Below are 72,089 nucleotides of genomic sequence, written 5' to 3' on the forward strand. Positions count from 1 at the left end.
AAGGGCACACTCCCAAATTACTGTTTAAATTTTGGACTATGTAAAGACATGGTTGATGGAGATACAAATGTATCAGGAACAAAGGTATTTTATTAAAACCCTCTCTTTTAAAATCAATGTACTTAATTTTGGATGCCTGCTAAAGATGAATAACTGACTATTCCAAAACAAATGGTAATATAAAAGAAGAAAATTTGAAATAAAACAATATGGTATGTGGTTACTCTGCAATTTCCTTTGAGATTTAGAAAGCCTAATTTAACGTTCATTATTTCAACCTGAAGTTCATTCAGTAGCCTTTTTTAAAAATAAATTATCTTTTTAATGTATGCTTTGCCTCAAAGCTACAAGAATTGTTTCCTTTTGCGGTCCTTCTTATTGAGCCCGTATTTTGAATCTAAAGTGGCCATTGACTTGCCATGTTTGAGGAATTCTCACCACTCAGTGTCATTAATGAAAGTTGGGTGGCTTTTTGGGGAATAGCAAATGTTTGTTATCAATGATGTTAACAATGATGATGATGCTTGTTTAATAAAAGAGACTGTATTCAACAGGCTTTTTCTGGACATCATAATCATTCATTTTTCTCATTGACAACCTTACTGACCTTGACATGTTGAGAACCTTGTATCCTTTCCCATCAAGGAAGAATTTCGGGGTGCCACATAGAAGAAGGGAAGGATACACTTTAGAACCAGGTAGATTCTGATGAGATTCTTTCTACAACTTTTATTAACAACTTTGGACAAGAATTATTCCTAAATTCCTGTTTCTTTACCTGCAAAACAAGAGCAAGTTTCCCCTTAGATTTATTATGAAGATTAAAGCTCATAGTGTATACAAAATGCTTAGCACAGTGCCTGGCACTGAAAATCTATGAGTTTCTCCTTGTGAGCACAGACAAGATGTGTTAGTTTCCTCACTAAAATTTCTTTCCACAGTATTAGGATAAGTTTGTGTCAAGGCCTAGTACATGTATGTAGCTATTGCTACTTATTCTTTGCAAATAGTCAACTCTCTTTGAACCAGAGTATTTGGCTAACATAGTACTTCTAAAATATGACAGATAACAAAGGATTACTGTATTTGTCATGTCTCTCAATATTTCTCAAATACAAAAAGTTAAAAAAGAACAAAACAAAGCTTAAATGAAAATGGCTATAGGCCTAAATGCCATAGAATCAGTTCATGAATTGCATTGTTGTATTTAAAAAAGAGAGAAATTTTTGTTGAGTACCTGTTTATTTTAATCACCAAAGCATGCAAGATTGTATCTGAAAACTTTGCTTCTGAGCCCAGAATCTAAATTTACTCCACTGATGGTTTTCATGATATTTCTGGACAGGAAATACAAATTCTTCATAAACATATTAAATATTCCTACAGTTGTTCCTGGAATGTTTTATGTTTACAAATGTGATTTGAATTACAAGTGTCTAGGGCTTTGAAAACCCTAAGGCAGAGGGCCGTTGGTGGGAATTGTGCCACGGACATTTTGTGTAACGAACCTGTGTAGATACTCAGGACTGTGTTTTCATCTTGGTCTGTAGAGACACTGGGAATTGTGAAGAGTCGACTGTTGGGAATTGTGAGTGTTCTATTCCCTTTGGTTATCAGAGCCAGGATCCCTGTTCTGGTCCCAACAGCTGAGTGTGTCTTGGAAGTCGAGGAGGTAGTTTTCTTCCAAACAACCAGGGTCTTTCGTGCTGCTAGGGTGCAACCCACCCAACCCCAGGGAATACGGATCTTAACCCCTCAGAACTGTCCTTGGTCTGTTTTCTTGGGACCAGTCTCATCAGTGCTCTGCCAAATAGAAAACAATACAAGTGTCATTGTCCAAGTCCTGCCCACTGGTGTCAGTGCTGAGGTTCGTGACTCTGGCATCTCTCAACTTCTACTCCAGGTATGACCTAGAAATACCCCAGCCCAGGCTCCACCCCTCTAGGCTAGAGTATCTGACACAAAAGTTTACAGCATAGAAAGTAAGACTAGATAATGAGTAAAATCCTCTTTCCATGGAAAAAAATTATCTTTTATTGCTTTTTTGACATCCCCAATTTTTAAAAAACTATCAAGGTGTAATTTATACACCATAAAATATACTCATTTTAAGTGTACACTGATTTTTTGGGCTAATTTACCAAGTTTTGCAACCATTGCTAAAATCCAGTTTTAAAACATTTTGGATTGTTCACTGTTAGTATATAGAACTACACTGATTTTTGTATATTGATTTTGCATCCCAAGATCTTGTTGAGTTTATTTTTTCTCCTTAGTTCTAACAGTTTTTTTGTGTGTGTGTTTATTCCCCTTAGGATTTTACACATACAGGATCCATTTGTCTTTGAATAAAGATAGCTTTACTTTTTCCCCAATTTTTACTCCAACCATAGATATCAAACTTGGTCTCTTCATGGGAAGGAGATGCTGAGAGGAGGTACTGGTCTTGGCCCATACAAGTCTTCGGAGGGTGCGTGGCAAATGATAAGAACTAAGAACGTAGTCTTTGGTTTCAGGAATAGGCTACCTCTTCACAGTTATTTATTTATAACCGTGGTTATTTATCAAAATTAATGAGAATGTTTTCCTTCTTAGGTTGAAAAAGAAAGGAAGTGCAAGACTGGCAATTCAAATACCTTTCAGTGGCATTTATGGATATAGCCTGTCTATTATGGATATAACCTGTGTGTTATGAACTAGAATTTCTGCTAGGTGTTCACCACCACTACTTTTTACCCAACGGGACAATGAAAGAATCACTCACCCCCTACAAAGCTGTTTCCTTTCTTTTCCTTCATAGTTTCTCAATAGCACTCAATAACCTCATCAACTCCCTTCAATTTTATGTCCATTACTAATTTATTGCTAAATCTCACTCCTTCTTTCTTACCACGTTGCTGCTGAGCTTATCACTTTCAATTGTTCCTCTCCCTCTTTCTCCTTGACCATCTAGAAAGCCAGTGATATTTTCTCCATTATTAAAGCTTTTCAATATTCTTCCAGATAAAATATCAATCCACACATTTCCCATTTCCCACCTTGATTAATGTAAACTTATCCAGTTGGCATTACTTATAAATCACTTCCATTCACCAAAAATCATTTTCCATCTTTGTTCTCATAAGAACATACCGTTACTGGCCTCCTCCTTTGTTAACTCCACTCCCACAGTCTTCATTATCTTGTGAATCTAGTTTGTCTTGCCCGTGTATCTCTTGCCGTCTGACTAGCCTAATGTTTTAAGTTTTCAGGTGCACTGCAGCCAAATCAAAGAGGATGTTAGTCTCTGAGTAGCTGTCCTCCTGAAATCATTGCTCCTCTATTCATTTCAGAGAGTAGCATCACACATTCACGAATTTACCAAACTGGAGACTTGGAAGCTAGGGAATGTGTTCTGTCCTGGTCGTCTGTGTACCTGGGCACTCAGCACTGGTGCCAGCACAGAGATGCCACACCTTCCACCCTGTCTGGGGACAGAAAGAGGAGGGAGAAGCTGCCTAGGGCGGTGTGGAACGGACAACTAGTGAGTCACTGTGATGAGTGCCAAGACGGAGGCACCAACAAACTGCTGGGGAAGCTCAGAGAAAAGACCTACCTGGGTCAGCAGAGGTTTCAGGAAGAAGGTGCCACGGGAATGGGGACTTGAAGGAGATTCTGCCAGAAGGGAATCTAAGCAGAATAGTCCCATGACACGTCAGCTATCGAAGCAAATTAAAAACAGCAGCCTAGGGACTTCCCAGGTGGCACAGTGGTTAAGAATCCGCCTGCCAATGCAGGGGACATGGATTCAATCCCTGCTCCAGGAAGATCCCACATGCCGTGGAGCAACTAAGCACACGTGCCATGACTACTGAGCCTGTGCTTTGCAACTAGAGAAGCCACCACAATGACAAGCCTGTGCACCACAATGAAGAATAGCCCCTGCTCACCGCAACTAGAGAAAGCCCGTGTGCAGCAATGAAGACCCAACGCAGCCAATAAATAAATAATAAATAAATAAATAAATAAATAAATAAATAAATAAATAAATTTATAAACAAAAACCAAAAAACCAGCAGCCTAATAAGAGCGAACATTCTGGGCTCTAGTCCTGGCTGCTATTTTACAGTCATGTGATCTTAGACATGTCACTTATCTGTGTTCCAATTTCTTATCTTTTAAATGAGAATGACCCCAACAATATCCCTCTCAAAACTTCTGCGAAGATTATATGAAACCAGGCCTGTGCAAACTCACTTGTAAATTCTAAAACACCATATGAAAGTAGGTTAGGTGTAATATCTGCTGTACATATTTGGGGTTTTTTTTGGCCACGCCATGGGACATTTGGGGTCCTAGGTCCCCAACCAGGGATCGAACAGGTGCCCCCTGCATTTGAAGTGCAGAGTCTTAACCACTGGACCGCTAGGGAATTCCCCTGCTGTACATATGGTGTAAAAGTTTATTTTCCTTATTTGAAAGCCAATAGATAATATTTATGATTACAAATTATTTTTATAATTTACAATGCATATTATTATATATAGTATATAATTAAGATTATTGTGATGAAAAAAATCAAACCCTAGGGGGAGAAAAGCACGTTATTTACAATTGTGGAAGCAAATCTTAAAGGAAATACCTGAGAGTATATGCCTTTGGGGAGAGGGCTTGGGGTCGTGTGTAGCAGGGAACTGTTAAGACTACTTGACTTTTCAAAGACAAATATCATATGATATCACTTTTATATGGAATCTAAAAAAAGTGATACAGATGAACTTATTTACAAAACAGAAATAGACTCACAGACATAGAAAGCAAACATGTTTACCAAAGGGGAAATCAGTGTTGGGGGTGGGGGGCTGGGGGGGATAAATTAGGAGTTCGGACTTAACATACACACATTACTATATACAAAATAAACAACGAGGACCTACTATGTAGCACAGGGAACTATATTCACTATCTTGTAATAACCTATAATGGAAAAGAATCTGAAAAAGTATTTGCATATATGTAAATATATACATATATATGCATAGCTGAATCACTCTGCTGTACACCTGAAACTAAGACAACATTGTAAATTATACTTCAATAAAAAAATCTATTATTTAAAAAATGACTATGTGACTATTTTTATAAATTTATTTATTTATTTATCTTATTGGCTGTGCTGGGTCTTTTTTGCTGTGCGCGGGCTTTCTTTTTAGCTGTGGTGTGTGGGGGCTACTCTTCGTTGTGGTGCGTGGGCTCCTCATTGCCGTGGCTTCTCTTGTTGCGGAGCATGGGCTCTAGGTGTGTGGGCTTCAGTAGTTGCAGCACATGGGCTCAGTAGTTGTGGCTCACAGGCTCTAAAGCGCAGGCTCAAGAGTTGTGGTGCACGAGCTTAGTTGCTCCGCGGCATGTGGGATCTTCCTGGAGCAGGGATCGAACCCGTGTCCCCTGCACTGGCAGGCAGATTCTCAACCACTGCACCACTTAGGAAGCCCCTATGTGACTTTTAAAACGTTTGATTAAAAACATTAAAGTAATTTACATTTAAAAGGTAAGTGAGATCGTATGGTATCTGTCTTTCTCAGTCTGACTTATTTCACTTAGCATAATGCCCTCCAAATCCATCTAGGCTGTCACAAGTGCCGAGATTTCATTCTTTTTATGGCTGAATAGTATTCCATTCCCATATACCACATCTTCTTTATCCCTTCATCCATCAATAGACACGAAAGTTGTTTCCACATCTTGGCTATTATAAATAATGTTGCAATGAACATGATAACAGCACATGTATCTTTTCAAGATATTGTTTTATTCTCCTTCAGATAAATACTCAGAGGCAGAATTGAAGGATCATGTGGTAGTTCAATCTTTAATTTTTTGAGGAACCTCCACACGATTTTCCATAGTAGCTGCACCAATTTCCACTCCCACCAACAATGTTAAGCTTTGAATGCCTGTAGGCATGCTATATTGTCTACGAGCTTATATGGTCTATGAGTTCAGCAAGGTAAAAGGGATGTTAACAGATATTTGTTATACACTGTGGGTGGGTCTGATAGGGTTGAATACAACTATTCAACTGAAGGCCGGAAGGTTCTTCATTGTATCGGACCTGGGTCCCTCCTGTCACAGCTTAATGCCATTTTCCACTCTCAGTCTCTTTTCCTCTCCCTTTGGAGATGGGAACTACTGAAAACGACCTTAAAATTTTCTTTCTGTTTTTATGTCCCGAAGTGTAAATGATGTAATATCTTATGCTCACTAGGTTTGGCATTGCAAAGCCTTTTCTGGGTATAAGTATAATTTTACATGGCTCAAAGTTCAAAATCCACATTCCTGTGGAATCAGCCAAGAGATGGCAACAGCTTTTCTGCCGTCTTTTCACTGCAGCCTTTCTCGAGTGTCCCTGACCAGCTGCGGGAGGGTTCCTGCTTCGTGGTCTGGGGGCGTCATCATCTCCACCCCCAGAGCTGGGCCCGCTGCACCGTGCATTCTGGCCTTCGTGCCGCTAATTCATCAAGCTAATTAGGCTAGTTAAGGGTCCATAAAGGCAGAAATCTGTTGGAGTTTAGTCTCATTCATTTCTTTCAGAAAAATTTGCAAGGAAGCTCCTGTCAGCCTTTGGAACAGGAACAGAATCTCACAGGCTTGGCATGAGAAACAGTGAAAGGCGCCAACCTTCCAGGCCAAAGATTCTAGTCACAAAGAGTCCCAATTCAACTCTTTCCCTTGAGGCAAACTTCAAAGTATGCAGGAATCAAAAACTCATATAATGAAAATAAACCCAAGGATAACACACTTAGCTAAGACTTGCTGGCAACACATTTCTCCCACTGCACCTCAATTCTCTCTGCCCCCACGACTGCCTCACGACACTTAATTACTTATAAGGAAGACAAAGGCAGCTTTTCTGATGGTCACTCACTTCATTCCACTTGTGCCTGCAAACTTTCTTCTACAGGTGCTTAAAATTTTTTATTAAACGAAGTTATATAGCTTACTACGTGCCCAGCACCGTTCTAAGCACTTTTAAAATATTAATTCTTTTAATCCTTATAACAGCCCTATGAGATTGGCAGTTGTATTTTATTATCCTTACTTTATATATCAGGAAAAACATGTAAACATCATTTCCTATTTTTCTTTGGTGGTGGTTTTTACTTTTTTTTTTTTCTCTTTCTTTCTTTCTTTGGCTTTTTTTTTCCTGCATAAAGTTTTAGGACTGTGCCTAATTATGTTTTGGAACCAATTTTTTTTTTTAATCACTGAAAAAAATTGGAAAATGACGATAGACGCGATCAGAGCAAAGCATTATCTCAAAACACAATGTTTGAAGTTGTGGCGTTTTTTGTTTGGTTTTGTTTTTCTAGGTGAAATATAAGCCACTCAAGGAATTCCACAGAAGAGCCCAAACTAAAACCTCTTAGAGATAGTACAGCCACTAGGCTCACGTTAGCAGACTAAAGCAGCACCAGAGGTTCAACCTCTTGGATTTCTCTTGTTTTTATGTGCTCTTGGCATTGCTGAGTTTTTCCCCCAACCGGTGAATTGCTTACCTCCAGGCTTTTTGCGGGGGTGGCCAGGGAAGAATAGCACCCTAGCAACCTGTGTCAGGGCATTGCTCACACATCAATGCACATATTCAAAGAACAAATGCCCAGCTTCTTGACCACTGCAGAGGGTCAGTCACACTTTTGCTTGCATCTATGTAGTATCATCTCTCTGGAAGCTCTCGTGATGATTTGATTGAAATTTAACGCCCATTCAGCTAGTTGGTTTACAAAATTACCAACGTGCTTGCAAAAGTCTTGACACCTGTGGCCTGTTACAATGAAACCCTTCCTGCTGGAGTATTTTGAACTTTGCAAAAGAAGAGTGTTCAGGAGCTTCCCTTGTTAGATCTTCCCTCCTATAATTTCTTTAGGGTACTGAAATTTTTACCACCCTTATTTTTGAATTCTGAAGCACATGCCATTTCGATTTGGATTATTGTCAACTATCAATTAGTAGAGAGAGGTGTGGGACTGCTCTCTTTTAAAGCATTTCTTCCATGCCACTGACATTTTATAGCAAGCCTCCTATTAACTGGGATGGTTAGAGAATGTGGAGGTCTTGTTACTTGGACAAGGGAAAAGTTTATGAGAAAGCCCATTCTGTTAGAATTCTTGGACTTCTTTACAAAATTAATTAGTCCACTTAATGACCTGAGAAAACAAAGTGTGTAGTATTAAACACCACTGAATCTTTCTTTCAGGTGTTGGTGTCTTGTTATGCCTCAGGGTCTTCATTCTGAAGGTCCACTATTATTGTACAGAACTGCAGTTAGAGAATGGAGGAGACAGGACCCAAGCTGGACCTACCGACTCTGGAATTCTTTTCAGAATTCTGGAATTATATCCCTGAGATAAGCTTGTTTCCTTATCAGCAAAATGCACAAACTCTGGTGCAGCCTGGCAAGGGTTAAGTGCTTAGTTCCACCATTTACTCACTGTATAACCCTGGGCAAGGGAGTTACCTGTTCCTAAGTTTTTCTAACCTATAAAATAGGCAAATAGTAGCCCCTATCACAACCCATTAATGCTCCTGTTAGGAGTAATAAACATTCATACAAAATACGAAGGAGAATGCCTATGCTCTAGGGAGCCAGACTGCAAAGCCTAAGGGCACAGTCCCCAAGACTATCTTCACTTCCAACACCAACCTCACCTCTGAACAACTGCGGGTTCAGGGGGTTCTCAAAGTCAACCCCAGGTTTGGTAATGGGATAAACCTGGAAGCACTCACAGACCTCACTGAAGGCAATTACACTCATGGTTACAGTTGATGACAGAGAAAGGATACAAATTAGAACCTGCTAAAGGAAGAGCCACACAGGGAAGAGTTTAGGAGGGTTCCAAGGCAAAGCTCTCCACGTCCTCAGGAAGTGTCAAAGTCCCGGGGTTGATGTCTGACAGTACACAGGGAGTATTACTAGCCTGAGGTGCTCACCAGGGCTTTGGTGTGCAGAGTGTTTGCTGGGGCTTCAGTATAGAGATGTTTGATGCACTGATTGCCCATGTGGTGGAATTTGGTCTCCGGTCTCCCCACCCCCGATTTGGACTGAAACCTCGCGGCCCAGGGGCCCAACTTGAGTAACAAAAGATACTTCTATCACTTGGGTAATTCCAAGGGTTTAAATGTCACCCCGCAGGAGCTAGAGACAAAGGCCAAATTCTTTACCACATAGCCTGGCAGAGGGTAAGAACTCTCCTAACACGTACGATTACCATTACGATATAAGGAACACCTGTACTCCCACCACTAGATCCAACAATCAACGTTTCGCCACATCTGTAGTATCTACCTAGATAAATATATATGTACACATGGGTGTATGTATAATATACATTATATATACATATATACACACCATATATAATGTATATCACATATACATTATATGTACTATATACATATATATTATACATACATATACATTATGTGTATAATATGTACATTGTATATAATATATATATGTACAATATATACACTTTATATATAATATACACATTATATGTCTAATATATACATTACATATTATATATATACTTACTTTCAAGTTATTCAGATATAGGTATACTTCTACATCTGAACTGTCTGAAAATAAGTTGCAGCTCTCACAACCCTTCATCCATAAAAAAGCCTTTAGCACACATTTTCCAAGAGTAACCGCAATACCATATTTCACCTTAGAAAACCAATCACCGTTTCCTAATATGCAACGTCCAGACTACATTCTAATTAACAGGAAAAATATGAGTTAAGTGAGGAATCCAGTTAGGTGCCAGACTCCTTTTCCCTGCACACCACGCTCATTCTGTCTCACCCTTGTGGAAGAATCTAGGGTGGCTGCAAGTTTCAAGGCTCAGCACTGGTGACCACCACTCAAGGACCCTCTGACTGTGTGGAGGTCACATTCCCAGCTGACAACAGCACATTCCCACAAACACTGACATAACATTTTCTGAGTGCCTACTGTGCACCAGGCCTAGCCCAGTTCCCACTGCTTCCCATCCGCAGCCCTCTCCTCCAGTCATGGTGTCTTCCCATCTTCCCCCACAATCTATGCACACTGAGAGCTGGAAGGAGTCAACCTGGCACCCGGGCCTTTAGAAGTCCCCTGGTTCAGCCGTCTTCAAATCGTGTCCCATGGGTTCAGCCAAGGAGGCTTAGGAGCTGCCCCAAGAGGTGAGGTGATGGCCATGAGGGTGGGTCGTACCTCCCCCCACCCATCATCGAAAAAGAATTACGGGTATCCTACTGCTTTGAAAAATGGTTTAAAAAGCCATTAATAAAATCCAACCTATCATTTTACAGAAGTGAAAGCAGGAAACAGTGAATCTATTTGCTAGCGTACCCAAAACATGGTTTTGGGAGATGAACCTACTCTAGGTATAGTTGACTCCACATACTTCCCTCCAGCCTTTGTAAAGGTTGTTTCCTGTCTGACAAGTCTTCCGGCTACTCTTGGACTCATCCAGACCTCCTTCAAACGTCGGGAGCACATGTGCGTAATCTACCATAATCCTTGCACAGCTGCTCAAAATGGTTCCCTTCTCTGGTCTTCTAGAGCCTTTTTTGACTGAACTGCACATGTTTTACACTTGAATTTTCCACCCTTGAGTCTTTTGTGTTTTAGTCTTTCCTCCCTTCAAGGTCAGTAGTACTTTGAAAGTTGGCAAAAAAACTTGGACTTTTAATTTAGTTCACCTAAATGTTTAATAATAAAAATTCATTGAGTACCTCCTATCTACCAGGCACCAGAATATAAGAATGCTTTGAAGAATAGAAGAGGAAGAAACTCCCTGCCTCCAGAGGCTCAAATTCTGCTTGAGGAAAACAGACAAGGGAACATGGTATTACAGTACCAGACAGAACGAAATCAGTATAAAGTATAGGTCAAGAAAGTGCTCTAAGAACGCAAGAGGCAAAGCAACTCATTGTGACAGAATGAGTGTGTTTCTCTCCACCATGGGTACACTGTAGCCACTCAACAGCTATTGATTAATTAAGGATTTTACATAATTTGATGAAATGGTATTCAGCTCACTGTAAAAAAAAAAAGAAAAAACAAAAACAAACAAACAAAAACCAGAAGTGCCTACGAGCCAAAGCCCTGCCTGGACTCCTAAGAATGAAGCCCCAAAGGACATCTCTTCTTGGGGTTGTTATTAATTATTTAGCAAAGTGCTTAGAACACAGTAGCTGCTCAACAGTTGCTGGTTAAATGTAATTCACGGGGGCTTTGTGTATGCAAAGTAAACCAGTTTTTAAGAATTCCATTCATTACCATTTACTCAAGTTGAATTCCATCAAAAAGAATCAATGCATATTTAAAATTTTTACCTTATCTTGATTTACATACTACTATGAGAAGACCTCAAAATTTCACAGGAAGAAAAGCAATTCTTTTGGAATTCAAAGGAGCCTTGGCTCTAAGAACAAAACTATATCAGATACCCATAGAGATCAGTCCCATCTCTGAGGCCTCCTTCCTCCCATTCTCCACTCTCCCCAAATTCTGTTCGACCTTTCAAGTCACTCCAATTCCACAGGTTATTTGTGTGATGGACTGGAGTCTTCTAGTCCAAAAAGACATCAGTGGAAGAGCCACAAGAAGTACTCAAGACCAATCATTTTTTTGGAAGTACAACTAAACATTTATGCCAAGACCAAAGAGTCATTTTTTCACAGGCACTCTATAGCAACCAGGTAAATAATATTTAGAAAATGCTATTCAATAAGTTAACTTAGTTTTATGTGTATTTGTTTGTGGCTAAAATCTGTTCTCAAAATGAAATCCATTAAAGTAATTATATGAAGGTTTTACTGTGGAAAATGTTAGGGTTCGGTAATGGTTCTTATAAATACACATTTATTTGTGTTACTAAGTAACTAATAACATTGGTTTCCCCACTAGTCTCTAAGCTCCATAAAAGTAGGACACTGACCTTCTCACCACTGCATCCCCAATGCGTTGCAAAATGCCCAGCATTTAGATGTTCAGTATATTTTTGATGAATACATGACAGCAGAAGACTGACTTTGGTGCAATCCTGGTGTTCTTTGCCCTGCAAACATACTTATTACAGATCAGGATGAATTCGTAGAAGATATACTAATCAAATTCTCACAAGGGACAAAAACTGAGGATAAGGCTGGGTTGAACCAGGTGAAACTGCTGTTTTTGCAGGTCCAAAGAGAAAATAAGAAAGGCATTTCATATAGTTCAGCCTAATGTGATTGTTTTGAAACTTTTCTGCTCTCATTTCTCAACCAGTCTGAACTGATGAGACAAAATGTAAATACATTACATTTTTAAGAGAGATCTATGTCTTATCTTCATAGATGGGTTTGAGAAACCAAGGTGTTTTCAAGGGTATGTGACAGGTGTCTTCAGATGTTTGAAGGATCACTGAACAAAGAATCAGTCAGCTCTTCTTGTGCCCCATATTAGGAGACCTGGCATCAATAGTTGGCAACTACAAGGATACAGTTATCAGCTCAACAATAAGAAAGTACTTTGTAACTTTCGGAGCTGTTTGAGTGATAACTTCATGACTGGGGGAATTCAATAAGTCTGAGAAACTCTTTGCTTGTCTTGCTGTAAGGGGGGATCTAAACCCCCTCAGATGGGAACAAGATGACCTCAGGGGTTCTTCCCATCTCCAGAGTTGATGACTTGCCTTCAAGAAACTAAATGAGACCCATCAACCTAGGTCCAGGTGTATTCATCTCTAAGTGAATACCCCCTGTTCAATCATTAAGTAATTCGTGATCTAGAAAGAAAGGTGTTATAGAATGTGGTGTAATTTTTCTAGAAAAGTGAAGCTGGGTCTAAATTAAAAGTAAATATGTGAGTACCCAGTTTGAACTAGTATTGTCCCAAGAACAGTACCACAACAGAAAGATGTTCTTAAAGTCATGGTACTGGGGTTTTAAAAGGCTTTAGCTTAAATACAACCTAAATGAAATAAAGATGGTTTCAATTTTTGCATTAATTCCAAGGAATATAAGCCTGAATTTGTTTGGCTTACACTGTCCAATTAGCTTAATTTGGAGACAAATAGAGCAATGGTATAACCCTGAGCTTGGTTCTTCCTTGTTTATTGAAGACCACATTCAGTTCAACAAATATTTACTGTGCCTCTATTATGTGTCACAAAGGTGCATGAGACAATGCTCACTGCCCTCCAGGGGCTAACATCTCACCTGCTCCATGTTTTGACTCACAATACTTCCTAAACACTTACTTTTTACTGTTTAACACTTATAACACCATATAAAGTAAGTACTATTTTTATTCTCATGTATAGGTGGGAACTCTAAGATATGCAGAGTAGAGGAAGACTGAGTAATCTGCCCATGGTCATATAGCCAGTAAGAAACAAAGACAGGATTTGAACCTAGGCAATATGGTTTCAGTTTATAAGCTTAACCATTGTATTATATTGCCTTTAACGTGAAGCACAATTCTTCCTTTTGCACAAAGGAGACTCACTGACCCAAGATTGACTGCCTATGACAGACATGCATAATCTATACGCATCAGAGCATACCTACAAGGCCCGTTTGTATTCATCCAACTTCAATTGGCATTTAAGGAAAACCTACTGCATTTCAAGTACTGCATTACATGATTTCACAGTGACTATCTCATTCAACCCTAACAGCTTTGTCAAACAGGTATTATCTCTATTTTAAGGATGAGAAACTGAGAGGCAGACGTTAAATGACCTGCCTGGGTTCACACAATTAGTGAGAAATGGTGCTGAGATTTAAACCCAGACCTCCTGATTCCAAGTCCTGTGCTTTCAATAGCCTCGTAAATGTCATTTTTAAAAGCGTACAAATCAGTGGCTTTTTAGTGTAGTCACAAGGATGTGCACACATCACTGCTAATTCCAGAACATTTCCATTATCCCCCCAAAAGAAACTCTGTTCCCATTATCAGTCACTTCCCACTCTCCCCTCCTGCTACCTACTGGCCACCCTGAATCTACTTTCTGCCACTATGAATTTGCCAATTTGTGTGGGAAGACATTCGGGAACGTTTCTGAAACTTTGAAAATGTTAAAGTATGTGGGCTGAGCGATGGGATTCAGAATGTCCTGCTTGAGCAGTGGAGGAACTGAGGGTGCGGGGCGTGGAGACTAATATCACCCTGTTTGGCCCTGAAGGATGGCTGGTTAGCCAAAGACGGGTAAGATTCCTCAGAGGAGGAACAACCTAAGACAGGCACAGCCGCAGAGGGGCCAACAGGGGTGGTGCATAGAGCCTTCCTTATATCACCGTGTTTGGCCCTGGAGGATGACTGGTTAGCCAGAGACGGGTAAGATTCCTCAAGGGAGGAACAACCTAAGACAGGCACAGTCGCAGAGGGGCCAACAGGGGTGGGGCACAGACCCCCAATATCTGAGCGAGGTCTCCTGCCCCCAGGGCTGTTTTGCTCTCCAGGCCCAGCTCAAATCCACACCTGCTCAACTCAGACCCAGGAAGCAAACAAAGAAAATCACCTCAGTCATGTGAGGCCTTTGATTGTTTATGAGTGTAACCTGAGAATGTTAGCCGAAGAACTCAATAAAAGCAACGTGGGATGTCAGCAGGGCTCTTGATCTGAGAGGTCTTGAGCCCCCCGTCCCACTTTTCTCTTCAGTCTGTGTCTGTGTCTTCTTCAAGCTTGAGGCACCCGTCACTCACCTCGAGTCGCCGAGCTGGTCTCGGCAAATTTGGACATTTTTTATGCATGTAATCATATAATAAGTGTTTTCTGCCTTCTTTCACTTAGCATGTTTTCAGGGTTCATCTTTGTGGTAGTATCAGTACTTCTTTTTTATGCCTGAATAATATTCCACTGAGATGCACAAAGATGACTCAAGACTTATGACTTTCCAGCAGGTTAGCAGACAAGTATTTTGGAGAACACATATTTTTCTGACTTGTATACACCCACCAAATGGGTGAGCAATGTGGCGGTTGGTGGGATTCCCAAACCTTCCACGTATTTGCAGGCAGTGTACCCATATCCTTGGCAGTGTACCCTTCAGGTCTTCACGTTCTTGGGAACCAATGTGGGGCTCCTGGGTTATTTTGGTAGCTGTATGCTCTATAGTATTCCCTTGCTTTGTCAATGTGGCAGTGATAATACCCATAACCTTTAAGAGACATATACCAATGGCCTACAGAACCCCTGATTTTTGTGTTTGAATTAAAAATAAGCTGTCAGCCAACTTTCCTCACAAAAAAAAAAAAAAGAAAAGAAAAAGAAAAGTAATGTCATCAGTGGTCGTTGCCAATAATGATTTAAAACACACTGATTTCCTCAATAGAAAAACATCACAATTCACAGAAAAAATTCAAGTGATATTAAATATAAGCAAAGCTCAATTTTACTAGTAATAAAATAAATTTAAAATTGAAACAATAAGGCATTATTTTTCATTTATGAGACTGAACAAAATAAGGGTGCTAACAAAGGCAGGAAGAGATGGCATTTATATGTTGTTGATGGAAGTGGATGGGTACCACTTTTTTGGCAACGGTCAAAACATCAGGACATTCCCTTTGATTCAGACACTCCACTTCTGGGAAATTATTTAACTGAGTAGAAATATACAAGTGGGCAAAGCTTTGTGTACAAGAACATCTACTGCAGTACCACTGGCACCATTGCAATATTAGAGATAATCTTTACCTTCAACTACAATCTATTGTTTGAATTACATTCAAAATAGATTGTAATTTTACAATAGAATGTAATAGTGAGTCCCTCCTTTAAAAATATGTGCACTTGTACATGTGTGCATGCAAGTGCATGTATATACACATATACACGCATGTAACATAGCAGAATAGAGAAAATGGTGGGCAGTGATTACTTCTGGGAGATAGGAATGGGGGAAAGGAAGATTCTGACTTTCACTTTATATATCATTGTAATGTCTGATGTTTTTTAAAAAAATCACCTGCAGTGCTTTTGTGACTTTTTAAAAAGTAAACCTATGAAGTTTGTATTCCACTTCTAAATTGGAAGCTAGCCAGCCATGTACTTCAACTGTGTACTTACTGCACATTGAAAATATTTTTGTAAAGTGTTCACAGGAAACCAGCTATTTTTCTTCGGGTTCAAAGTGGTTTTTGGCATATCTAACATTCATGAGTTAAGGTACATTTCATAATCAGAAGCCAAAGAAACTATAAATGAGATTACTCTGTGTATAACATGGTTGATATCTGCACTAGATTAATGACCAACTTGGGACAATGACACGGGTGTAAGTTCTGAGCTCCAAAATATACACTAGAGGAGGAAGCTTGTTTTTGTTGATAACAAGAGAAATGCACGGAAGACCCTGAGGAACAACAGCCTTTTTGCAAGAGTCCCTGAGCAGCACAGGCAGTAACTACTCTCCATTTTAAAAGATTCAAGTCTTCATCTAAGAAGAATCTGCAGATTTCAGCTTTTCTGGGGTGTTCATGCAGTTACCCAACTTCCCAGGAATGCAAACAAGCAAAATTACATTTATAAAACAGCTCCTCTGCTCCTCTGTCATTCCAGAAACAGAAGGACATTGCTATGGCCTGAATGTGTGTGTCCTCCCAGAGTTCATATGTTGAAATCCTAACTCCCAAAGATGATGGTAGCAGGAGGCGAGGCCTCTGGGAAGAGCTTAAGTTATGAGCCTGGAGCCCTCATGAATGAAATAAGTGCTCTTATAGAAGAGAGATCCCCAACCCTTTCCCCGACATGAGGACACAGGGAGAAGTCTGAGACCTGAGGAGGTCCTCATCTGACCATGTTGACACCTGATCTCAGACTCCTAGCCTCCAGAACTGTGAGCAAGAAATTTCTGCTGTTTATAAGCCACCCAGTCTGCGGTATTTTGTTATAGCAGCTGGAATAGATTGACAGACACTATTCAAAAGACCAGGTTCAAGACCCGATTTTTCTCTTTCCTGAGGGCCTGGAGTAAGTCACATACTCTCCAATTTCTTAGCCTAGAAAGCAGTTCTAATAACACTTAGGCCAACTCCTTTCTCAGGGTGACACAAGGCTGAAATGTAGTCACATGGGTAAAGAGCTTCCAAAACTGTGAAGTCCTCGACCAATGGGAAAGTATTTTAATACAAATGTAACTTTTACAGGTGGGAATATTTTCAAGGATGAGTCCAAGTTTATGGTTTCTCACTAGTTCTGGTTTAGCAGAACGCTACTCTATGTATAAGGACTTCAACAAAATAATGTTGTATTAAGTTTTATCATATGGTGACTATTGCTGGCCACTTCTGATATAAAGGATATTAGATGTAATTCTTCTATGCTGGTATTCATAGATGATTTTATTAAAATAACATTTTTAAAGGTCAGAAAATTAAGAAGCGATCGTATTTGACTTATTAGAGAGACCATGATGGGACAGACTGTAGAAATTCTTTACGTCTTCTGCAACAATAAAATGAAACACTGCCTAACTTTAGCAAACACACTACTAAGAGGCAGGTATTTTGCAGGCAGAAACCTTTTATTTTAAACCACAAATAGTCAGCAGGTGGCCACAACTATCCATGTTTCATTAAAATCACATAAAACCTAGGTACAAAAGCACCACTGATTATTGCTCTAGAAAAACTGCATGAAAAAATTCAAATACGCACAGTAAAAACTCCACATTATGCACAGGACTAAATATTTAAAGCAAGTGCATGGAACGCTGCATCAACTTTACAGACAGCTTCCAATATTAAATTGGTATTTATTTTACTCAAGGATGATGGAAATTTCCAAAAAAGCATGACTATGAGAAGGTAAAATGTCCATCCTTATATATTTTTGTATGCCAACTAGTAGAGTCCTAAAAAAATTAGCATTTACAAAATACTCGGTAAAAATAGCTTTTAAAAGTTGTCCCAAGAGGTACATAAAATCAACCCCAATTTTCATGACAATTCATTCTCCCTCGTTAGCTACAGATTCAGTTTTCTGTGCCTGTGAAAAAAGAAAGGAAGACAAAAAAGATACAGTTACTATTAAAACTACTATAAGCCAGAGAAGAGTCCACCCCATCAACACACACACTTTGGAACATCTGTTTTCTAGCAGCTCTACTGCAAAACCGACTTCGACTCTGGGCGTAAAACAGACAAGGCAGGAATATATGACACAAACACTTGGCTGCATTTATTGCTTTCTGCTTTGCAAACGACCACGGAAGCTTTACCTGTGAGCTCCTGCGGTTCATGATAAAAAGAACATCACACTACTATCTGATGCTAGTCACTGCAAACATGCGGAATTTTCTACTGTACCCTTAACTCTCACTGTTTCAATCTGCCCCTTTACTGACAGTGTGCTGGGTGGGGTACCTCTGGAGGCTGAGACATTAACAGTTGAGCGAGAGATGTGGATCTGTAATAACATTACAGGCAATAAAGAGAGACATTATGAACGTGTGGTCGCCGGCTGAAGGATCGAGCAATTGCTTTCAAGACACTGATTCAATCAGCGGGAGGTATTTAGGGAAAGTACCTCTTCAGCTTTAGTGTCACCATTTTCAGATGGTGCAGTACCTTCCTTTCCAGCTTCTTGCTTTTCCTCCTTCTTCCCTTTAGCACCTTTGTTAACCTTTGTGGCCGGTTCTTTCTAACAGAGGATTAAAGCACAGGGAAACAGGGTGTGTTAGATGGGGTGTGATGCTGTGTAAACTCAGCCAGCCTCCGTCCAAACACAGGGGGAAACACAAGCAAGGCCAATGTGGTGGCTTTTAGGGGGAAATGGAAACCCGGTTCTGCTGAGCTTTGAGTGAGTTACACTGAGGCTCCACAAAAATGTAACAGGTAGCTTACAAAATCCAGTGGACTTTAATTTCCCCTCATGTGCGCGTTTGGTGAGCATCCTCTCTTGCTAAAGTGAGAAGTGGTTCTGCCATGGGGAAGCAGCAGCAGAGGGACGTGGTGAAGCCACGGGTAGATCCAGCAAAAGAAACACTGCATGTGGGGACTTGGGGCTTAAGTGACAAGAAAGCTGAGAAAATGCTTGAAAAGGAAGGCCTTTTCAAGGAGGAAGAAAAATTCCTGATTTTAAGACCAAGCCAGGAACTCCTTGGTGGTCCACTGCAAGGGGCATGGGTTTGATCCCTGACTGGGGAACTACGACCCTGCAAACTGTGTGGCACGGCCAAAAAAAAAAAAAGACCAAGCCACAGAAACGAGTTCCGCTTCAGCATCCCCAACTCATACCACAATACACATCATTTCAAAAAACTCACAAGGGACGATGCTCTGAAGGGCAGGGGACAGAAAAGCCATTGGGGGGGATCATTTCTTAATAATTCTGCACTGAAGTTTCCTCATCTGCCAAACGGGATACATGTACCTACCTCCATACGGTAGATGTGAGAGTCTATGCACAAGATAAGGGCCTGGCATAGGATAAGGGCCATGTAACTGTCTGTTGGTATTAATTATCTGCTAGCATTGATTATTATGGGATTATTTTTAGTCAGCAGACCGGCCTCCTAAGACCAGTTATACGAAGTCAGAAGCCCCTCCCACTCCTCCAGCTATTGGCAGCAGTGTCGCCCAGGCCTGGGCTCACCCCTTCTGAGCACCATGTGAACTGTGTTCACGAGGCAGCTACAAAGCCCCGCCTTGGACATGAGGCTTCTCAGACCAACATGCTCTGACTTCCTTCACTTTACCAGCCAAATAGAAAACACACTCGCGGTAAAGCATAATGTTGTGCTCTCTGCCTTCCGAGAAAGCCTGTCTGTAGCTGGGGTAAGTTTTCCAGTCCGTGCATTGAGCCTGAAGCATTAAATGTGATCTTTCCTTGGATGTCTCTGGGATATGGAATTATAATTTATTCACTGTTGAAAAAGCCAAAACGGGGGAGGGGAGCACCTCTTACCTTAGCAGATGTTTTTCTTGGTTTAGGTTCAGGTTTTGGGGGAGCAGGTTTCTGCAAAGATAAATTAAGTTACACAAATACCAAAAAAGACAACCCTCAGCACCAAAAGGAACAGCAACAGGACTGCCAAAGACAACAATCCATTCTGACTATGATGTTCGTTTCAAAAAAATATGTCCTCCTATTTTCAGCATCAGGTAGCAGCACAAAGACCTCCGCACTTCATAACTATTTTCATCCTGGGTTCTCAAGTGAATGGCGGGTAAGATCTGAAAGCCGACCCACTATTCCTTGGGCCAGAACAGCTCTCTGGGAACAGGTTTAAGCTACTGTGTCCCATGTCTCTGTACTTCCTTTTATCACAGCACAGCAGCAAGAGGAACGACTCAGGCCCTTGGCCAAATGATTCAGTGAATTCGGTCACATTGGCCTCCCAAACAGTCCAGAAATCCTAGCACCATCACAGGCAAAGCCCATCCGGGAATGAAGAGGGCTGCCTGTGAACTGTTCCAGAACCAGTTCCAAATCCTCCCACCTCTGATGCAGGTTTTAAGTGCCTGTTGAAGCTTGAGCCTCTTCCTACTTTCCTCCTTCAAGGCCAGATCAAGGTGAGAAGAATCTTCTGCCCACCCAGACCCTGGGCTCATTTGTCCCTAGAGCTTGCTATTAAGAACACAATTATACTGATACAACGCCCACTGTTAGTTCCCAAAGTTCAAGATCTTTCACAGACCTTATTACCCGAAGATCCCACCAGGAAACTCTTTTTCTCTTGCCTTGTGGGGTTCTCCCCATTCTCAGGAGCAGTGCTCACCGGCCCCAGAGCCCCAGACCCCTCCACACAGGGCTCCGGCCTGGCTGCTTCCTAGGGGTTTGAGATGGGTACACAGAGATGCTGGGGAAGTTTAAACCTGTGGTTTTCTATAGCTATCTTAGGGCAAATATTCCTCTCATTGAGCTAGGGAAAAATTATACACCTCTCCTGGCACCAGGGAGAATGGTTTTTATATAGATAGAAAACACTGCCCAGAGTACCCCCAGCCCCACTGCCCCCCATGGAGAAAAACACATGTTCCTCCCCAATACCCCTATGTGTCCAGGACTGCACAGAACCTGGCCCTTTCCATCAAGGGCTTAAACTGAAATTGTAGTCAGTTAAATTCTAGAAGATTGGCCACTGGACATGACCTCTCAAAAAAAGAAAATTGAGCTTAAAAAGTAGGGACTGTTTTCCTTAACCTTCTGACCACCGTAAATTTGTAGTTTGCTCCTCAAATATATCAGCTTGCAAGGCTCCTAAATTTTCAGGATTTAAAAAATTTCATTTTGGACTTTGATACATTGTATTTACACGCCCTTGTTTTCTCAATTTACAGCAAATAATGTCCTTTCATATTATTTCCTGTAAGATGGGCCTTTCTCCCAAACTCAGCACTTGTGTTCTGATGGGACAGGAAATGATGCGGTTTTGTCACCTGCAATCCCGCTGGCTTCCGAGGAGCCTCTGCGTCAGCACCACAGGCAATGATGTCAGTGGAAGGTACTATATTGCTGGTCCCTGGTGCTCAGGAAAGGCCTTGTTCTAAATTTTGGTTTTTGACTTTCAAGGTCTACCCCCGTGATAGGACAGATATCCATGCAATACAATGGCTTTCAGTATAATCTACAGTGAAATCTACAAAGGAGTTAAAATATAACTTCTCACCCATGGTTAAAATTATACCATTAGACAAGCAAACCACCTCTGAGGGGTTTCGGCAGAATCTGGATTAACTGTGTATACATACAACCGCACCTCGCAGGTCTCCATCTCCCTGGTGACCCTGATATTGCTTCCTTAGGTTGGGACTCAGGTGAAACACTGGCTCACCCAACCCAAACCTGGCTATGCTTCTGAATTTGCGAATGGTCCCAATACCTACCTTCCTTCCTACCTCCCTCCCTTCCTTCCTCCCTCCCTCCTTCCCTTCCTTCCTTCCTTCCTTTTTAATTTATGGAACAAGTTCAGCAAAAATATTTTGAGAATAAAAGCCAGAAACTGTTTTTTTAAAAAAATTGTGAAACAAATTTAGCAAAACTATATTGAGACAAGATGCCAGAAACTGTTTTTTTTTTTGTTTGTTTGTTTTGTGAAACAAGTTTAGCAAAAATATATTGAGAAGAAAAGCCAGAAACTCGTTCTGTTTTTTTTTAAATTTGTGAAACAAGTTTTCGGTATCTGTTTCGGCTTGGATTCCCTACACTGTGCCAGGCACAGGTGTGGGCTGAGGAGGAAATCCATGCTTCCCTGCAGGTCACAGGAGCCCGCAGCTCCTGTGCTATCCATTATGGGGATACAAGCCATCAGCTAAGAGCTCAGTGCCTTTCCCCCTACATCTCAGCGGGCAGCGCGCCTCAAGTAACCCAAGTGCTCCACCAGGGAGTCAGGCGGACCTGTCTTGGCAGAAGGAGGACTGGTGCATAAGCAGGACGGCAAGGAGGAGCACCGGAGCCAGCCAGGAGCACAGTGAGGGCGGCTGGGGCACAGTCACAGCCAAGGCTTGCTCACACCTGCCCGTCCCAGCTTCAATCATCTTAATTAACCCTTGTCCCTTCCCTGGCCTGGCCCACAGAGGGAGACCCCAGGTGGCAGAGTGGAAATCGTTACTTTTTCAAAGATTCTCTAATTCTGAAGTGAGACGAGAGCCTATGGATTCAGGCAACTTTCAGAACATCCAGACTGAGGTATGAGTCGTGGAGAGAGAATAAGAATTGTCATCTCCTCTGGCACATCAGGTGTGGAAGGGGAGGCTAGGACCTTGCTAACAGAATTCTTCATCACAGGGATCCAGCGATATCAAACAACTTCCCAGGCTTTGCATGCTCGCTAACGGGGCTGGCCCCTGTTTTTCACCAGCGTATCTGATCAAGTGAACTGACTGGCAACACTGGTCAAAGTTGCTAGAAATCCTGACCCAGATAATTTCCAAAAAGGAAAGAAAAATAGCTCAAGGGAAACATCACCTTAATCTTGCTTCTGCTGCTTTGTTCTGGACAGAGGGAACGTGTATTCATAAGAGCTAACAACAAAGGGGTCCAAGGTACTCACCGCTGACAACCTGGCAGACCGTCTGGTGGGCTACACAGGAAATGAAGACAAACAAAAAAAACACATTTTTTGATGATTATACACAATCAAGTTGATTTTTTAAAATTCAATCCTACTGTCTTACTTTGTTGAAAGAACAGAATGCTTGAGTCCCATTACCCTCCCCAGGTGAGCACAGTGAAACATACCCCAGGTGCCCTGGGCACTGGAATATTCCAGAGAAAGTGTTTCTAAAGATGTGTAGGTGCACTGTTAAAAAAAATGGCCTCTCGCAGTGGAGGGTGTGGTGGGGAAGGCAGGACAAGAAGAGGCACTTAGGGTCCAACTCAAATCATAATCTACTTTTGTGATAAAACTGGCAGCAGGAGCACTGAGGCGCTATTTAAGAACCAGTCCAGTCTGACTCTCGTTCTTTACAAATGGAACTAAGGCTTATAAATTAATACAAGAAGAGTCATACAATTGTGTAGAAATTGAAATAGCAGGACTCCTCTGCCTGGTTAATATGTTAAAGAAGAGAATGACTACAAATCTCAGGTAGTTAACAAGCAAGACTCCCTTTTACCTGTAACAAAATAAACATTTATTTATCTACAAATGCACATGTTGAAAGATATAAATAAGAGTAAAAAGCTCACTCATCTTTTCATTTGGAAGTTTACGAATTTAGAGGAAGTGTGTTGAGGTTGGTATTTTTTAAGAAAATCTTTTCTTCCTCAAGGATGGTGCAAGTTTACAGCAAAGGAGATGGCAAAGAAAATTTCTAAGAGCAGAGCTGTTCTAGGCATTTCAGAAAAACACATACAGAACTGATATTCTACTTCCCACCATCCCCAAAGGATATCACTTTCTAGAACTACAACTGCCTTTCATTCAAAGTGTTCCAGAAGCAAATACTCCATACTGTCTGTTTTGTTCACTGCTCTAGCTCTAGTATAATAGTGTACCGTGTAACATACAGTGCATATACAAGAATATCAGCTGAAAAAATGAACTCAAGCTTTTCCCTAATTTGCTGCCTTATACAGACTTTGTCTCATTACAATAGCTTAAATGTCTCAAATCATCTTTAAAGGGGGTCAGCGAAAATGGTCAGCAGGAGCCTGGGTCAAGATTGCAAGGAATCATGGAATTCTCAGGTCAGTCTAGGGCAGCTGGTCAAGGCCAAAATGAAAGAAATGCTTCTTGCCATCTCCACATCAACGAAGAACTTTCTTGCTGAAAAAGCCAGATGAAGCTAAAGTCATCTTTCTTTAAACTATAGAAGGAAATGAAGGGCCAGAGCCTCCAGGAAGAATTTTAACCCTGGGGTCATGTGCAAGCTCAGAGCTGGACTTCAGGCCGGCAGGCAGAACACGTCAAATTGGGGAGACTGTGAAGGCAGAGTGGTGGCTGTGACACGTCACTGCAGGGGTAGAGGGTGCACAGCTCCACATAGTGCTGGGGGCGGCGGGGAGGGCTGTACCAGGTGCTCTCCGGGAAACACCACGGTGCGTGCTGGAGGACCATGGGATAACTGAAACCAATTACCATTCCGGGAACCAATACCCAAATCCTGCAATGCCTTTCCCAGGATGGTTAACTGCATGCATTGGGTGTCCCTGAAGACGAGGCAACATGATCAGTTAAACTGAGCAGCAAGTGGGTAACCTGTGCTTCCTCAACACGCTTTCTGAGCACGCTGGAGCAAAGGAGCATCCTCCAGTTACCAGAGAGCTCAGCTTAACGCTTCTGTGTGGCCTCAAGAACTGCCCACATCACCTCACACGTAAGGTGCAGCCAGCAGAAGTGTGTGCAGAAAAACGCCCTCCGAGAGGAAAACTGGCAGCCTCTCTGCTAAAGAGGGGTGACCAGACCTTGTGTGAATCCCTGTCTACCTGGTGTTGCCTTAAGCATACCATGTTGGCCTTCCCTCCCCCGTCTCCTGTCTGCACCCCCTTCTGCACAGAACCATCTTCCCTTGCACTTCTGTGGCTCTGATGCCTAGCGGGGGCCTCAGTAACCGTGGAGGTGAATGGAGCGCGTGAGCACCAGACATGCACAGCAAGTGCCAACTTGTAGGGGGTGGTGCCGAGGCCACTACTCACTTACCATCCAGCTTGGAGCCTGAAAAGGGGCCAAACAGGTTAACCATTTATAACCAGTTATAACCATACTTATAACTGCCTCCCTATCCACTAGTGAGATGTCCTGAGTAAGGTCTCACTGAAGTGAAGCCAAATCCTGTGAAAAATTCCCCAACTCTGGGGCTGTTGCTCCCCTCCTTCCCTCTCCAGGCAAACACGCAAACACACTGAAGAGGCAGAGTGATGTCAGACTGTACCCCGCCCCCCCTACCCTCTCACCCCCCTCCAGGATTTCCAGAGAGGAGTTCCAACAAAGCACTGCTCTGCAGGGCCTGAAAGCTGTTCCAATCCAAAGGACTCACTACTTTTTCATAATTCAGGCCCAGTACAAGAGTTTGAAAAAAACAGTCTAGGAAATTAATGCAAAAACAAAGTCTGCCTTTCTAGGCCATCTAAACTGAGCCGTCTCTAAAAAGCACATGTTTTACTGTAAAATCATTTTATGACTTCCTGCCTAAAATTTACCAGCTCTTCTTTCTATGCTAGAAAAAATTAAGATTTCTCTTAAATGTTCCTTTTCGGTAACCATTCTAAGAGATTTTCTTTTTCACTACAGACAAGGGAGGCTGAAACAAACCTTTGCTCACAGTCAGCAGTACTGATTATGCACCAAGTCTATACACCTTCTTGGAAAGTTTCATCAGCTTTCACAAGCCTTCAAATCTATAAATGACTGGACTGCATATACCGGATATAAAATAGACCAAATTGCTCTTCTCTTTCCCTCTTTCAAACTACTAGAATTTGAAGTAGTCATTTGAGACTCAGGCTATGGGGCAGAACTACTATGAAAAAAAGATAATAAGAATTTCTCTTGATAAACAAGTATTTACTGTATAGCACAGGGAACTATATTCAATAACTTGTAATAAACTATAATGGAAAAGAATTTAAAAAAAGAATACAGATATATACATACATATGTAAAACCGAATCACTCTGTTACGCACCTGAAACTAATACAATATTGTAAATCAACTATACTTCAATTAAAAAAAAAAGAGAATTTCTCTTCATTTGTTGATTATGAATCCTCAGGAAAAGTGGCCAAAAGAGCAGTTCTCAGGGAAAAAAAGAAGGCTTTTAGAATGACAGGTTGCTGAAAGTTACAGAAACAATGTGAGGGTTTATCACTGCGGTACACAGGTGCTAGGCACAATGGAATTATTTACTAAGCATTTATTGATTATCTGCTAATTCCCTGAGTTGGAGAAAATTACGGCGAAGGCTGCTATGAAAGGCGTGGTCTTTTACTTTAACGTTCTGGTTGCAAAAGCAACACAGAAGTCTAATATCAATATGACAAAATTCCCTGGGAGAGCTAGATGCGAGTAAAATCACTGGACTTTGTTGAATACGGCTTGAAACATATGGGTCATTCCACTGGAATTCAGAACTATACTTATTTTTATGAGATCTCTTAATACTTCGGAACTTCACCATGTACTTCAAAGCCGAAAAGTCAAGTTGCTTTTAACTTTCAAAAACAAATGAAGAGCTAAGTAGAATTTCCCTTCTTTGTAAAACTGGGAAGTGGGGCAAGATGCGTATCAGGGCCTCGCTTGGAGAATGGAGAAGAAAGAGAAAAGGCACTGGGTGACCAGATTTTATTTTATTTTTTTGCCGCACTGTGTGGCATGCATGGATCTTAGTACCCCAACCAGGGATCAAACCCGTGCCCCCTACACTGGGAGCATGGGGTCTTAACCACTGGACTGCCAGGGAAGTCCCACGGCCAGATATTTACGATGACCCCAGAGGTGGCACGAGGACAGGGGATTTTGAGTCAGAAGACTCAGCCATCTTTCCTGGTTCTGTAATTTACAAGCTGTGACACCTGGGGAAAATCGTGTATTTCTCCGAGAACCTTGTTTGCTCTTGTCAAATGAGGATAATAACGCCTATCTGTTGACCAAAACAGCGTTTCTCTGACATAAATTACTCCCTCTCATTGCTTTCTTTTTCTTCACAGCAAATTTCCAATCATTTTATTTACTGTCTCTCTCCCCCTACTACAACGGAAGCTCTATGAAGGCAGAGATTTTTGCTCCTTTGTTCACTATGAAACCTGCACGGCCAGGTGCATTCAAATGCTTTGCACATGTTTTGGTTGCTTTAGTTGGAATGTCTCTCTGGAAATTCTGAAGGGCTCCCTGCCCTCATTCCAGGGTTATTTTAAGGATCGGAACAAACCATGGAGGTGAAACGGCTTTGGAAACTGCCCAGTGTAATGACTGCAGCATACTGTTTTGGTCATTTATTGTCCAGATACTGCACTCTATACCCGGGGTCCCCCACCCCAGGCCAAGGACTGGTACCGGTCCACGGCCTGTGAGGAACCGGGCCGCACAGCAGGAGGTGAGCGGCAGGCGAGCGAGTGAGGCTTCACCTGCTGCTCCCCATCTCTCCCCATCCTCCCCATCGCTCGCATTACCATCTGAACCACCCCCTGCCACGCCCCACCCCATCCATGGAAAAACTGTCTCCCACGAAACCCGTTCCAGGTACCAAAAAGGTTGGGGACCACCGCTCTACACTATGCCCTTCAAATATTGTGGAGTGGAAAAGGATTTTCAAACGGGGAGTCCCCCTTTGTAACTGATACCTACTGGCCTGTGCACACTCGTGACGTAACTAGAAAATTCCGTCAATTCACTGGGGGAAAAATCAATCAATGCATAGTCAGACAGTTCTCACCCCAAAGCACTGCTAACGAATGGACGTTTTCACTTTTCAAACAACTATGTTGGTGTCCTGAAGACAAATCACAAGTTGTAATCTGGTCTTGGTTTAAACGACAGAAAAAGAGTCTTTTCTAGGAAAGACTTTTGTTAGCAATAAGATAATACATCTAATCAGATAAAATGTTAAAAATAATAATGTAAAAATATAAGTAATAAAACTTCCGGGGCTAAAAGAATATGCACAAGACAGCTGTATATATTCTAACCAGCTTGATGGCTTTTACTGTGGAAGGAAGGGAAAGGCTGTTTTCACCATCCAAGATCTGCTGTGTGTAACAGTTTCTAGGTTTTCTGACTGACAGATCAATTTAAATAGCAGTCCCCAAGGAGAAACCCAAATGCATTTTGTGCCCAAATCTAAAAACATTAAGGGGCTATTACACTTAGCTGACTGTCCTACAAATTGTATTTTGCCATGTTCAAGAGAATTCAAGCATTTGAACTTTGGTATGATAACATTTTTCCATTGGTTCTAGCATTTGTTTAGTGACTTTGGATCACCAAATTCACCTCCCAAACACTGTGTTAGACACTGAATGCTGGGTAAACAGGTGGTGGGGACTTGGCTATCGGTAGTTCTGTTTGTTTTGCTTTTAAATTATTTCTTTACGGATTCTGTTAAAGATTTTCCATTTGGCAGAACCAACTTCCTCGTACACATCGTGTGTAGGGGTTTTGCTCTCATGACAACCTCTGAATTATTAACACAATATGAGTCACCTAATCAAAGAAGCTGTAACCAGATATTGTTTTTGGCTCTCACATGACCTCTTTTAGTTTATAAGTTCAAGGGTTAAGAGCTGTAGTTTCTCCATACACTGTAAAGCTCTGTGCAAAAGGGAATGGCTGTCATCACAGTTACCAACTCATTTGTTGCCTTTTTTAGCTCGTCTCCTTTTAGAACTTCACGGTATTACCACGGAGGGTCAAATGTAAGCGTCTCTTCCACGTTCCTAGCTTTCTGTATTTTGTATTCCGAGATTTTTGTATTTTAATACAGAGCTTCTTTGACTTACTGTCTAACTATCCCAAACCCCAAGAACTTTCCTGATTAAAAAAAAACAACTTTATTTTTTTGACATTCTATGTATCCCTCATAGGTTTTGACTTTAGAGATGATTCCTTTTAGGCAAATATTCAGAACCCAAAAAGTAATTTATAGTTCACTCACTGGAGCAGAGAATGTATTAAATCAACAGTCTTTCATTTCCTTGCTGTGAAAGGCAGACTTTGTTCTCCTTGATGAATTTACCTATTATCTCGCTCTCTGCCCAGAAGGAATTCTCAGTATCTGTTTTAACAGACAGCAGCACCCACAGGTAGAAACATAAACAACATGGTAAGTGGAATACACCTCACGAGTGCCCCTAACTGAAATCTACCCAGGCTAAGGGAGGCTACACAGCCACACTTTTATCTCTGGTTCATGTAGTCTCAGCAGTCTGGTTTCAAAGAGCATTCATTCAGATGCAGACCATCATAACAATATGAAGAATTCCAGTTCATAATTGAATACAGGATGTCAAAGAGACTTACCTCCTGTTTAGTTACTTTGGATCCATCCTTGCCCTCTGTATTCTCTGGAGACTAGAAAGAAAATATTTTGGTGAATTGTATTTAAAAGCATATTAAAGGACCACATAAGCCAACGACATTTCGCAGGGAAAAGTAAGTTTGTAGGAGGATACGTTTTACACACACACACACACACACACACACTATATTTATCTGCATAACTACTCTAAGATTATACCAGGAAGTGTTGCAAGAACTGATCTGAGCCCCTGTTCTCAATGCACATTCACACTAAGCAATTTTCATCGATCTCTCACCACCAGGTAAAGAACAGGGACCTAAAGAACAGGGATCCAGCGGTCAGCAGCAGGGGTGCCTGGGACCCAACATGTGTTCCAGTTAGTCTCCTTAAGTCTCCTTAAGAGGGACTCCCCTCGTGGCGCAGTGGTTAAGAATCCGCCTGCTAATGCAGGGGACACAAGTTCGAGCCCTGGTCCAGGAAGATCCCACATGCTGCGGAGCAACTAAGCCCGTGCACCACAACTACGGAACCTGCACTCTAGAGCCCGTGAGCCACAACTACTGAGCCCCTATGCTGCAACTACTGAAGCTCGTGCGCCTAGAGCCCATGCTCCACAATAAGAGAAGCCACTGCAATGAGAAGCCCATGCACCACAATGAAGAGTAGCCCCTGCTCACCACAACTAGAGAAAGCCTGCGCCCACGTGCAGCAATGAAGACCCAATTCGGCCAATTAAAAAAAAAAAAGAAAAAGATGAGAGCAGGGAAAGCTCAAGCCAAGCACAGAAGTATATTTTCACCCCATAATCTCCTAGCTTTGATTTCTAACCCATTTCTTAACATGACTTGATACATTTATCATGAACTCCTTTTTTTTCATGATCAGCTCCAGGGTCTCTCCCACACTCCCAGCCTGGGCAGGCCACCCCACCTGATTTCTTTCCAGATTTTGATCCATCCCCAGGGCGGCACCCTCCCTCTCTCAAGACAGCTCCTCAAACCTGACTCCTTTCCAGGCTACACACGATGGGGGAAATACATTGAGATTTATGAGACACATCAATTATCCCAATATATTTTTATTGGCTGAAGACAATAAATAAGATTAAAACTATTCAATTAATTAGAAAATTAAAATTACTTAACAAATTAGGAGCAGAGTTCCTGGGATGAAAAAATACAAAGAGCAAACTGATATTTGGCATAATATTTGGCTTAGGAAAATAAAACAGCTATGTGGTAATGCCTCATCTGATAAAATGAGAAAAACATTCAAAAGCTCTTAAAACCCACTGTTTGCTGGGGTTGCTAACACTGTAAATTAATATAATATTTTTATATTATATTAATTTTATATTTATATGGCAATCTGAAAAAGATACAAAGGACTAAGCACATAATGACCCAGTAATTCCAAGTTTGGAACCAAGACTCAAAGAAAGAAACTTTGTAAAAATATGGTTTTGTTTGTAGCGTTTCTAATATGAAATAACTGGAAACAAGTCACATGATCAGTAATTAACAGAGAAATGTTTAAGTAAATGATATAATTATTAATGCAATGTGATTAAAAATAGTTAGGCTATACATGGAAAGTCTAAATTTAAACATTTAGATTATAGGGAAATCCCTGATGGTTCAGGGGTTAGGACTCTGCACTTTTACTGCCGAAGGCCTGGTTTCGATCCCTGGTGGGGGAACTAAGATCCTGCAAGCCCTATAGTGCAGCCAAAGAAAATAAACACTTAGATTGTAACGTAATACGTAAAACACAGGTCAGAAGTGGATAAAGTTTTTGAGAAAGACAAAAGCTTTTCTTCACGGGGAAGAACACAGTAAACCTTCTCTTCTTCCCTGGGGCTGCCTGTTACCCACCATGGAGTTCTCTCTTGTTTCCTAAATCAACCAATTATTTTTCCCTCATCCATGGAAAGTTCTCTATCATGAAGGAAAACAGAGATTCTCTTTTCTTTCTTTTTTTAAAAATTATGTTAAATTTCTTGGTGCAAATTTATTTTAATTTTTTGGCTGCACCGCACAGCATTTGGGATCCTAGTTCCCCAACCAGGGATCGAACCCATGCCCCTCTGCAGTGGAAGCACAGAGTCTTAACCACTGGACCACCACGGAAGTCCCAGAGCTTCTCTTTTCTGTCCTCACTCTCTTGCACAGGAATGTGTAGCTCACAGATCTCATGCTATATCAGCTAGCTAACTTAGAGACAGAAAAATCTTAGAAAATCTAATCCCTAGGTGAACCATTTGGCTTTGTTCATTTCCAGGGCTACAAACCAGACCCTCTGTTGTCTAAAGTGCTGGGCTTTCATTCCTACTTATCAGGCCACTTGGTAGATTCAACCTAGGGTACCCTCTACCTGTAATGGAGAGGCTTTTAAAGAAGCAGCACACAGCTACCACTGATGTTACATGACATTTAAAAAAATTTCCTTAAACTGATGTTAATGACATTAATGTTCAATATTCTTCTAGGCAGTGGATTTGTTACAGCAATCTGACTGAATTAACACTGACCTAATGTTTGCACTGGATACAAATTATTGAAAAAGAGAAACTTGGAAAGACACTACAAATAAACAGGTATAACTGAAAATGTTACTGTTTTCAGACAAATGAATGAATGAACCTAAGACTGCAGATGGGAAGAGAGACAACTGCAGCAAAGCTGGTTTCTCTGGAAACCTACCCTGAAGAGCATTCTATGAACAAGCACATAGTAAACTGCTAGTCGTGAACAACCCAAGTGATCTTCACCCTGGACCAGCGGGGTACTTTGGCAGGTGTGCAGGTCAAGATACCGGCTTGAATCCTGGCTCTCTACCTAGGAGCTGTGTGATCTGGGGCAGTGACTTGATCACCTGGCTCAGTCTCTTCATCTGGTAGGTGACAATGACATCTAACTCAAAGGGTCATGTTTACAATTAAGTGAGATGCTGGGGAGAGCACTTCATAGACTGAATTGCTATACGGGTGTTATACAACAAAACAGATAAGATCTTAATGAATCTTTTTTTTAATAATAATTTTTATTTGAGTACAGAAGTAAAATAAAAAACCATCTTTTAATCCTAAAATTCTAGACTTACGTATTTGTGATCAAGCAGTATCTACAAATCTGTCTTAATAAGCCTTCTGAATTATCAAATATAATTATTCAATTCAACAGAGCCTTGATGTTGAACACATTTCCTTACATCCAGATTCCCCACAACCCTGTCATCTCTTTTTGTTACACAGAGTAACAGGTGTATGTTTCGGAAAGACCTTCCATTTCAGGCTGTCTTATCACACACCCTGTCCACGGTCAACACTTAGCTATGATGCTGGAGAAAGCAGGAGGTCATGGTGTGAAGGGATCAAAAGAGAAGCCTGAAGGTTTTGTCCCAAGGGATCTCGAGGAATTAAAAACAAAGAAAAGTGAGAAATGAAGCTTGGGGGTTACATAGATGATCTCAGATGTACTTCAACTGCCTTGTGGGCTGATGGGAAGGATAAAGTGAGTTAGATGGGATGTGGAGAATTCCAAGGCAGAGGGGTTCTTGCCCCACTCTCCCGGACAGGGCAGGCTTACGCTAAACCAGCTTGAACCCAGAATGGTCAGGAGTGCAGAGAACCGTGATCTAACAAAAGGTCTCACAGATCTGAGTCTCCTTCCGCACCCAAGTGGATGGGGACTGAGCTGAGAGCCAGCAAGGGGCAGGGGACACACATGGGGGCCTGAAGGAAGGCACAGCAGGGATTCTGGGAAGTCAGAAGTGCCACTGAGAGGTAATCTGAGGGCAAGTCAGCAGGCAGGGGGATCACTGAACACCTGGTGACCCAATGGAGACACAGAATCAGCCAAGAGCATGAAACCTGGCAAAAATCAACAGGTAGTTGGACTTTTTAAAATTACAAGTTCTGAAAATTAAAGCAGGCTCATTGAAATAAAAAAAAAAAACTTAAAACATAAAGTCTTAGAGCAGGGACAGTAGAAGAAATAATGAATTGTCACCGACTGCTGAGGAATTAGTCCAAAATGCAAGAAAGAACAATAAAGAGATAATATGCAAGAGAGGTTAGGAGACATGGTGACTAACTGCGAGGCCCCACATGTATCTAACAGACATTCAGAAACGGAGAACAGAGATATTAGTAGGAAGGCAGAGGCATGACGGGTGAGAATTTTCCCAAACTGAAGTCATGAGTCTCCAGATGGAAAACTCACACCAAGGAACAAACTGGAAACAAAGCAAACAAATGCAACGAGACATCATGAAACTACAGAAGGTCAAGGAAAATGAGAAAAATCTTTAAAAGTTATCAGAATTAAAAGATGAATTATTTTCAAAGAATTACTTCACACGCATCTATAAATTATAAGAAACTATGGAGCAATGATGAAAAAGTTGAGGAAAACTGTCAACCTAGAATTCTATATCCAGCTATCATTCAAGAGTGAAGGCAAAATAAAGACATATCACAGTACAAATATTGGACTTCCCCGGTGGCACAGTGGTTGAGAATCTGCCTGCCAATGCAAGTGACACAAATTTGAGCCCTGGTTGGGGAAGATCCCACATGGCACAGAGCAACTAAGCCCGTGCACCACAACTACTGAGCCTGCGTGCCTGGAGCCTGTGCTCTGCAACAAGAGAAGCTACTGCAATGAGAAGCCCATGCACCACGATGAAGAGTAGTCCCCGCTTACTGCAACTAGAGAAAGCCTGCTTGCAGCAATGAACATCCAAGGCAGCCAATAAAAAATAAACAAACAAACATATATAAAAAGAAAGAATACAAATGTTAAGAGAGTTTACTACCAACAGAGCCTTTGTTTCAACAAAGATCTAATACCAAAGGATCAAATCCAGCGATAAAAGAAGTGAACTAAGATGGAAGGAAAATATATAAGAAAAAATGTACAAAATATGTTGTAAATCTAATTATTAGATACTAATACCTATTTTTTGTGTGTTTAAAAATATTTCAATAGAAATCCTAGGCTAGTGATGCCCTACAGAATTATAACATGTAATTTTGGATTTTCTAACAGCCACATGAAGAAAGTAAAAAAGACATAGGTGAACTTAATTTTAATGATATCTTTCATTTAGCTGAACATATCTAAAGTTTTATCATTTCAATGTTATCAATATTCAAATTATTAATGAGATAGTTCACAAACTTTCTTGGTACTACATTTTCAAAACCTGGCATGTATTTTACACCTACAGCACACCTCCAATCAAATGCTAAGTTTTCACCAGCGATACCTGACCCATATTTAGAGATCATAAAGTTTATAGTAGTTTCACATATCCAGGTTGTTGCAAACATTTTTAGAATTTTCCAATAACTGAATTTAATACCAGTTTTTGAATTTAAATGGATTAAAATTAAAATTTTAAAAATTCAGCTGATTCTTTCTTAGTGGCTAATGGCCTCACGCAGTTAGTGGCTGCCATACTGGACGGCACAGTTCTAGACAATAACGACCACGAAAGATGAGAGGAGGGGGAGTAGGTATTCCTCATCCCCAGCAAGGGACGGTCCTGGTTTTGTTCTGGAGGGTGACACAGACACAGAATCATTTTAGACTCTGCTAAAATAAAATTTAAAGACAGGCATTAAAAATTTTAAGGAAATAAAAAGGATCTGTAAACTTACAAATCAGGAGGAGTGGAATAAGGCAATTTTTACACATCGAAGGCAGGGAAGAAAAGAACAAAACAAAGGAAAACACATGGTAAATAGAAACCTCAAAATAAGTCATTAGAAAAAGTCCAAATATATTAGTTATCATAATATACTTAAACAAATTATACTCATTCATTATAATGTCAAATAACAGAAGAAATAGAACAATACAGGTATATGTTTCCACTTTTACAAATTTCAAAGCAGGCACAAGTCAGTATTATGGGCTTATATATGACACATCCATCACAAACATATAAAATCTCGGACTGGAAGGATACACACCAAATTCATGATCATGGTTATTTCCAGGGAGGCTGACAAGGAAAGGGAACCAAGGGGGTGTTTTGAACTTGAACTTTATCTGTAACATTTTATTTTTAGAAAGATCTGAAGCAAATAGGATTAAAAAAATGTTCAAATGTGTGAGTTCTGAGTGATGGGTAAATAGCTTTGTTACAGTACTTCCTGGATTTTTCTGTATTTAAATATCTCCAGGGAATTCTCTGGTAGTCCAGTGGTTAGGACTTGGTGCTTTCACTGCCAAGGGCCCAGGTTCAATCCCTGGTCGGATTGAACCCCCCAAATTAAAAAATCCCCAAAATATTACCACTATTAAGGGGGTAGGGGAGTAGAATCAAAGTCCAGTTGGCAGTGCTATATCCACTCCCAACACAAATTCCATGACCATTAGTGTTGTCTGTATTTCTTAAATGGCTTATAAGTCTGGGTCACACACTGCCTCTTCCTTTTCTGTTCAAGGCATATAATTCACAGTCATTTCATTTGTGCTGATATGAAGGAATCTGAAATTGGGCAAGACGGGAAGCCAAGAGCATTACAAACACCAATTCAGAACTGTCCCTCTTGGGCGAGTGTGGGAGGAGAGCTGGGCGGAGGGAGCTTGGGTTCCTTCAGCAGCTGCACTGTCTACATTCTCCCTTTACACAAAGACGCCTGGGTTCTGCAACTGAAGACTCGAAAATGCACTGAAAGGGACACAAACATATTTCCTTAAAACTACAATAGAAGCCCTTCTCAGGAAACCAAGAAATTTGGAATTTTCATTCTGTGGACCATCTATAAACATCAATAGGACAAAATACCGACTGCTGAGCTTCTCCTGCAATAAATGGCAGTTACCACCTGAAAGAGGGGTAACTCATGAGCCCCATTTTCTCTCTCCAAACTCAGGAAGGTGTCAGAGAAGATGAGAAAATCCTTATGCCCTTCAGCAGTTGCTTGGGAACAGCTCTGAATGGTCTTAGCCTCCGAATTTGTCACTACAGAGAAACATACTGAGGGTGTGGCAGGAAGCTGGGAAGCAAAAAGCTACAATCTCCTGGTGCCATGTTTCTCAGTCACAGGAGAAGTAAGATAAGGGCTCAGGGTTCTCAGCATTGAGTGCTGGACCTTGTATTAAAGTTCCAAAAAGTCTTTACTGGTAAGTGGAGGCTCTCAGAGTTTTCCTTCCACGATTTTAAGTGACAAAGGCTACTGCTTTATAACTTAAGTGAATTCCCTGGGAGCCTAGAGTATGTACGAAATTCAAGTAACCACCTGACAGCAGCCATAGAACAAATCCTGTCTCAACTCCTGGGTTATCCATGCTGATGCTGGAGGGCTGGCAGCAGATGTAACACTGCAAATAAACCAACAACCACTTCTTTCCATCTGGGGAATGTATTACTTTGAGGGGATTTTTCTCTAACTTGCTGGCCAATATGTTTAAGTTATCACTATTTTTCTTTACATTTTCTTTTAAAATTAATTTACATTTTCTGTTACAAACCTAAGGCTGGAGAAAAGAAAGCAGCCCAACAGTGAGCTGGTTAGCAGAGGAATACCATTCTAGGACAAGAATCCAAATAAACCCAGAAAAAGACTGAAATGTTCTGTAACTAACTCTTCACTCTTCTGTTAAAATCAACACCTAACACAGCTACCTGATGAATTTCCCTCCACAAATGGGGGCACTGTGCATGAAATTCTTATGATGTTTTCCAAATAACAGGTACTTCCCTTAAACTCAAATATTCACATATTTGAATTTGACATATGAAACAGACACTGAAAATTTTATTCAAAGCCATGTTTTTCATTCATTCTGCAGATGTTTGTTTGGGAATCCTCCAATACCACCTTGCTTTTTAAAATAATGCTTAAAAATCCAGTACTGGGGATTGAGAGATCATATGCAAAGGATTAATAATCAAACTGATGTCAAAATTCTTTCTTACCTCCTCCCTTGCTTGTGTCTATTAATTTCATCCACTTCTATAAACCTAAATAGCTTATTAAGGTCAGGAGGCTAGTATGTCTTCCCAAAATAAAATCTTGTTGTTCAAGATAAAAGTAATTGAGTTAGACTTTGGATGAAATAAAGAGCAACTCTCTCTTTTCTGGGAGGTACTTTTAGGGAAACTATATCACACTGTATTCCACCATATCTTTTATACAAAAGATAAACTGAAAGCAAAGAAAAAGCCATGTTAAAGTATGTTCAGTGAAATTTTCTTAATATAAATACACATCATTTAATAATGGAAGTATATCATTTAATAATGGAAGTGTATCATTAATATGAACTAATTTGGAATATTTGACACATTTCTCTGGTCTGAGCTGTCTCTTTCATGAGAACTACCTCCTTCCACGTGTTGTGTGAATGGGATCATGGAGGAAGGTCCTGGCTGAGGTCTGAAGCCTGATCCCAGTCTGACTTGTATCTTATGTCCCTGGGTCTGAGTTTCTTCATAAGGAAAACTAAGAGGTTGCATCCAACGAGCTCACTCAGCTGACTTGGTGAGATGCTCATATACGCACTAATCACACTGTGGAAGCGTATATTACAGAGATGCCAGGTACTGGAGTCTTGGAAAAGGATGAGGAAAGACCCTGAGGAACAACCATAATCTCAATAAACATGGATTCTGTACTGTACTCACGTGCAAGGCAATGATCTGAATGAGTCAAGCTCCTCACCGCAATCCTGTGAGGCTGGTAAACAGCATCATGTCCATTGTATAAATGAGGAATTGAAGCCAGAGAGGTTAAGTAACCTGCCCAAGACGACCCAGCTGGTAATCTTGCTGGTAAGCCAGACCCAGGGAGGCTGGCTCACAGTTCACGTCTCATCCACTGCACCACTCTAAGTGGTTTCTGCTGGCTTTCCCAATTTCAAAACTGGGTGCAGATCTGGGATGCTAGGAGAGCAAAGGGCTTCCAGTTTGGGAAATATCTTAACCTGTAGACCTAGCCGAGCAGCACCCAATATGTAATGGAGTGTTTCCTACTCCCCCTCATTTGTGAGTCTCTTGGAATAACAAGAAACAGTTTCCCACCAAAAATACTACATGTTGCTTGCTTCCATGTCTTGGCTATTGTAAATAGTGCTGCAGTGAACAGTGGGGTGCATGTATCTTTTCGAATTATGGTTTTCTCCAGATATATGCCCAGGAGTGGGACTGCTAGATCATATAGTAGCTCTACTTTCAATTTTTTAAGGAACTAAATGTCTATCAACAGATGAATGGATAAAGAAGATGTGGTATATACACACAATGGAATATTATTCAGCCATAAAAAGAATGAAATAATGCCACTTGCAGCAACATGGGTGGACCTGGAGATTATCATACTAAGTGAAGTAAATCAGACAGAAAAACAAGTATCACATGATATCACTTATACCTAGAATCTAAAATAATGATACAAATGAACTTATTTACAAAACAGAAACAGACTCACAGACTTAGAAAACAAACTTATGGTTACCAAAGGGGAAAGGTGAGAGGGGGTGATAAATTAAGAGTTTGGGATTAACATAAACACACTACTATATATAAAATAGATAATTAACAAGGACCTACTGTATAGCACAGAGAATTCAATATTCTGTAATAACCAATATGGGAAAAGAACCTGAAAAAGAACAGATATATGTATATGTGTAACTGAATCACCTTGCTGTACACCTGAAACTAACAACATTGTAAATCAACTATACTCCAATATAAAATAATAATAAAAAAGATTAAACCTACAAAAAAATAAAATTTTTGTCACATAATTCTAAAAAAAATAAAAAATAAAATAAAAATACTACATGTTGAGATGCACATAAATTTACTATTCTGAGTTTTTAAATGGTCACACACACGGATATAAGTATTTTTATCTCACCATTAAAAGTAAAGACAAAACATCAAATCAGTTGTATCACTTTTAATAGCACTTTACATTTCTCTATATACTTTCACCTTGTTGCTGTATTTGATCCTCTCAATAGCACTGAGATACTCAGGGACTGTCTTAATATTCCCATTTTACAGATGAAGAAAAGAGGCTCAAAGAGGTCAAGTGACTTTCCTCCAATAAAGAGTGGTGGAGACCACACTAGACCCCAGTCTTCCAACTTTTACACCAGGGATCTTAAAGGGATGTTATCAGATGGCTATTTTATTTTCCTATTTGCTCATATATGAATTTATTTCTAATAAATGGTAAACAGTTATGATGTTCTTTATATTTTTGCAAAACCAATCAGCTGGCTCTGATGTGATGAACATGTGACCCTAAAAGGGGGAACAGTAAAATTAAAAACTGTAATTAAGAGAAGAGATAAAGGAAAGCAAGGAGAAGTAGACAGAAAAGATATAATTAAAAAATGTATTATGTGGCATATACATGTAACTTCACAAGTGTTTGAAGCTTCACACTTTGATCACCTCAAGCCTTTGGTATGTTTACCTCCCACATACACCAGGCCCAAGACTCACAACTTCCCACAAAGTAGAATTCAGCTAATTCTATCCAGTACTGTATTGTAAAAAAGCCACAGCTTGCACCCAAAAAGAAAAAAAAAAAAGAGAGAGAGAAAGAGAGAAAAGAAAAAGAAAACCTCGTGGGGTAAACTTTGTATTTATCTTTGTATGGGGTCAGAATAATATAGATATAATTAAAATAATATCACTTTCTACCTTTTAAAAATAACTTTTGTAATTAAACATTAATCAACTGGTAATACAGAATTCTGAAATAAAAATCCATGTAGTTTTAGGTCCAATAGCTTTTCTAACCTATGAGGCTTTTATTCTTATCTGATGAGTTTCAAAAACAAAAGCACCTGCTCGTTTTTTAAATCCAATGCCTAAGCAATGGTGGCTTAATATTTACATTATAACCTCTCAAAATATTGTACAATATGCAAGCGTGTTTAGATGTTTCTGGTCACAGGGGAATATCCTTATTATTCTAAATATAACAAATTAACGAAGACAATACATCTCGGAAATAGTAAATCCAGCTGTTCATGGTGGGATTTGAGAAAATATAAAGTGTTAGACTCTCAAAGATACCAATGCTTAGGTGAGGAAACTTCATACATATACCTTGTGTATGATCCTACAGTCCATTAGTTCCTGAAATACCCAGAAGGCATGATAATGTGCCTCTTCACAAGCCAGAGGCCTTGACCCTGAGGGCAACCTTAGGGCATGATCCCAGATAATAATGACTTGTGGGGTAACTTCCTATGTCTGGCACTGGAATCAACGGCATCAGCCTATATCTTAATAAAGACAACACTTTAAACAGATGAACACGTATTTACATAACTCTTGAATCTTCCTTGTTTCATTTGTTGGGCACCTTTATTTTAATAAAAATACATGAGTCTGTTTGAAACAAACATTTATGAGAAGTACTGTGGTGTCATGATTAGGAGAAAAATGCTTGAATAACAGAGGGCTGGGGTGGAATTCCTGGCTTTGTCCCTTCCCAGCTCTGCGACCCAGGGGAAATGCCCTCATCTCTAAATCCCAGTGGATGTGGACGAGACCGGCTGCAGGGCTCAGTGGTTAAGAGCGCGGCTCTGGAGCCCGACGGCCAGGACTGCACTCCCGGCTCGGCCACCCCCTACCTCTGAGGATGTCAGTGTGGAGAGCACACACATGACCAGACGGCTGGAAGATTCAGCTCATTAAGGCAAAGTCATAGAAAGCCACCTAAACATTATTTATTGAGGCTGTCAATATCATGCTCTGTGAGATGAGGACAGCCTCGCAGAACTGCGGGGAGAATAAAATGAAATAATGGCAAATCATATCATAATACTTCCCACACAGGTTTATTTCTAACAACTTTACATATTTTTATTTAAATGATGGTGTCTAATGACTATAAAATACAAAGCTCAGGTCGGCGACAGCCAGGCATTCAATAAGTGGTAGCTATTTAAATTTTAACAGTAATAAATATATGAATATGTTGTTACTGATATAAGTCCCTCTTAAAATATTAAATTTTGGAAACAATTTTGAGATTTAAAATGTTTTTCTCTATCTCCCTACTTCTGATTATGCATATCATTTACTTTCTGTGACTGAACGTGCACTTGCCTTGGGCATACTTAAATGATCCTTTCTGGACATGCTCACAAGAGGTAAAAATACTGGACTCAATAAATACCTTGACCAGGAACCCATACATGATCTGACTGAACCCTTGTAAGAATGCAGTTAAATGTACAATAAATAAGAAGCCAGCGGGGAAAAAATTCAACATTTTGATTTGGTTTGTTATCTTCAATGCTGATTTTTAAATTACTCAGGAGACTAACATCATATCTCAACATACTAGGTACTGTGAAAGCAGACAGCTTAAATGGTGTTTATTTCAGTCGCCATTTCCAAATTGTACCCTGCAGGAAAGTGGAATATATTTAACTTTGGTGTAAACAAAGGCAGTGCTTTAGGGGAAAAAATATAGGAAAACAGGATCACTTGATAACTGATTTGCCAAGGGAATTTTAGTGTTATGTGGCGATATTTTTAAGCACGATTTTTTTCTGCGAGAAAAATCAACCATGTAAAAAAGGCGCCAGATGAAAGCTTATGTTCTTTCAAAACCGCTACATTTGTTACTGGATTGTTGAACATCCACTCCTATACTTGCAGTCAATGGGACATACAGGTGAGATCTATGTGCCTTTGGTCCTCCTGTAAAATAAAAGCTTGGCTTATTACAAGCCTCTTATTTCACTGTAGTTCTCGTAACAATTAAAAATATCATTCAGTATCTTACAATAAACCATATGGAAAAGAATATTTTAAAAAAAGACTATATATATATAAATAAATGAATCACTTTGCTGTACAACAGAAATTAACACAACATTGTAAATCGACTATACCTCAACGAAAAAAAAATACCAGCATCGCAATATGGAACATCCACTGTCTGTTTCACACATGCCAGGCCCTGTGCTAAGAACTTTGCATTTGCCATCTCATTTAATGCCTCTAACAACCCAATGAGAACATATTTTTAGCCCAGTTTTGCAGATGAGGAAACTGAGTCTCAGAAAATTAGGAACTTAGAAGCTTAGGGAGGAGTTAAGTCACCTGCCCTAAATCCCACAGCTAGTAAACAGTAAAGCCAGGCCATGTTGGACTATCTCCCCAACAAGGATATGAAATAATTAAAGTTACTACTTTCTTCCCTTGAAAACAATTTATTCATAGAGTTGTTCAACAAACAGTACCTGTGCTAGGTGCTGCGGGGGATAAAAAAAAAGACCAGAGCCACCAAAGACTACATGGTCAAGTGGAATTAGAAGGATTACAAAGTTAATTCAAAATTAGGTAAGCAATCAAATAACATGTGTCAGCTTAGAAACATGGTCCCAGACAATCAGCTCTGAAACATAAGAGGGTGGTTACAAGAAAAGCATAAGGGCCAAGAAGTCACTGAATCTTTACTAGTGAGTGAGGGTAGCTACCATATACAATCTAGCCCTAAATATAACAGGCCTTGAATTTAATTTCCTTCTCCTTCAAAGAAAGCAAGACTTCACAGATCCCCTTTATTAACAAACTAGCACTGATGCTCTTGAGATTAAAAAAAAACACACACAAAAACACCAAACTATAACCCCCAACCCTTTTAACCAAACAACTTTCTGTCAGTGTTTTTTCTTAGGACACAGCATCTGGCAAACTTCTGAATGCTCAGAGCTCATAGTTTTTCTTGTGGCTCATTCTCTCTTCTTACCCTGAATTATAAATCCTGCCATATGTATATTACCTACCCTGTCAGACTGAAAAATCCTTAACAATAAAGGGTTTTACTCATCTACTTCAGGAAGGGTTGGAAAAAACAGTAATTCATTTACTTTCTCAAGGTGATGGTATTCTGCATAAAGGTGATGCTTGATAAATGTTTATTTAACATGAAGTGAGTGAATGAATGAATAAAATGTACAACCCTGCCATTTTGGAGCCTTTACTCAAATACAGGTTTCGTATCAATATTAACTCAATGAAACTCAGCAAGTATTTATGGAAGGCATACTGCATGTCAGGCCCTTTCGTATTCAGGCTGGGTAACTCAATGTGGCTAAGAAGACAATTCTCCCCAAACTGACTGATAGATTCAATTCGATCCCTATCAAAATCATGGCAAGCATGTTGTAGAAATGTACAAACTGATTCAAAAATTTATATGGAAGTGAGAAGGATGTAATAGCCAAAACAATTTTAGAAAAGAACAAAGTGAGGGCCTGACATTACTAGTACCAAATCTTACTATAAAACCATAGTAATCAAGATAATATGGTACTGACATATGGATAAACATATAGATGATGGAACACAGCTCAGAGTGTAGAAATCAAACCTCTACATTTATGATGAACTGATTTTCGACAAAGGTGCCTAGGCAGTTCAGTGGAAAAAGGATAGTCTTTTTAACAGCTGGTGCTGCGACAAGTAGATACCCATATGCACGTGCGCAGGTGCGCGTGCGCAGGCACACACACACACACAAGAATTGAAACCCTTATCTCATACTGTACACAAATTTAATTCAAAAATGGATCACAAACCTAAATATAAGAGCTAAAATTATAAAACTTCTAGGATTAAACATCTGTGACCTTAGATTAGGCAAAGATTTATTAGATAGGACACTAAATGGATTTCATCAAAATTAAAAATCTTCTGTTCTTCAAAAGACATCAAGATAAAATTTTTTAAAAAGCCACAGACTGGAATAAAAGATCTATAAATCATATATCTAATAAAGGACTTGTATCCAGAATATATAAAGAACTCTTACAACTCAATAATAAGATGAACAATCCAATTTAAAAATGGGCAAAATATCTGAATAGACATATCACCTAAGATATTCATTATGCTAGTAAACACATGAAAAGATGCTCATCATTACTTATTATAGAAAGGTAAATTAAACTAATTAGAAGGCTATAAACAAAAAACCCAGACAATATTAGCTCTGAGCACAAATGTGGAGAAACTGGAACCCTCATGCACTGATGGTACAATGACCCTCCAAAAAAGTTTGGAAGTTTCTTAAACATTTAAGATAGACTTTCATACCATCCACAAGTCCCACCCTTAGTAAACTTCCCAAGAGAAATGAAAATATGTCCATGCAAAGACTTATATATGGGCGATAAAAAGGAATGAGGTACTGATACATGCTACCCCATGAGTGAACCTCAAAAACATGCTGAGGGAAAGAAACCAGACAAAACAGACTACATACTGTGTGACTCCTTTTATATAAAATTTCCAGAAAAAGGAAATCTATAGAGATAGTAGATTAGTGGTTGTCTAGGACTGGAGCGGGAGTAGGGATTTTCTGCAAACAATGGGGGAGACATTCTTGGAGAGATGAAAGTGGTTTAAAACTGGATTATAATACTGTTACACAATTCTATAAATTTATTAAAAGTCACTGATTTGTATACTTTGAATAGATGAATGGATTTTAGAGTAAGTACATCATGCCTCAAGAAAGCTTTTTTTTCCCTAAGGAAATTATGCCACCATCCACATTGCTAGAGACTTGCTCAAGTGTCACTAAGCACTGGACAGAAACACTTTCAATCTTTTTTTAAATCCAGACTGGTTTTAAAAACTCACATCTCATTATTCTTAATAATACACATCTCTTGGATTTCTAGTAAAACTAAACATTTTCATCTACTGAGTCTGTTATTTTCTTACAAGGATATGCATCTTTTCCATAAGGACACGTGAGACTCTTCATCTTTTTAAAATAGCACACTTTTTTCAGTGATACATGGTACAAATTTTTTTCCCCAGTTTTTCATAAGTTTTAAAATTTTGTTAACAGGGTTGGTTTTTTTCTTTGCCATACTGACATATTCATTTTCATGTAGTCAAATTTATCTGTATTTTCATTTACAGACTCTGCCTCTGGTGTTATAATATGTGATATTCCTTTGAAAGTTTAATCAGAAACCTTGAATATTGTTAGTTACGCATCCCCTGTGCCAAACCCAGCACTACTGAGCCTTTCCATTTTATGACAAGAGATAAAACATAATTTCAAATCTCAAAGCTAGAGGCAGACTTTTTCTCCTTAAATCTTTAAGTGTAAAGAGAGATAGTGTTTACATCCCAAATTCCTGGAAAACTGCCTCATTAGAGAAAATTTCTGATGTGATACACTAGACATTTCCAATAGTTCCAGTGATGAGGAACTGGAAGAACACAAAGAAGGATGTGAAAATGTGTTTGCTGTTGCTAATCATGCCAGGACCAGGCCTCATTGGCTGAGGTCTCTTTATAGACCATCAGGTCATCACATAACAACGTGATCACTGCAGGCGTTCATGGAGTCTGACCAGAACAGTCTAGAACTCAGTTACTCACTCTCCCACTACCACCTGAGTCCAGGAATATTACCATTTTCCCTGCTATTCCTCTCACTATTATTAATGAATACAGGAAACTCAACTTTATTTAAATCTCACCAACTCAGGAAGAGATGTAATACTAACAGGAACTCTTCACTGTCAAGTGCTATACTGCTTCAAAAAATACTACTGAAGTCATAAAAACTATTTGGTTTTGTATACAGCTATGACTACCACACACAAAGACAGAGATAAACTCACAAAGGTAAGACAGGCTCAAGGATGTATTGTACAATATGGGGAATATAGCCAATTTTTTTGGTAATAACTGTAAATGGAAAGTAACCTTTAAAAATTACATTAAAAAAAAAGACTTAGTGGAATTCAAAAAAAAAATTACATAAAAATTAAAACAAAAACAAACAAAAAATAATAAAATAGAATATGTTAAAAAATTTTTATATTAATGTGGATACCATGGCCTTCAAGAAACATACAATCAGAAGAGGCATTCAAATGCCTGAAAACAGAAAATGACTCTTTCTCTTTGTATATTTGAGTCCCCCCCACACTTTCAAGACTGGCCCCAATTCAACCTTCCTTTCTTATCTATCCTACAGCTTTTGGAATCTATACTATATATTCTGGGACATACATACAGGCCCACTACTCTTACCACTTCATTGAATTAAGCAGAAGCTCCATGAGGGCAAACTTTGTATCCCGAAGGCACCCAAGCAGTGCTAGGATTTCAGATGTTTCTACAGATATTATTAATGCCGTTTCTTACTCTGCAGCCTCAACAGTGCTCATTAAATAACATTTCTTGACTTCTGGGAAAAGTTGAAAAAGAGGGGCCAAGACGGCAAAAAAAAAAAAAAAAAAGCATTGTGGGGGCACTTTCAAAACTGATAATGTAGAACAGGCAGTGCTTTAGTCAAGGAAAATATCCGTGGAGTAGTATGTAAATGCTTTGACAGATACCCCAGCTTCACAGATCTCGAGGAGCAATGCACAGATCGTCATCAGTTCTTTTCTTTGCATCTAGGCAAGTTTTACCTAATGACTATGGTTTCTTATGTAAGTTTCAGGAAACTCCGCGGTTCCATGAGGTGGCTCCAAGGTTTGCCTGGTAGATGGGCTGGCCATGGGAGCCATGTCTAATTTGTGGCTGCTCCTGTCCAGGTACCAGTCCAGGTCTTTTGGCCGTGGGTATAAATAAAAAGCTTTTTTATTAATCAGAGAGGTTTCCCACCTCTGAAAACACTCTGATGTCCTTAGGATGACACACAGGTGCCTGCACACAAGTCTGCCCCTAGTCCCAGGATGCCTGGCTAGCTTCTTCCTGGCTACCTTCTTCCTGGCTACCTTCTTCCCTGCCTTCCAGGGAAATAAAATATTAATCAAAAGCCGGTTCCTCTACTGCTCTTCTTTTCTTCCCTAATATTTCCTTAGGAGAGGTGGGCAGTGAAGAAAGGTAAGAGTAATGGTTTCGCCATCTCTGACCCTTGGACAACAAAGATTCTAGCACCTCGGGGTCCATATAAAAAAGAATTTGTGCACATCTAACTTACTATTTGTCTAAATTTGTTAATAATTCCCAAGAAAGGCGATGGCATCAACTCACGCTGCAACCCATTTCTTGGTGACTCTACTAGAATTTCCAACTTCGTCACTAAACCAAAGATAAAATGCTGAAAACGGCGGCACCATTCTAATATCCTCATTCTAGTACTGGAAAGACAATACTTTCATAAAAATTAAGTCGAAATAATGAATTATTAGTACTCTTAATATGCCATCCATCTTCTCAGGCTGGGAGTCTCTTTGCATTTCAAATTCCTCTCGACCCACCCACCACTAAATGAAGGGAATGAGTAAATAATGTCTGAAAGTAAAGCCTTTAGACCTGCAGCATCTAATTAAATCTTTGGTACTAGCTCTTGGTTGGTGAGACTCTTGGATAATTCCTGTCTCTAAGCCCCAGTTCAGTGGCAATGACACCTGCCAAGCTGTTCTGAGGATTAAATGAGATGTTAAATCACTCTGCCCACAGTATGAGGCACACAGTACATCCACAATAAACTCTAAGATTTTTCTGAAACTTTTCATTATAATGTTTTTCTTGCAAATGGAGGAGACAAGTTTCCACCAAATTCTTAGTAAGGGCAGATACAAAGGCAAAAGCTTCGGTATTTTTAAAGCTTCAGTATTTTAAAACGGTGCAGTCCCTTACACACACACACACACACACACACACACACACACACACATCATTCCACCATCTTTAACCGATAAAGCAGCATATTATTGGCCATTTTGCTTCTAATTTAATACCCTCACTGGTGAACACGGCTGGAAACACGAGGGCAGGCGGTGGGAGGGTGCAGGGCATTTTCTCAGAAGCAGCCGCCACACAGCGGTTTTCCCTCGGGGTGGAGGAAAGCCTCCCCTTCCCTTCCCTTCCCTTCCCTCCCCGGGACGAGGACCAGTCGCAGCCGGACTCCGGGGGAAACGTGCGTCCCCGTGCGAGTTCCCCGCTGTCCGGGGCCTGCGCGGAAGGGGACATAACCGTCCGCCGGGAGTGACCCCAGCGCCCCCTGCGCACCCAGGGGCGCGCGAGCCCGCGGAGCCCGCCTTCCGGAGTCGGGGGCGAGTCTGGGTCGCCTGGTCGGACGCTGTGGCCCCTGCCCTCGGCGGCCGCCGTGCGCGCGCCCCCGGCAGCGTCCCGTCCTGCGTGCGGCCAACTCCGCCGCCCTGGCGGCCCCGCCCGCGCCCGCCCCAGGCCGGCCGGACGCCGGAGTTGGTACAGACCGGTCCGCAGCGCCCGCGAGCCGCGGGGTGAGCGCTATTTTAAACATGGCTTTCCCTCTCCCGCAGCCTCGGAGCCGGCGCGGCGCTCCGGCGTGGGCACGGCCCGCGTGGGAATCGCCCCGACATCGGCCCGACTCACTGGCTGCGTTTTCGACCCCCCGACGCGTGGACTTGTCCCCCACCCCCTCGCCGCTCTTCCTGCACACTGACCGCAACCTGGCTAGACCTTGTCAAAGAGGAGACTCCCCTCCTGGCAGCCGGGGGGAAAAGCGCTTTCGCTTCTTGCTCGAGGTGGAAAGCATTCCGCCTAGGAGTTCAAAAAGAAGGGAAGCCGCGCCGCCGGAAAGAAAGTAACGTTCAGGGATCGATGAGGACAGAGCGGGGGAGCAAGGTCTGCAACAGGCATCTGAAAACAAGCGGCAGGAAGCAAAGAGATGCGCGACCCCCGAGTTATACGACCGAGGGCATCCCGCGCCATCCACTGCAATGACAAGATTCACTGTGAGCACGATTTGAAGGCCTTTGAAATCTTTCTTGGGAAGACTTACCTTTCTCTTCGGCATAATGACTCTATGTTCGTGCAGCTAAAAAGTAAAGCAACGGGCTGGAACTGCTGGCACCGCCGCTGGATGCTGCCGCCGCCGCCGCCACAGCTGCTCACGCGCACGGCTCGGCGTAGCCCGGCCTCCGGGACCCGAACCTCCGCGGCTCCCTCTGGGGGCCCTCTACTCGCTCTCCTCTCCGCTCCTCCAATGAGGAGCGCCGACAGCCGGCCGCGAGGCCCCATTGGCTGCGGCAACGTTCTAAATTCCACGAGGGCACGCCCACCTCCGCGCGCAGGGTACGCGCTGTTGTAGTTTCCACTTCACCGAAAAATCTGCCTGGTGACTGAGCATGCCCAGTTCAACTAGTAAGCCCCCCCCACGTCCCCCCCAAGCCACAGGATCCTGGACTTTCATTGTTTTGCTGCTCCCTATTTGGATTGTGTCAGTAGGAAGTGTGGGCCTTCATATGAAGGAAAAAGCGTAAGGATGGACACATTAACTTTATAAGGTAAATGTATACACAGCAGGCACCTTGTATGTTTCCTGTAAAGGCTTGTAATGAATGTTGTGTGAAGGTACTCTGATCAGGAAGAGTCTGGCAATCTCTGAGGGTCTCAGTTTCCCCTTCTAGATTTCTAGTGATGAAAATCCCTAAAATTGCTTAGGAATAATTTCCTAAAATCTGATTACAAATCACTCACTGTCAGCCATCTTCAAACTAGGCTTGAAGGCGAACAGAGTATGTTTATTATGGAAATTAGGAAGTACTGAACAAGGTCAGAACAGATTATTTTATTTTTGAAACGTATTTAAATGACAATTTAAATATGCATAATTTAATGTCTCTCAGAGTTCTGCAAGGCATTAAACAGGCATTGCAAACACTTCTGAATTTATTTCATGAAATCATTCTTACCCTGATACCAAAACCAGTGAAACCCTTCAAAAGTAGAGAGTTGCAGACCTATATCCTTCATAGACACAAAAATCATGAACAAAGTTTTAATAAGTCAAATAACTATAAATGAAATGTAACTTTTAAAAAGTGTGAGTCACCACTATTGTGTATATCTGGAATCTATATAATACTGTACATCAGCTTTACCTCAAAAAAAAAGTTATTTTTAGTAAATCAAATCCAACAACATTTAAGAGGTTATGACTTCATGACCAGTGAAGTTTATCCTGGGAATGCAGAATTGGTTTAACATCTGAAAATCAATCAATGTAATTTACTATGTTAATAGAATAAAGGGAAAAAAAACCACATCATTTCAATGGGTACAGGAAAAGCTCTAGTGAATGGTTAAGCAAATTGTGGTAACTCCATCCAGTAGAATACTATTCAGCTTAATAAACAGGAACAAAATATTCCTACATGGATGAGTGTCAAAAACAAAATGCTGTGTGAAAGAAGGCAAATAGAAAAGACCATACTGAGTAATTCCATTCACATGAAATTATTAAAAAAAAAAAAACAAAATTAGGCGTGGTTAGTTTTATAATCATATTAGAAGGCAAAAGTTCACATTATAGGAAAACACTAATGAAACCTTGCACTACAAATATGGCCAAATCCACTTTGCTCACCCAGAGGCTACAAATATGTATTAAATGTCATCAAGTAATTTATTTTTTTTCAAGTAATTAATTTTAACGGTTGACTTTTTCTTTGTTAATTTTCAGAGTAATGAATTAGTATCCTAGAAAACTCTGGAAATGGTCAATGACTTTTTTTGTAATATCTTTGGGAACTCATGGATTTTTATGTATTTGGCATGCTTCAATCTATTGCCATTATTACTTTTTTTGATACTCATATTGCCCCAATATGAGAGATCCTTTTCAAATTAATGCCTGTATGCTTTTGACATGATCCCAATTGTCTTTGACAGACTCCTGTTTTCAGGTACTCAGTGGATCAGAATACACACAAAAGAACTGGGGTAAAACCAATTCTTTGCTTTAGAACTGGATAGAAATTCTGAGCTTTATAATTTTACCATGATAATTAATTTATAATGAAGTTGTTTTGGAAGAGAATTAATTTGCAAAGTGCTTTTTTTTTTTTTTCCTAAGCAATGAAGACATTTTGAAAGAGGGTAAATGTGGGAAGGATGCTGGGTAGCAGTTGAAATCTGGGTTGAATTGTTATTTTTCTTTATGGAGATAAAAAGGCCTCACAACAAAGGTGGAGCTAGGGTGATTTTTTTTTCCCTCTGTGATGAGAAGTGACTCACAAAGTTGGCTTCTTTAGCTGATATTTTTCAAGGCTCACCACTCAACCAACAACAGCAAACAAAATTGTGACTGTTTTTACTGCACATAATTAAAGGGCAACAGTGAAAATGAATCTTGCTAGTTGAATAAAGAAGGTTGATGGTGGGGATCTTGGATCACTTGAGTCCCAGAGTTCATTTATAAGTGATGAAAATAACGGCTTTAGTTGTAAAATAAATAACAGCATTGGTTCTTTTTACTTTGAGGTAAATTTGTACCTGCTTGAGCAGGATGCTAGGGAAGGGAGGATTCACCTTGTGCCTTCAGTGGCAGCCCTGGAGGTGAGAAGAGCAGGCAAGGAGAATGATTTCCTGGGTAACTGGAATTCCAGGTTAGGAGGTAAAGACAGCCAAGCAGAAATGAGCATGCCCCGTGCAAGACAGTGAGGAGGCCAACCTGGTAAGAAGAAAAGACTCCTTTATCATAAATTCCGAGGAGTGTTTCTTTTGCTTTGACATGTCAACATCTAAGACTGTAAAGTCTTCTCTGTAGAATGTGGATGCTGTCTTAGCCAAGATAGACAATGGATAAATAAGAGTTACTGTCTGAGGAAGAAAGAAGGAAAAAATGAGTGAACAAACCTCTTTTCCAATTCCAACTCCTCTTCCCTTCTTTCTTACTCAAAATGGTTGGAATCTTATACCAACCCCAGCACTTTTTAAACAGCAAGATGAAACCATTTTATGGTACCATGACTATCATTAGGGAAGGTGGAGGAGGGAGAAGGGAAAAGAAAAAGGGCAGAGCACAGAAAATACCAGAGTGCATTTCACGTGGTAAAGGTAAGTCATGTTTTATAGTGTTTCCATTTTCCATACATTTCCACATATGTACATGTATGCAGAGTGTGTGTGTTCTAGGTTGTGACTTGAAATGTATTTTTAGGAGGGGTCTTGGTGAAAGAAACCTTAAAGCTACTGCACAGCCCTGATGAATCTTGTGGCTCTTTGGGGACTCCAGCAATTTCTTCCCCTGGAAGAAAGATGCTTCATCTTCAAATCTTGAAAGGAAATTTTGAAAGGAAGTGATCATCTCCCTCTTGATCTGTCCCTCCTTCCCTCTTTCACGCAGGTACAGGCAGACTTTTGCTTTAAGTAATGGCAGTTGTGGAGAAATCAGAACTAAAATCATATTTTATTGCTGCCGATAGTTCTGTTATTCCTGGATAAGTTTCTGTTCTTCAATAAATAGACAAAAGAACGCCAAAGGTAAATGAAGAAGTGGCAAAAGAATACCCTAATTTTTTTAAAATTTTTACCAGTCAAGTGTCTAATTGGATTGAGTGCTAACTTTTGAAGAGACCACACTTAGTTTTTTTTTTTATAAATTTATTTATTTATTTTATTTATTTATTGGCTGTGTTGGGTATTCGTTGCTGCACATGGGCTTTCTCTAGTTGCTGCTAGTGGGGGCTACTCTTCGTTGTGGTGTGCAGGCTCCTCATTGTAGTGGTTTCTCTTGTTGTGGAGCACGGGCTCTAGGCGCATGGGCTTCAATAGTTGTGGCACATGGGCTCAGTAGTAGTGGCTCATGGGCTCTAGAGCACAGGCTCAATAGTTGTGGCACACGGGCTTAGTTGCTCCATGGCATGTGGAATCTTCCAAGGGCAGGGCTCGAACCTGTGTCCCCTGCATTGGCAGGCGGCTTCTTTACCATGGCGCCACCTAGGAAGTCCAAACACTTAGTTTTTACAAAGTAACTAGGACAGTCAGAGAGCCACTGACCCCAAATCATAGGCACTGCCTGTGATTCCCAGACCCTAACCCCAGCCTACTGAATTGGAATCTTTTATGGCCAGACTTGGGAATCTGTGTTTCAAACAAGCTTCTCATGTGATTTTTATACTAGAATATGAGAATTCTAGTCTAGGCCTGAATGGTGGTACTTAGATTTTAGTGATGTATATTTGCAAAAGCCTCTATACACACTTCCAAAGTAGGGGCTTAATTCTGTGGGTGAAACCTCCCCCCACAGACCTCGCCTCATGCTTGGGCTCCAGCTCTCCCCAATTCCAGTTTTGCCAGGCACTACCTACCTTCTTCTCTAGTTGCAAGATTAAAAACATCCCACCTCAAGATCCTTAGAAAAGCACCTCCTCCCAGCTTCCCAGGCAGTGAGAGGCAGCTCCTCAGTCCCTGGCAAGATTAAATTCCCACATCCTCAAAGGGAACCCAACCTGAGCAAAACCCCTCAAGCTACGCCCTTTCAAGGCTCTATTTTTCCAGTGATTGGACAAGAACACCTTGTAACTGCATTAGCAAGGAGACGCAGGGCGTTCTGTGATCTTCCAACAGGAACCCCCTTTATGTTTTTCCCAGCCTTCAATCACATTTAATCTGTGTGCAGATTCTTTACCCCAAGTGTGTTTTACACAGTTTTCCCACCCCTGGTCCTTTTCAGGTTCAAGCTCTGTGTTATTTACCTCTCCTTCTTCTTCTTGCTGCTGCTTAAACTCACAGGAGTGTAATTAATTTGCTCTTTGTACTTCCCGAGTGACTGTTTGGGCAGGAATTAGCCATGCTCAGTAGTTAGAACCAGGGATTGGGCTACATTCATTAAACCATTCCTTTTGGCCAGGTTGTCCGCATGTCCGGTGCCAAGAGCCAACCAGGTTCAAGGTGGTGAACGTTAAGGGAGGGGAATCCCCAAGGTTCAAGGAAAGGACACAGCAAAGTAAGGACACAACCCATCCCTTTAAGGGAAAAGCCACAGGCTGTCAGGTGCCCAAGACCAGTTGGGGGTTGTTGTCGGGGTCCCATGCTGAGTTGTACATTCTTGCAGACTATGGCCAGGGCCATGCACTCTCAAGCAGGCCCACCCCTGCCCTCTCAACTGGGATCTTGGCACCCATTTCTGATGTCTTCTGTATTTCCTTCAAACCTCAAAATGCCTGGGAGCTTGTAAGAAACATCCAGTAGTCCCTTCCCTATCACTATTCACAGGGGTCCTGCCTTTCAGGGCAGATCAAACCATTTCCTTTTCTCAATGACAGCAAAACACACCAAACAAAAACAACAAAAAATATCCAGGTTTGGAGAAATGAGAATCCAATGAATTATTCTGGAAAACACCATATAGCAATTGAAAATGATTTTCAGGTTAGCTTGGTTAAGAGCTGTTTTAATTCTCAAGCACTAGGTAAGAGTTAATAGAGGCAACAAAATGACTTTGCCAGGTCAGAATGAGTTCTGGCCACAAGGCCATGAATTCCCAATGCTAGGTAAAAACCCAGCAGTGGGAAACTAGCCTGAAAATGTACCATAATCTTTAGGGCTGCTTTTAAGCATGAAGGGTTTTCATTGTTGTTTTTATTGGTTAAGCATGAGATTGTGCTGTTTCCATGGAAAATCTCATCCTTTCCCCCTTTCTCATTCCTTATTCCCACTTCTGCTCTCCAGAAACTTTAGGAAATGGTTTCTTTTTGTTAGGTTGTTTGCTTTCTGAATAATTCAGTGTACCTCTTTAGCAAAAATTTTTTTGTTTTAAATTTTTTTGTTTTTAATTTTAGTTTTTGGCTGTGTTGGGTCTTTGTTGCTTCACAGCCACTTTCTCTAGTTGCAGAGAGTGGGGGCTACTCTTCGTCGTGGTGCACGGGCTTCTCATTGAGGTGGCTTCTCTTGTTGTGGAGCGCAGACTCTAGGCGAGCGGGCTTCAGTAGTTGTGGTACATCGGCTGAGTAGTTGTGGCTCGTGGGCTCAGTAGTTGTGGCATATGGGCTTAGTTGCTCCATGGCATGTGGGATCTTCCTGGACCAGGGCTTGAACCCATGTCCCCTGCATTGGTAGGTGGATTCTTAACCACTGTGCCACCAGGGAAGTCCCTTTTTGTTTTAACTATTTTAAAAATAAATTCTTTCTCAGACATAGAAAACAAATTTATGTCTACCAAAGGGGAGACGGGAGGGGAGAGATAAATCAGGAGTTTGGGATTAACAGATACACGCTACTATATATAGAATAGATAAACGACAAGGACCTACTGTGTAGCACAGGGAACTATACTCAATATCTTGTAATAACCTATAATGGAAAATAATTGAAAAAGAATATAAATATGTATATGTATAACTGAATCACTTTGCTGTAGACTTGAAACTAATACATTATAAATTAACTGTGCTTAACAAAAAATTCCTCCCCCACAAATAAATAAATTCTTATCAAAAAGCCCTGAATTTGCACTCCTAAGGCTTGAATTCAAATCCCAAGTTGTGGAGCTATAATCACATTACTCAACCTCTTTGAACCCTGGTTTCCTTGTTGTAAAATGAAGAGAATAATGTTTATCCGAGGCAGACGCTGCTCGTTACCTGCCTAATATTCACCCTGGTTTTCTTCCTTACTAACAGAATTCTGATTTTGGTAGTAGCTCTGACCAAAACAAAACAAAACCTTTAGTCCTCCAGTTCCCAGGCAGAGAGAGGTTGCTATGTGACGATGTTTTGGAAATGAGCTGTGTGCGGAAGTCACGAGGTTGTAGTGTAAACATCACCTATAACAGGGCAGACCCAGGCCCACAGTTGCCTTCTGCCTTTGCTCCTCCCCTTTCCATTCTGGAAGTTGCTAGCCATGTCTGGAAGTAGAACAGCTGTCTTATGTCCATGAGGATGAGGGCCACAAGTTTAGGGCGAAAGAGCGGAAAGAGCCATCCAGGTCCCTGCACTGGCTCTGGCTTGCTCCCTTCCAGACTGCTTATTACATATGGAAAATGAACACCTTGCTTGTTCAAGCCACTGGAGCTGGGTGTCTCTGACGTGCAGCTGAATAGTCCCTCACTGATATACAACCTGGTAGAATTGGTGTGAGAATTGGAGATGATAAACTATGGGGACGCACAAAAGCCTGAAGCACAGTCCTTCACATGTTTTGTTTGATGAAAGTGTGTTATCTTCCCCGGTAAATTGTAAAGGAGAGCACAGAAAAAATTTAACATTTCCTGAATCCCTAAGGGCCTGACTATGGATGTTTAGTGTAAACCTCTTAAAATCACTGTAAAGTAGGCGCACATGTGCGCACCCGTGTGTGTGTGTGTGTGTGTGTGTGTGTGTGTGTGTGTGTGTGTGTGTATATGAAAATTATAAACAAGCTTTATTGTTGCTGTATCACGTGCTGCCCTGCCTAGTGGCCCGCTGCTGTGTGTTAAGGGATGGATGTACTGTGTTGTTGCTCAGCCTCACCTTTGCTGTGGTGTGCCTCCCGGTACTGCGGTGTGCCTCCCTGTACTGCAGACGCTAGAGTCTAAAAGCCATATCCCAGGGCCCATTGCAGCTCGGGTTCCAAGTGCAATTTGCATTTGGCCAATCAGATGCACTAGCATGAGATTTAGAAAGTAGAGACTAGGAGGAGGCCACACTTAGCTGTGTCTGCTGCTTTTTGTTTTCCTGTGACAGTAGCAGCAGAGATGCTAGGCATGAGCTTTGTGGGTTTTGAGAGGCAGGCTTCCCTGCATCCGTCTGTGGACATAAACTGTGGCAGGTGTGGTGTGGTCTGGAACTGGGGGCAATGCTGGCTTCCCGACTGAGTCCTGATGCTCTCAAGGAATCCTGATGTTAGTGGATTCTTGATTGCAGGAGAGGCACAGCTCCTTTGAAGACCTGGTTCTGGGGTGTGACTTTGGGAGACTTAGCTGGAAATTCAACCTATCATGTGTTTTTGTAGTCTTCCCAGCTAGCCTTATTGAATCCTTGACTATCTCTCTCTTCCTCCTTAAATTAGAATCAGTGGATACTGTTCCTTGCATATGAACTCAGAGCTATAGAGCTTCTGTTCATGATGCTTACCAAACATTTCCAGCTCTAAGAGGTGCCTTCTCTTCCCCCTGGAACTCTGCTTATGGGAGACTGGCCATGTGTGTCCCAGAGTGACCACGGTGAAAAGACAAGACTCCTCCAGTGGACATGGGGCACAAGAGAAAAGAAACCTCTTTTAAGCTGTTAATAATTGGGGGGAAATTTGTCACTACAGGATTATCTGTCTTATCCTGAAATGACACAGAAGTTGGACCCTAAGAGTGAGCTGCTGCTTTAATAATAAAATAAAACCCCAGATATGTGGCATTGGCTTAACAACTACTGAGAGGAAATCAAGGAAACTATTCCTGAAGATGGGAGGACTGGAAATCCATGTTTTCTAGTAGGGAAGCACTTGAAAGTGTTGCCGGCAGTAAACTGGAAGGTGAAAGGCACATCTAATGTTAGGGAGGAGATTGGAAACAAATTATTATTATTACTGTTTACTTGGTTGCTATTGATTGCATTTGGCAAGACATAACAAGAAAGAGATATGTTGGGAGAAGATTGGTCAGTTGGTAAAGATGAACAAAAGAGACAAGGGAGTTTACAAATTCCGGAACTTACAAGGTTGAAAAAGGCAACTGCTTCTCAACCCAAATTGATACTTTGAGCCATGAAGCCTATTAAAACCCAGCTTTGCAGTGAGGATCAGATCGCTGAACATGGAGTAGGATGTGGTGGCCTGAAGTCCCCTTCAGTTGGACCACATGGCTCAAAATGACTGAAACAAGGTTCAGGGGAAGAGATGTGGCTCTCACTGCTAGGCTCAAGGAACCTACAATTAGGGAGGGAGGCAGGGAAGGAGGGATGGAGACAGGCACTGGGGCAAGAGAGCAGAGAAATATGTCTGGAAAGGAAACATGGGGATAGGTAAGAAGTCAAACAAGTTTAAGTTTAAAAAACTGTTTTACTGTTAAAAGAGGCACCAACTTGGACTAAATGTGATTGTAGCTATTGGAGACTTAAAATGACCCTTGGATTCCCTGTCAGAGATGGGCAAGAGGTAGGCTGAGAAGACGGTTCAAACTCTAAGGCAGAGAAGGTCATCCCTGAGTATCAACTGGGCGATTGGTTCTAAGATCTCCATGGGTAGTGAACTCCATGGATGCTCAAGTCCCTTGTATTAAATGGTGTGGTACCTATGGCCCTCCGTATCCACGGATGCAGAACCCACAGATATGGAGGGCTGACTCTGTATTCTTCAATGCCTACTTCAGACAAGGCCAAGAAGGATAACAACGGAAAAGGAGGAGGCTCCTAAAGGGAAAACCCAAGGCCCATGGAGACCCCCTCCTAGGAAACCCAGATGGAGTCTCTTCAGGGAAACTTCCTCACCCTTCGGGTGGGGGGCCTAAACCTTCTGCCCAGAGTATCAGAATCATGATAGGCCACTGCCTTGTGTTTCCCATTCTGCTTGTTTTTAATGTGAACATTTATTAAAGTTAATCTGATCCTGCTCTACCACTGGAGAGTGTGTGTGTGTGTGTGTGTGTGTGTGTGTGTGTGTTGAGGGAGGGGTGGGGGTCTGTGGATGAAGAAGAGGTGCACTTGGACCTGTGGGAGAGGCTGCTTGCACGTTCCCCTCTGATATAAAGACTACCATGCATCCCCCAGAAATCCAGGGCTTTGAGCTTGATGCCTTGACGGGGACTTCTGAGTCGTCTTTCCTGGAAAGGGAATGAATGAGTGCATTTTATATGCAGGAAAGAGGGTGAAAGAAATATTTTCATGCCCAGAAGAAGAGATTGTAATAATAATGAAAACTGTTCACCAAATAGATTTGCTTTACTGCTAATGGGCCCAGGCTAGGATTATACCTCCTGTCCCCCCACTTTTAAAGTCAGGCTCAGCTACTGTAACTTACTTTGCTAATTAAATGTAAACAGAAGTGACATTTATCTCTCCTGTTGTTTTAATTGTGGTGAAAACCACATCAACATACAGTTTACCATTGTCGTCCTTTTTAAGTGTATTAAGCATATTCACGTGAAAGTGCCTGCGAAACAGGTCTCCAGAACTTTTTCATCTTACAAAACTGAAACTCTACACACATTAAACAGCAACTCCTCATCTCCTGCCCCCCCAGCCCCTGGTAACCACCATTCTACTTTCCGTCTCTATAAATTTGACTACTCTAGCTGACTCATGTAAGTGGAATTAATCGTACAGTATTTGTCTTTTGTGACTGCCTCTTTTACTTAGCATAATATCCTCAAGGTTCATCCATGTTGTAGCATGTGATAGGATAGCCTCCCTTTTAAAGGCTGAATAGTATTCCACTGTCTGAGCATCCTACGTTTTATTTGTTCATTCATCCATCAGTGGACATTCGGGTTGCTTCCACCTCCTGGCTGTTGTGAGTAGTGCTGTTTTGCTGCACACCATTTTGAAGAGCCAGTGTGTGGTTCACCATACTCCCTTTTTCCTACTGCTGTGAGGAGAGAGGCACATGTTAAGATGAGCTTTTCGCAGCCCGGGTCCCTGAATTATTATAATGAGTGATGCTCACTACTGACCCGCATTGAACACGTACAGTGAATGAGAAATAAGCTTTTGATGTTTTAAAACACTGAGATTTGGGGGTCCGTTTTTTTCCCTAGTGAAAACAGATAAGGTTTTAACTTTTTTTTTTTTTTTTTGAGGGGTCTTCGTTGCTGTGCATGGGCTTTTCTCTAGTTGTGGTGGGTGGAGGCTACTCTTTGTTGTGGTGCATGGGCTTCTCAGTGCGGTGGCTTCTCTTGTTGCAGAGCACCTGCTCTAGGCATGCAGGCTTCAGTAGTTGTGGCACATCCACTCAGTAGCTGTGGCTCACAGGCTCTAGAGCACAGGCTCAGTTGTTGTGGTGCATGGGCTTAGGTGCTCTGTGGCATGTAGGATCTTCCCGGCCCAGGGATTGAACCTGTCTCTCCTGCATTAGCAAGCAGATTCTATGTATGTATGTATGTATGTATGTATGTATGTATGTATGTGTGTATGTAGGTAGGTACGTATGTATTTTTGGCTGCATTGGGTCTTCGTTGCTGCGTGGGTTTTCTCTAGTTGTGGAGAGCAGAGGCTACTCTTCATTATGGTGAACAGGCTTCTCATTGCGTTGGCTTCTCTTGTTCCAGAGCATGAGCTCTAGGTGCATGGGCTTCAGTAGTTCTGGCACGTAGGCTCAGTAGTTGTGGCGCATGGGCTTTGTTACTCCACAGCATGTGGGATCTTCCCAGGCCAGGAATCGAACCTGTGTCCCCTGCATTGGCAGGAGGATTCTTGACCACTGTGCCACCAGGGAAGTCCCGGTTACAACTTTTAAAATTAAAATTTAACTCTAGCAAAGTTTGTAGGGAACAGCATTGGTCAGAGGCTTCCATAGTGTAGCTGCACTTGAACCCTATATGCTTCTATTGTGTTCCTTCAGTTACACTTCCTTCTTGAGGTTTTGTTTTGTTTTGTTTTTGTCATACTCATGATTTCTTTAGCTGGCCAAAACTTGGAGAAATTTTAAATCCCTTCTTCTCATTTCCTATCCATTTATCTTGTTTTCTATACGTTGAATTGGCAATGTCTTTGCACCTTACGTATTTGATAGGAGCAGGTTTGACCTGGTATCCAAACAGTTATCAGTTAGTTCCTGATAACAGAAGCTAAAAAGATAGAAGTTAATTTTCTTCCCTCACATCAATAACACAGGGTCAATACGCTAGCTCACGACCCACTGGGACGCAGTCTCCTACCCCATGACTCCATCATCCTCATTATGCAGTTTCTCTGTTATGTTCCAAGACACCTGATCCAGCCTCACTCTTCATGTGTGGATTCTGGCCAGCAGGAAGGATGAAGAGAAAGGGAAAGACATGCCCTCTATCTTTAAGGCAACTTACAGAAGCAGCATATACCACTTCCACTTCCATCCCATGGTAGAATTCAGTCACATCAAACATATCAGAGGAATCTGGGCAATGTGGTCTTCATTCTGGCCAGTGATGTTCCCCGCTTTCAGTAAATAACATGGAGGTCCTACTTCTGAAAAAGTGGAAAACAAATACTGAGGTATATGCCTATGGCAGGCAGAATAATCATCCCCTAAAGATATCCACATCGTAATTCTCAGAGTATTCCTGTGCATATGTTACTTTTCATGGAACAATGACTCTGTAATAAGAACCTTGAGATGGGGAGAGTCTCCTGGGTTATTCAGGGGGACCCAGTCCAATCACATGGACTGTTAAAAGCAGGGGACTTTTCCTGGCTGTGGTCAGAAGGCAGATCAGTGAGATTCCATATGAAAAAAGACTCAACCCATCACTTCTGACTTTGAAGAAGAAGAGGACTGTGAGCCAAGGAATGCAGTTGGCTTCTAGAAACTGGAAAAGGCAAGGGAACAGATTCTCCCCCAGAGCCTCCAGAAAAGAACACTTTAATCTTAGCCCAATAGCAAGACATGTTCAACTTCTGACCTGTAGAAATGTAAGATCATAATTTCCTGTTGTCTTAAGCCACTAAACTTATGGTAATTTGTTACAGCAGCCATATAAAGGAACGAAATAGTGCCATTTGCAGAGACGTGGATGGACCTAGAGATTGTCATACATAGTGAACTAAGTCAGAAAGAGAAAAACAGGTATCGTGTAATATTGCTTGCTTGTGGAATATGGGAAAGTGGTACAGATGAACTTATTTGCAAACCAGAAATAGAGTCACAGATGTACAAACTTATGGTTACCAAGGCAGGGCCAGGGGAGGGGTGGGGAACAAATTGGGAGATTGGGACTGACATATATACACTACTATGTATAAAATAGATAACAAATGAGAACCTACTGTATAACACAGGGACCTCTACTCAATGATCTGTGGTGACCTAAATAGGAAGGAAATCTTAAAAAAAGAGTGGATATATGTATACATGTAACTGATTCACTTTGCTTTACAGCATAAACTAACACAATATTGTAAAGCAACTATACTTCAATAAAAATTAATAAAAGAAAACTAGGCAGATAGGATCAAGACGGCGGAGTAGGAGGACGTGCACTCACTTCCTCTTGCAGGAGCACCAGAGTTACAACTGACTGCTGAACAATCATTGACAGAGGGACCCTGGAACTCACCAAGAAAGACACCCCACATTCAGAGACAAGGGAGAAGCCGCAATGAGATTGTAGGAGGGGCTCAATCACATTAAAATCAAATCCCATAAATGCTGGGTGGGTGACTCACAAACTGGAGAACAATTATACTGCAGAAGTCCACCCACTAAAGTGAAGGTTCTGAGCCCCACGTCAGGCTTCCCAACCTGGGAGTCCAGCAATGGGAGGAGGAATCCCCAGAGAATCAGACTTTGAAAGCCAGCAGGATTTGATTGCAGGACCTCCACAGGACTGGGGGAAACGGAGACTCCACTCTTGGAGGGCACACAAAAAATAGTGTGCTCACCAGGACCCAGGGGGAAGGAGCAGTGACCCCACAGAAGACTGAACCAGACCTACCTGCTGGTGTTGGAGGGTTGCCTGCAGAGGTGGGGGGCAGCTGTAGCTCACCGAGGAGACAGGGGCAGTGGCAGCAGAGGTTCTGGGATGTGCTCATTGGTGTGAGCCCTCCCAGAATCCACCATTAGCCCCACCAAAGAGCCTGTAAGCTCCAGTGCTAGGTAGCCTCAGGCCAGACAAGCAGCAAGGTGGGAACACAGCCCCACCCATTGGCAGACAAACAGATTAAAGTTTTACTGAGCTCTGCCCACCAAATCAGATTAAAGTCTTACTGAGCTCCACCCATCCAGCCCTACCCACCATCAGTCCCTCCCATCAGGAAGCATGCACAAGCCTCCTAGGTAGCTTCCTCCACAAGAAGGCAGACAGCACTATCAAGCAGTATCAGCAGTATTTCATCTTGTGGAACTGAAAACCACAGCCACAGAAAGAGAGAGAAAATGAAAAAGCAGAGGACTTTGTACCAGATGAAGGGGCAGGATAAAACCCCAGAAAGACAACTAAATGAAGAGGAGATAGGCACCCTTCCAGAAAAAGAATTCAGAATAGTGATGGTGAAGATGATCCAGGACTTTGAAAAAAGACTGGATGCAAAGATCCAAAAGTTTACCAAAGACCTAGAAGAATTAAAGAGCAAACAAAGATATGCAACACAATAACTGAAATGAAAAATACACTAGAAGGAACCAATAGCAGATTAACTGAGGCAGAAGGGCGAATACGTGACCTGGAAGACAGAATGGTGATCATCACTGATGCAGAAAAGAATAAAGAAAAAAGAATGAAAAGAACTGAAGACAGCCTGAGACCTCTGGGGCAATGTTAAACGCACCAACATTCTCATTATAGGGGTCCCAGAAGGAGAAGAGAGAGAGAAAGGACCCGAGAAAATATTGGAAGAGATTATAGTTGAAAACTTCCCTAACATGGGAAAGGAAATAGCTCCCCAAGTCCAGGAAGTGTAGAGAGCCCCAGGCAGGATAAACCCAAAGAGAAACACGCCAAGACATGTAGTAGTCAAATTGACAAAAATGAAAGACAGAGAAAAGTTATTAAAAGCAACAAGGGAAAAATGACAAATAACACATAAGGGAACTCCCATAAGGTTAACAGCTGATTTCTCAGCAGAAACTCTGCAAGCCAGAAGGGAGTGGCATGATATATTTAAAGTGATGAAAGGGAAGAACCTACAACCAAGAATACTCTACCCAGTAAGGATCTCATTCACATTCAAGGGAGATATCAAAAGCTTTACAGACAAGCAACAGCTAAGAGAATTCAGCACCACCAAACCAGCCCCACAACAAATGCTAAAGGAACTTCTCTAAGCAGGAAACATAAGAGAAGAAAAGGACCTACAAAAACAAACCCAAAACAATTAAGAAAATGCTAATAGGAACATACATATCGATAATTACCTTGAATGTAAATGGACTAAATGCAGCAACCAGAAGACACAGACTGGCTGAATGGATACAAAAACAAGACCCATATATGTGCTGTCTATAAGAGACCCACTTCAGACCTAAGGACACATACAGACTGAAAGTGGAAAAAATATTCCATGCAAATGAAAATCAAAAGAAAGCTGGAGTAGCAATCCTTATATCAGATACAATAGACTTTAAAATAAAAAATGTTACAAGAGACAAGAAAGGACATTACATAAAGATCAAAGGATCCACCCAAGAAGAGGAGATAACAATTATAAATATATATGCACCCAATATAGGAGCACCTCAATACATAAGGCAAGTGCTAACAACTATGAAAGAGGAAATGCAAGGCAGAAATAGAGACTCAGATGTAGAGAACAAACATGGACACCAAGTGGGGAAAGTGGGGAGGGTTGGGGGGGCTGAATTGGGAGATTGGGATACCAAATTGTACACTCTAAATATATGCTGTTTATTGTCTGTTAACTGTATCTCAATAAAAGTTCTTAAAAAAAAAAGAAAACTAATACACTGGCTTCTCAGCCACAGTGCGCTCCTCTGGCCTCCCAGATATCAGTGCCCAATCTTTTTTTCATACATAGAACAGATTTTCCTTCTGGCCAAGGGAGAAACCTCTCAAATCCGATCAATCTCTTCCATTTACATTGTCCAGCTCAAAGTCCAGGACCTCCAGGAGCTTTTCAGCCCTCTCCATGAGGTCCAGATGTAGCGAAGTACCTGCTCCCCAAACACCTGGTGTATTGCGACTGGGTAGACAAGACTCATTCTTTAGCACTGAATTCCTTGACTGGCTCATCTGGCAGCCTTGGTGGCAGGGTCTCATCTCCAGGAGGATTTCCCATGCCCACTTTCCCTGCATACTCCCTAACTCTGCCCTCTGGAAAGATTTTCCTTGTGCTACATCCTCCAGGGCCAGTATAAAGGGGCATTGAGGAATTCATACCATTTGGAAGCTGCTAAACTTTTGTATCCCACTTCTTCCTGGTGTGGGTTGGAGCACCCAAGCATTGCTTTGGAGGTTAAACAGTTTGGGGTTTTCTAAGTTTACAGTTCCTTTGACAATATATTTCTCCCAAATGCTTGGTAGGCTTCCCATTTATTTACCAGATGTTGTCTAGATGTAGTTATTAAGCCTTAAGATTATTCTTTAAGCCTTAAGATAATTAATGGGCAAATGGAAGCATAGAGTTTTGGGCTGTGCCTGACAGCTTCCCAAAGACCCTGATGGGTTTTGTTTTAACTGTCTATATCATGGAAACTGGATAGTGTGTCTCCTAGTTTACAAAGTTCTGCAAAACTGAGGTACCAGAGCCAAAGTGAGACCTTCTCCACGGCCAGATGTCACACACAGTACATCACTTTGGCTGTCAGGGGGACCAGATGCTAAGATAGTTCCTTAATCTCAGGTCCAACCATGTAATACTAGATACAGTAAAACAAGCTTTTTGGTTTCTCTTAATGATAGGGAAAGCCTTGAACATTTTGATCAAGTTCAGAAGCACTTTTTGTATTTTGGACCCTGAACAGATTGGGAGTTTCATTTGGCTTCTATTTCCCAAAAGACAGGAAAGGAGCTTAGAGGGCTTTGCTTATGCCTTTGGACTTGAAGGGAAGCTTTGAGAAATGTTCCGTGGCTTCCAAAGAAGTATTTTAAAGCATTAGGATGAATGAGATTATAAATAAATCAAATCTTATTTATATAGCAAAATGATTATATTTTTCCCATTCAGATTTTTTTAAACTCAAGTTTTCAGCTAACTCATCACTTTCTTTACTTGGTACAAGAACCCCTCACTTCAGGGAAATGATCACATATGAGAAGGCACAACTTCACAGATTCTTCTTCTGCCTAACTCAAGGCCTTTGCAACCCTACAGGGATCCTTTTCTAGATCTTTAATCTAGTCTGGCTTTTTACACTAGTTTGGCTAACATCTCTTGCTAGACCAAAGAGAAAAGGCTCTAAAGAAGCTTCACATCTGCTTTTGGCCCTAAAAGGAAACCATGAGAAATTTTAGTTGCAAGGTGAGGATCAAGTGACTTTACATAAGAAGGATTTGAAGAGCTTTCAGCCCACAGTCTGAGCACCAGCATTGTCCCCAGTGCAGTAACCCATTTCTAAGTATTTCATTTTGTCTACTTCCCTGACCCTTCAGAGTAACTTGCCTCGTGTGTCACTGTCTTTAGGCTGGGGAAGTAGCCCTCACCTCAGATGCTGGTGTGCCCCTCCTGCATTAGAGGTTTAAGTCAAACATAAAATCCCTGGATACCATTGTTTTTTTTTTTCCCTTTATCAAATTGGTAAAATTAAAATAAATGTCATTCTGCTCCAGATAGGATGTAGAAAGTTGTGATAAACAATCACTTCCCTCTTTAAATAGAAAAAAAAGTAGATAAGCTAAGAAAATCATTTTAAAAAGATAAATGGTTGTTGAGTGCAAAGAAGCCTAAAGGAACTAAATTCCAGAGAGGGGACAAATCCTAAATGTATAAATAATAATATATACTCACACACACACACACACACAATGTATAAATAACAATGTAACACTCAAAAGTGTTACTTTTCCAGCAAAAGTAAAACTATTGAAAAAATTAATTTCTTAATTATTTAGTAAACAACTTTATATTTTTTACATTTGTTTTTTTAAGTTGAAATATAGTTGATTCACAATATTTTATTAGTTTCAGGTGTACAACATAGTGAGCCAAACCGTTTTTATAGATTAAACTCCAAAGTTGTTATAAAATAATGGCTATACTTCCCTGCACTGTGTAAAATTAACTTCAGACTCTTGCTTGATATGAGACTATAACTTGTAATTTAGCTGCTAGATATTCATGCCGATATTGTTATTTTTCTCTCTAGCACTTGACATAACTAAGTGTATCACAATTTTTGTCAAGTTAAATAATAAAAGAGAGACTTTTTATTTAATTCTCAATGTGCAACTCACATATAAAATGATGAGGAATAAATGTAAATGTAAACTTTATAATATAACATTTATATATAATATAACATTCATATAATAAATGTAAACTTTCACCAGACCAACAGCAGCCCATGGTCACGTACAGGCCACCTCTCATAATGTGAGACCAAACCATGGAACAAGAGAAAGTCCTCAATTCACAGGCTTCCGGTAGTCATAGTTTTATAGCACTGATCCATCATATATTTTGTGTACTTTCCATGAGTTCGCTGTCAATGCTGTTTGTGTGATACTCCTAAAACCCAAAAACCCAACAAGAGGAATTAAATACTAAGAATAAGATTTTGTTAGGTAAGATTGCGCTTTCGAGGGCCACGTGGCATTTTAATATTGAGATGTTTTTTTAACATTCTCCAAGAAGCAATTTTTGTCCTGTTTGGTGCAGTAGTGCGCCACTGAGAATGCATAGTATAAATGAATTTACACCACTGATAGAAAAGATATTTATAAAATGAGTATTTGCAAGAAAGACATATTTTTCCTTAAATTGTATATTTTAAAATATTTTGGCTTCTTACATGTAAGTTTATACATACAAGGGATAAATGCCCCCCCCCCAAAAAAATTTTTCCCAAAGTTGATCACAGAAGTTAGTGATCCCAAAGCTTATTTAATAAAAATTCATTTTGGAGCACATTTTTCCTGGGGACTTCCGGGGTCACCTTGTGCAGTGAGGTCCAGCCTGTGATCTTTAAATAATTAGAAAAGCAGTTATGGGTGTCATGAACTGTTTTCAATATTTTGAAATGCCTAGACGAAATCAAATTCTTGCTGGGCTTTCTTCCCCCCACTGTGCTCAGATTTACAGGTCTTTTATCCATGAAAACAGGGCAACAAATTGTCGCTTAAATATCTGATGACATTGACATGTCCTTCTAGCCCGATCATCTGCCTTGCCCTCTGCCTCCCACTGCTTCACGCATTTGTGTCCCCACCATTTCTAATCCCCCTTAGAGGCTTGTCGGAATGTTTAAAAAAAAACAAAACATGAAACGCTTAGTTATTGCTCACTAAGTGATTTTTCTACACATAATATTTTGGAGCACAAGGTCCATGGTTAAAAATTATTAGCAGGAGAGCTTAGTAGTGAAAATATTTCAACTACTTATCTGGTTTAACGTTCTACAGAGGTCTAAAGAGGTCAAATGCATTTTCCAAGGTCATGCAACTGGTTAATGACGGAGGCAGGACTAAGCCCCAAATTTCTGACTAAAAGCTGTCATGCTTTTCACTACATTAGTGCTGTCCTCAGAGCGGATAGCGTTAAACACTTGTGCCGTAAGTGGCGCGAAGGCCATTTTCTGTGGGTGGAGGTTAGTGGCTGCCTTCACCCCCGAAGGCTTGTGAAAGCTGCTTCTGCATGCCTGCTCCTATGCCAGGGCACTGTCGGCAGCCCAGACACAGCAGAAGGCTGGGGGGCAAAATATTGCTGCAGCATTTTTCACAGATCCCTGAAAGCAAGCTCGCAGTGTCTGTGACCGCTGAGTTGTGCTGTGATGGTTGTGGTTCGCAACTGATGTCCCCAAGGCACTGCAGGTCCCTGGGATGCGATGTGTAGTACCAACGAGTTATTATAGTTGGAACATATGCGTTTACTATATGTGACAGCATTCTAAGGCAACAATATGGCAACTCTCAAACAAACACAATTGTTTAATTGGACTCTAAAACGAGATCTCTGAAATACAGTTTAATAGAAGACTAAAAACCTTGAGTCATAATTCTTGTTTTTAGAGTTTATACTTGTATAATAGACTTGATTTTGCCTCATCAACCTTGCTGACTGTTATGGTATGGCTGTCACTGATTTTTTTTTTTTTTACTTCTTTGAATTACTCAACCTTTTGAATTCTTTAAAATAATGAATTTATCAATTATGCATTCATTTAATATGTTCATTGAGCACTTACTCTGGGCCGGATTTATGCTAGATACTTGGGAGACACTGGTGAAAAAACAGACATAAAACAGAGACTATAAAACTTATAGTACAAATATATAAAATTACCACCGTGATGCATGTCATTGAAGGGAGGGTATGGTGATATCACAGTTTATTAAAAGCAGATTTGATGAAATTGGGGATAACAGAAAAGGGCTCTTTAAGGAAGGAATGACTAAACAAAAGTCTAAAGAAATAGCCTTTAAACAAGCAAAGAAGGCAGAGAAGAGGCTTCTAGGCAGAACAGCATGTGCAAAGTCCCTGTGGCGAGAGGGTGGTTCAGTGAAGTGAAGGCTGGTGTTGCTGAAGTGCAGACAGAGCTGGAAGTTGTTACAAGAGGTGATGTGAACTAGGACCAGGTCAGTGTTTGGCTTTATTCTGAGGGCTGTTGAAAGCATTGAAGGAAATGGGGTGATCAAGGTTTATGTTTTAGAAAATCATTCTGACAGCACTGTGACGAACAGATCAGAGAGGCAAGAAGGAGGTAGAGTAGACCCCCCCTTATTCATGGGGACTGCATTCCAAGACCCCCAGTGGATGCCTGAAACCTCAGATAGTACTGAGCCATATATATACTAAGTTTTTTCCTATACATACATACCTATGATAAAGTTTAATTTATAAATTAGGCTCAATAAGAGATTACCAGTAACTAATAATAAAATAGAACAATTGTAACAATGTACTGTAATAAAAGTTACATGAATGTGGTCTGTCACTCTATCTCAAAATATATTATTATACAAATATAATGCCTTTCCCATCTTAATTAAGCCCTTACCATGCACTGTGGCTATACTTTTGCAGTTTGAGGTATCACAGCAAAACTACCACAAACTTCTTTTTCTTCACAATTTCATGGGTAGAAGATTCGTTCTTATTATGGTAGATCTTAGCAACCTCAGCATACAATTTTTTTTTCTTAATAAGCTGAGAGCTTTCACTTTTTCCCTTAGAGGAAGCACTTCATGGCTTCTCTTTGGTGTATCTGAACTGTCAGCGTCACTGCTCTTTGTGCTCTGGGGCCGTTATTAAGTAAAATAAGGGTGACGAACACAAGCACTGCAATACCAGGGACAGTCAGTTATCAAGAGGATTACTAAGTGACTACTGGGAGAGACGCTGGGATGATTCATGACCTGGACTGGACAGAGCAGGATGGCATGAGATTTCATTATGCTACTCAGAATGATGCGTAATTTAAAACCTATGAATTGTTTATTTCTGGAATTTTCCATTTAAAATTTTCAGAGTGTGGGTGACTAAAAACAGGGAAAGTGAAACCCCAGATAAGGGTGGACTACTGTATTGAGATCTATTAGAAGATTATTTTAGGAATACAAACGTTAAGTGATGATTGTTTGGACCATGAACTCTTAACAGGGGTGATATCTTCCCTAACAAGAAAAAGTTGGTACTTTGGGGGCAAAAATTCTTAGCTATTACAATGGTTTGTGAGCTTCCATAGCCCAACCCTAATAGATAAACTCTTATTCCTTAGTATTTAATTTCTCTTAGTGGGTTTTGGTGTTGTTTTGAGGTATCACATGAGCAGCACTGGTATTGAATTCACGGAAGATACACAAAATGTATGCAAGATCAGTGCTCCATAACTATGGGAAATCCATAGCTGTGACTGGAGACTTTCTCTTGTGCACTTAGTTATTCAATCTTGAATTCATATTGCAAGCGATGCCCTGAGCATGGGTATGGGCTGCTCCTGGCCACCTTGTAGATGTTGTCTATCTTTGATCTTCATGCTTTTGTGTGTGAGTTGAGCTTTGAGATTAAAGGAATATAGTTTATATTTATTGTTATTTAATTTGACAAAAGTTAATTGGTCATTCATTTATCAAATGCTGAAGGGAAAAAATGTCAGCGATATCTGAATGGCTATCTAGCAGCTAATTAGGTTAAAATTTATTTTCTCATATCAAGCAAAAAGTCAAAAGTCCAGTTCACTAAAAATAGCTCTTAAGAAATTAATTCAATTTTTCAATAATTTTACTTTTGCCAGAAATTACAATTTAATGATTTTAAAAACTTGATTCCATGGCTATTATTATATGTTTATATAAATTGCTCATTTGCTTATATGCATATATTTGCTACATTACAATTTATATAAGCTTATAAATTACATTAAAAGTTACTTAGCATACACAGTTTTAAAGTTAAGTTAAATGTTGATAGCTTTGTAATTTAGCTTTTTAAAATTTTTTTATTTTTTATTTTATTGAAGTATAGTTGATTTACAATGTTTCAGGTGTACAGCCAAGTGATTCTGTTTTATATATATATATATGTATGTAGTTTATTACATTATAGGTTATTACAAGATATTGACTATAGTTCCTTGTGCTACACAGTAGGTCCTTGTTATTTATCTGTTTTATATGTAGTAGTGTATATCTGTTAATACAAAATTCCCAATTTATCCCTCCCACTCCTTTCCCCTTTGGTAACCATAAGTTTGTTTTCTATGTCTGTGAGTTTATTTCTGTTTTGTCAATAAGTTCATTTTGTTTCATTTTTTGAGATTTCACATATAAGTGATATCATAGGATATTTGTCTTTGTCTGACTTCACTTAGTATGATAATCTCTAGGTCTGTCCATGTTGCTGCAAATGGCATTATTTCATTCTTTTTTATGGCTGAGTAATATTGCAGTGTATATATGCCACATCTTCTTTATTCATTCATCTGTCAATGGATGTTTAGGTTGCTTCTGTGTCTTGGCTGTTGTAAACAGTGCTTCTATGAACACTGGGGTGCATGCACCTTTTTGAGTTAGAGTTTTCATCTTTTCCAGATATATGCCCAGGAATGGGGTTGCAGGATCATATGGTAACTCTATTTTTTAGTTTTTTAAGGAATCTTATGTTCTCCATAGTAGCTGTACCAATTTACACCAGTAGTGTAGAAGGGTTCTCTTTTCTTCACACCCTTTCCAGCATTTATTATTTGTAGACTTTTTGATTTC

The 72,089-nt window shown here is 40.7% G+C and overlaps 1 protein-coding gene across 5 annotated transcripts; it reads right to left on the bottom strand.

Annotated features, from left to right (window-relative positions):
* Positions 1 to 17,521: 17,521 nt before the first annotated feature.
* On the bottom strand, positions 17,522 to 49,434 carry HMGN3 (high mobility group nucleosomal binding domain 3). 5 transcript variants are annotated; one of them, XM_057739815.1, is made up of 7 exons: positions 49,170 to 49,429; positions 29,419 to 29,469; positions 23,013 to 23,042; positions 19,925 to 19,975; positions 18,545 to 18,658; positions 18,325 to 18,424; positions 17,522 to 18,004 (listed from the first exon to the last, which is right to left on the bottom strand). In XM_057739815.1, exons 1-7 carry the CDS (start codon positions 49,182 to 49,184, stop codon positions 17,991 to 17,993), a joined length of 375 nt encoding a protein of 124 aa, XP_057595798.1. In that variant the 5' UTR covers positions 49,185 to 49,429; the 3' UTR covers positions 17,522 to 17,990. The 5 variants fall into 5 exon arrangements, with proteins under 5 accessions (XP_057595798.1, XP_057595797.1, XP_057595800.1 ...); XM_057739814.1 differs by having other exon boundaries at positions 18,338 to 18,424; positions 49,170 to 49,426; XM_057739817.1 differs by lacking the exon at positions 18,325 to 18,424 and having other exon boundaries at positions 18,586 to 18,658; positions 49,170 to 49,424.
* Positions 49,435 to 72,089: the final 22,655 nt, after the last annotated feature.

Source organism: Hippopotamus amphibius, chromosome 6 (genome assembly GCF_030028045.1).
Source record: "Hippopotamus amphibius kiboko isolate mHipAmp2 chromosome 6, mHipAmp2.hap2, whole genome shotgun sequence".
Taxonomy (NCBI): Eukaryota; Metazoa; Chordata; class Mammalia; order Artiodactyla; family Hippopotamidae; genus Hippopotamus; species Hippopotamus amphibius.

Coding starts and splice junctions, on each gene's coding strand:
- HMGN3 (XM_057739813.1), bottom strand. Junction 18,659..19,924: donor CAAGAAAAACATCTGCTAAG/GTAAGAGGTGCT, acceptor ATCCTCTGTTAG/AAAGAACCGGCCACAAAGGT. Junction 18,425..18,544: donor GTGACACTAAAGCTGAAGAG/GTACTTTCCCTA, acceptor ATGTTATTACAG/ATCCACATCTCTCGCTCAAC.